Genomic DNA, 72089 nt, shown 5'->3' with positions numbered 1-72089 from the left:
TTAGCAAAAAGGAAAGTTTGAAGCCTAATCTTGAAAGTAGAGATAGTGTCTGTCTCCTGAATCCAAACTGGAAGCTGGTTCCACAGAAGAGGGGCCTGAAAATTGAAGGCTCTGCCTCCCATTCTTACCACGTGTGTGTTTAATAAAATCAACAGTGTTGCTTACACAGATAAAAAATATTGAGATTAATTAATATATGATAGAGCCCAGAATATGATATTTTGAACCAACTTTGAATAATTAAAAGAACAATCGATGAACATATTAGATTATTGAGGCGTAGCAGAGAGAGGTGTTTTCCTTTTCTGTCCTTTACAGGAGAAGATTCCAGAACCACAGCAAAACCACGAAGGGGTTGGTGAGAATCCAGGACCCAAAGCTCTCAGAAAATGTGTTGTTTAGATTGAAACAAGATTAAAAGCTTGTTAGACAGAGGTTATAATGTGAGCGTAAAGTAATGAAGAGTAATGAGAGGTAGTTTAGGAATAGTTTGTAGGATTTCTATGTTATGTAAATTGCCCAAACACAGTGTTCAAGCCGGATATGCTCCACCCGTTAAAGGGGGCGAAGGGACAATGAAGTGAGGAAATGGGTTAACTGTGTAGAGATCGTTTCCATAGAGTGACAAAAGTAATGTTGGACCTTTTTACCAGGACAAAGTTAATTATATCTGTTTTTAGTTCACAGTAGTTATTGAGGGAGTCAGTTAATTAGGTTAACTCATAAAATGAGTTCAAAAGGGGGAGACTGTTACCAAATAAATATATATTCTTAGTGCTTATTTTCTGATTATATTGTTTTTTGTACTTTGTAATAAAGTCTGTGAGAGAGAACTAGGTCAGAGGGTGACAGGTCGCCTAGCAACAGAGGCTTTAGTAAGGGGAGGTTAAAAAACAGGAAGTTTAGTGCAGAGCTGCAGAGGCATATTAATAAAATACAGGAAACCAGACAGAAAAAGCAGAACTAAGTAACACACACATTAGTCAGAGCAGACGGAGTTGTTTTGATGGAAACTGTGTGTGTCTGTGTGTGACCTATAGCAGAACTATGTTACCCATTCTGGCTTCTAATGCTTTCAGACCTGAGCGTGTGTTAGTGGGTACAGGTCTCCATTTCCAGAAATGTACAATAAAGATCATTTTTTGAACTTGACCACTCTGAGTCGGAAGTCTTTCTCTGTCGCCAAAAGAATTCATAAGAACGCAATTTAATACCTGAATTTATATTTCTATAAATATAAATATTCTAAATTTCAATTCAATTTCATTTATACAGCACCAAATCACAACAACAGTCGCCTCAAGGCTCTTTATATTGTACAGTTTAATTTCCAAAACTTGCATATGATCTTCAGTTTGCAGCTGGACTATCACATAGCAGCTGGAGCAGTCTCCAATGGAGGCCAGTCCACTGCTGCCACCTGTGGCCAAGTGCCATAGCCTACTACTAGATGAACTTGTGACACATCTGCAGTAGAGGCTGAGTGGCTGCTCTCACACCTGGAGCATCCAAATCGACCCACAAACACGTTGAAAGATGCAACGCCATCAATGTGGATTGTCCAGACTGAGAGACCTCTTCCCTCTGACCCCTCCCCAAACCCTCAAACCCTCCTACCCACCTCGACATACAAACTCTGTGTGGCTTCACGTGTTCTGTTGATGTTTACATGATCGAAATAACTTGAACACAAACACAAACAAACAAAGAGGAAGACCGCACCGGAAGGAAAAAACTACAAGTCCCAGCATCCTCTGTGTTTAGGGTGCAGTAGTGAAAGTGAAAGCAGGAGGAGGAAGGTGGAGCTGAGGCAGGTGAGTGTTAACATGAATATGTTTCTTCTGATGACATAAAATAATTCCACGCTGTTCGTGTCTGTGGGTGAAATGTGAGGCCGGTCGGCTCCTCTGAGCGCTGGTTTCCTGCAAGTAGAGAGGAAGTGAGTTTAGCTGAGCCTCCGTTTAGTGTGAGAGAGCAGGAGGAGAGTGAGAGCTGTGCTGAGGCAGGGTGAGTGTTAACACCGCTCTGACATTACTGTGTCTCTGTGGCGGGAACAACAGGCTCCGTCAGTGGAGGCAAAAATAATCAGACTTTGGTTTTTCAAAGGAAACAACTTTATGTCGGAAGTTCCTGCACGCTCATTGGATAACGACGTGTCAATCTCGAGCTATTAGCCAATGAGCGTGCGGATTCACAGAAAGACCCGCCTTTATCACGGAACTTTAAAAACTACAATGGCGACAAAAACTCCGTGAGTGGAGTTCAGGCTGACCTCATGAAACTGTGACGTTTGAGCCACTTCCTGTTCTCAGTCCCAGCGTCCTGATCACCGAGGTTTCTGTTGCTCTGATATCTGATATTGATTATATTGGTAAACAGGCTGTAGCATAAACATCAGGTCTGTTCTGAAAACTGGCTTTATTTTTCAAAGTAAGGGAATATCTGTGGTCTGATACCGCGGGCTCATGGGCTAAGGACTTGGATTGACAAGCGCAGATGATTGTGTTGTTTCTTATAAAGGCTTGTGTGTGTGTGCCTTCCTGTGTGTGTCCTTGTGTCAGTGGAACTGAATCAGTGTGTTAGAGAAAGTGCTCCTCTGCTGTGCCGCATTAAACCCGATTCTTTGATCCCCATGATAGAACAGAGAAAACCCGACTCAGAGTGGTCAAAACATTTATAATTCTTTATTCAATCATCTTCCGGAAGAGAGAGCCCTGCACAGCCCAACGGCAGTTGCAGGATCTCTAACATTAGAATCTAAAAATGTGTCTCATATAGGTGTTAATTTGGTACTTTACACGTCACACAGTTTCAACAACTCCTTATATGTTACTAGTTCCTCTTTTTCTGTCTGGCTTCCTGTATTTATTAATATGCTTGTATAGCTCTACACTAACTTCCTGTTTTTCAGTCTGGCTGAGCACTTAGTTTGTGAGTCAAAAGTGGCCTTGCTTTACAAACCTTCATTATTAAAGTACATAAAACAATATAATCAGAAAATAAGCACTAAGAATATATTAATTACATGACAGCTTCCAGTACAACAGCACCTCTGAGAGTGTGTGTTTGCCTCCCAGACTAACTCCACCCTGACATCAAGAAGATGGAGGAAGAGGATGGAGCAGAATCTGCAGCATCCAGCTGTGTGTCTGTGAGGAGTGACCGGTCCAAAGGACTACCTCTATGGTTCAGTAATGAACCTGCAGCAACAATGTAAGAGAGCTGCTGACTCATTTATTCAGTGTAAATAATGATTTTTGATGCAATGGGAGAAGAAAAATGACAAAAACTATTTTAAAAATAAGGATTAAAATATTACAAACTATATTTTTGAGTTTCCTGACGTAGTACAAAAATATATGAACATAACTGTATATAGGACAGATATTTTACGGTTCTTTTAGGCAGCACCAAAAACAAAAAGACTATTTTTAAGCTTTCTGAGTAGTGAGTCAACATGTCACACTGGGTCAAAGGTCAGGGAGTAAAAGTGTGTTTTAAAGGAGGTTTAAAAGCAGCGAGTGAAGGAGCCTGTCGAGGTAAATCGTTCCATAACTGATCAAATTGAGTTGGTGGACCTCTGTGTGAAATCAAGCATCTGGTCCACAGAGAGGATAACCCTCAAATGGGCTGTACAACATTATATAGTGAGACAAAAACAGAGATTATCGTAACCATCGCTCTCTCGCATGGACGTGGCAGTCTTGCTGTCTGCTGCAAATCCTCCCCGTACCTCCGTGACCTCGTCTGGTATCTGCTCCCTCCTCTGTAAGAGACAGTAAAGGAAAACACGTCTCTGCCTAGTCTTGAAAATCTAATCTTATCATCCATTGTTCTTCTAGGGCCTCTTCTTCTTGTGGCCTCAGCTAACTGCTAATATTTAAATGGCTAACATTAACATGTGTGCCAGCCAGGTTAACATTTATGATGAACTATGATGAATTAACTGATGTTGAAACTGGAGCTTTACTGACCTCTGAAATTCCTCCTAAAGTGTTATTCAGTGTTGTGACAGTCAGCTGCTTCAGCTGCTGCTGGGATGGGCTGTGGCAAAGAGAACAGAGAAAATCAAAATCAGAGCTTTTCTCTGGATTAAAAGCAAGGAAACAACAATATATTCTACATGGTGAAACTGATGGTTTATGGTGTTTGGGCCTGTTTTTCTGTATTTATGCAGATAAAGTGTAAACTCAGATGAATTATACCATCAAATGTTAAAGGAAAATATCAGGATGAGTGTCTGTGAGCTGAGAAGGACGTGAAGCGAGCAGTTTATCCCAGAGCTGAAGCTGCTCTGTGTGCAGAGATGAGCTCAGATTCCTGCTGTGATTGATCAACAGTCACAGAAATGTAGACTTGTAGTTATTACTGCAGGATGGTCACAGCAGATACTGATAAACATGGATTATGAGGATGGATGGGCATTCTCTGATGGGCGCTGCTCTTGTGGCGACCTGCAGCAGGTGTTTACTGGCATTTTCTTTTTCTTTTTCTTTTAAACTTTGTTTTAACTCTGTTCTTAACCGTGGTTTTAACTTTTTATGAGGTTTTTTTTTTTTTTTTTTTTTTGCCGAGATGGAGATCTTCTACACCTTAGTTTTATTGTTGTTGGCAATATTCATCTGGAGTCATTCACTCTCACTGACAATCACTTATACACGCGAGGAACTACTTGGATTACGGTGGTCCTGTTTGTCTATGTACGACTCTTCTAATGCTCGGACAGATGTGATTCTTGGTGAGGATTTGTTTGCCCGGTCAAAGACTAATTTTGGAAAGCCCCGCCGCTTGAGAAAACGCAGAAAGAAAGGCGGCGTGCGTCAGCGTGTAAGAAAACTTCGGAGGAAGAATCGTGTCCCTCTGCCTTCTATGATTCTGGCCAATGTCCAATCTCTTAGGAACAAAACGGATGAATTACAAGGAAATGTGCTTTATCTACGGGAATACAGGGAGGCTTGTCTGATGGCGCTTACAGAGACATGGCTGACCGATATGGACAGTGACACTTCACTGCGAATCAGCGGCTTTGGGACCCCTGTCAGATTGGATCGGAACTGTGAAGTAACATGCAAATCTCACGGAGGAGGGGTATGTTTGTATATCAACCAGGACTGGTGCAATAACTTTACTGTGCGGGAGCAGTTGTGTCTTCCTGACATTGAGCTCCTTTCAGTATCTGTCAGGCCTTTTTACTTACCGAGGGAGTTCCCTCAAATTTTTGTCACTGTTGTTTACATTCATCCTAAAGCTGACGTTAAAGTTGCTGCCGATGCCATTTTTAAAGTGGTACACAATCTGCAGACTCTCTCACCGGATGCTCCTAATTTTATTCTTGTTGATTTTAACAATTGTAATCTTAAGAAATCACTGAACAATTTCTTTCAATATGTCACTTGTCCTACAAGGCATAACAAAACGCTGGATTTGTGTTATGGACCAATTAAGGGGGCATATAAGTCTGTGGCCGGACCTGCGCTAGGTTCTTCGGATCACAATGTTATTCACCTCCTCCCTGCTTACAGATCTGTGATTAGGAGGGAGAAGGCCTGTGTGAAGCGGACTAATGTCTGGACAAAAGATAGTTGTGTTGCCCTTCAGGGGTGTTTTGATTGCACTGACTGGTCCTTGTTTCAAGAGAGCACTTCTGATTTGGATGAACTCACCGATGTGGTGTGTAGCTACATCTCTTTTTGCAAAGACTCTGTGGTTCCAGTCAGAGAATTTAAGACAAACCGTGGTTCTCTAAAGATATTATGGATCTGATTCTTAAAAGGAAAATTGCTTTTAACGAGGGAGACGTTCCCACTATGAGAATATTCAGGAAGGAGGTGAGGGTTGCAATAAAGATTGCCAAGATGAGGTACAGAAATAAGATTGAGGCAGAACTCAGCAGTAACAACCTCAAAAGAGCTTGGCTTGGTATGAAAACAATCAGAATCAGAAACAGCTTTATTTGTCACAAGCAGGTTGCCCTGCAGTGAATTGGGACCCCCCCCCCCCAACCTTACACACATTACACAGACATGACTTGGGGTTACAAGTCGGAGATCGGTAGCGTTACAGAAAAGAACACTGAAATGTACACAACAACGGGAGAGTACAAGAGGAAAAAAAGAGACCTCCTCTCATGCTGTGCTTCCATGGCAGGACAGCACGGGAGCAGGAAACAAAAAAAACTCCTCTGCACAAAAAAGTACATGAATAACCACAGCACAACATTATGAAAGACATGACAAGCCACAGGGTTGGGTAGGGGATATCATAACACAATCAACACAGTGTGCACATCTGATCTGGGACTGCTGCAAACTGCGCCGCCAGCTGACCCGATGTCCACATCATGGGGGAGGTAAGCATCGAAGACGTTGGGAGGGGAGGGGGATCGGTGAGTGCTAATCAGTGTAAGTGTATGTGTCTGCGTGTCCATAGTTCAGCGGAGACACTGTCCTTCGCCCTATCAGGCTAAGTAAACAGTCCTCCAGCCAATCCAGGTGGCCTTGCAAGGGATGGGAAGAATAGTCATCACAGTCGTTATCAGGGAGTAGTTGTTCGGCTCCAGCCTTGGGCCTGCAGCTGGCGCCGTGGTGATATCCGCATTTCGATATTGGTTTTGTTGATTTTTCATGCGAGCAGGCCAGGAGAATGTCAAGCTGCTCTTTTAACACTCCGACACTGGTCTCTCAATCTCCCGTTGGAGAATCGCGAGCCTCCCCATGATGGTATCAAACTTCTGCTCCGTGTTGTTGTCATTCTTTTGATTCTGAGACCTCACAGCTGCAGTGATCCGTTCTGCGATGTGATCCAACTGTCGCTCAAGGGTCTCATTTTGAGCAGGCCTCTCTCTGATGTATCCCCCCATACGCTCAATGGTGTTGTTTTGAGCCTTCACAGCAGCTGTAAGCGTCTCCAAGATGTTGACCATGCTCCGTTCGTTGTGAGAGGTCGCGCCTCATCCCATCGCTTCAATTCCAGCGGGCAGCCTTGGGGGGGGTTGAACAGCTGGTTCCGCTTTCTTATTTCTCCGATAAATCAGGGCCAGGCCAGCTCCAATCAGCAAGAACCCTGTTATCATGGTTCCGAATAGGTAGATATCTTCAGCGTCCTCGATCGACAGTCCCGCCAGGCACACGACCCTCCAGGTCTGCCACCCGTCCATCGTGTATCCGGCAGGGAAAGTCCCTCCAGGGCACTCAGGCTCTCCCGAGCCCAGACTTCTCGTTGAGAAAAGGGTGTCAATAGCATTCAGAGACCAGTTGATCAAATCCATAATTCTTTAGGTTTTAGAGAACGACAGTGAGAGACTGTTCCAGCGAAAGTAATGCACACAAGACAAGAAAAGGACACAGAAGCTAAGCAGGGAAGATAAGGGTAAGGAGGAGAGGAGGAGAGTGCGACCGCCTTCGCTGAGAGCCAAAGAGAAAAATTTCTCTGGCAGGGCTACAGACGAAAGGTAAAAGTAATATTACCTTAGAGGGGTTTACCTCTGACAAACATCTGGCAGACAGTCTTAACAGTTTTTACCTACGTTTTGAGAACTTTGACTGTTCTAGGCAGACCAGCACACTGAGGGAAAAGACTATCACTCTCCTATCAATTTGTATTGATGAGAGGGGGGTAGCTAATCTCTTTAGACACACTAAAAGCAAGAGTCCTGGACCTGACAACATCTGTGGACAGGTACTGAGAACTTGTGCTGATCAGCTGAGTGGGATTTTTCACCATATCTTCTCACTGTCTTTAGAGCTACAGACAGTACCTAAGATTTGGAAACATGCTGTCATTGTTCCTGTTGCTAAGGGCAGTTCTCCTAAGGTACTGAATGATTTTAGGCCTGTGGCTCTGACTTCTTTAGTGATGAAGTCATTTGAGACGATAATTAAGAAGGAGATTTTAATGCATGTTGAACACCATCTTGACCCCTTCCAGTTTGCCTTTAGAGCAGGAAGAGGTGTGGAGGATGCTGCTGTCACACTCCTGCATCTCTTGTATAAGCATCTTGAGGCCCCTCACACCCATGCAAGATTATTATTTGCTGACTTTTCATCAGCATTTAATACAATTCAACCCTTCTTACTTGCTGACAGGCTTTACAATCATTTCAAGCTTGACACTAGTCTGGTCGGCTGGGTGACAGACTTTCTGACTAATAGGTCACAATGCGTGAGGGTGAATCATGTATTTTCTGATGTGCTCTCCTTCTCTACTGGATCACCCCAGGGTTGCTGCCTCTCTCCCCTTCTGTTCATTCTGTACACAAATGAGTGTCGCAGCAATTTCACGAACAGACACATCCTGAAGTTTGCTGATGACACAGTGATTGTCAGTCTTCTAGTGGGGGACGAGTCAGGCCATGGACAGGTTGTAGATGATTTTGTGAATTGGTGTGATGAATCCTTTCTGTCACTTAATGTGTCAAAAACTAAAGACATGATTATTGATTTTAGGAAGTCCTCTTATAGCTCATCACCTACTATCATTAAAACTGCCGATATTGGGATCGTTGAGAGTTATAAATATCTGGGTGTGGTACTTGACCATAAACTGTGTTTTGAATCTCATGCTGATGCCACTACTAAAAAAGTTCAACAAAGACTGTTCTTTTTAAGGAAAATGAGATCTTTTAATGTCTCATCTGAGATGTTGTCTTTGTTTTATAGAAGTTTTATCGAATCTGTGACGTCTTTTTGTATCGCTGCCTGGTTTGGTAACCTGACGGTGAAGAATAAGAATCGGTTGGGACTTCTGGTAAAAACTGCTAGCAAAATTTCAGGGCGCTGGCAAGATGGACTTTTGGCCATTTACAATAGAAATGTGCTTAGAAAGGCTCATTTTATTATTATTGTTTGAACCATCCACTTCACAGTGAGTTTGAGTTGTTGCCTTCCGGCCGCCGTTTTAGAGTTCCTGTGAGGAAGACTAACAGACTCCAGGTCTCTTTTATCCCCACTGCATCTTGTCTCCTCAATGGCAAATAACTGTCCTTCGACTTTCTATCACTATTATTGTCATTATCATTTTATAGTATTGTTCTGTTTATTTATATCCTGCTGCTAAACTAATTTCCCCTTGTGGAACAATAAAGAAATTGAAATTGATGATCAAGTTTCTCACTCTCTCCTTTAAATCTCAGTTTTTTTCTTCTTCACAGTTTATCTGTTAATTTATTCATGAATAACACTGAAAGAGTTTCTGTTATATTTCCCCTTGAACATCACCTTATTAGGGCGGCATTAGGAAATAGCCCCCCTCCAAAGAATAAATAAATGAATGATGATAATAATAAAATGATTAAAAAGCAGAGCTCAGAGTGGTAGAAAGGTCAAACATGGATCCACGGGTGGTTCAACTGCATTTGGTGACGTGACTAAAGCTTTAAATCTTTCAAATAATCCCACCATCAACGGGATGTTGTCTCCTTTACTACGGTTACTTTACTTGGTCACCGTGTGAATTTCTTTGAAATGAACCAAATTCTTTTATTTGCTGGTTGTTGCATATTTAAGCTCTACAGTCAGGAAAGGAGGAGATGAGGCCTCAACAATGTTGGGTTGTAGCTGTGGTTCAGGTTAGAGTGAGTGTCCATGGAATAAATGTAAGTCAGTGAACTGGAAACATGACTGTGTTCAAACTTTTTTTCCTTTTTATAATGAGTCTAATCAAAGGTGCACAGAAGTATCTCCACTTTGACTTTTCTGTGTCACCATCAGAGCTTCTGCACAGTGTGGAGAAAGATCCAGAAGCAGAGCTGGACTGCAGACAGCCAGTCAGAGCAGCTGTGTACAAAGTAAGACTGAACATCTGTCTGCTGATGGACTCATTTCTGAAAACTGGACTTCTTGTGTTGTTCAGACATTGAAGAGTTTTCTTTCTCTTTAGTCTCATTGTTTTTCTTTCTTTCAGCAGATGTTGGTCTGCAGGAGGTTTTAGATGAACATAAGATCAGTCTGAGGAGGAGATGTGAACGTGTGACTGAAGGAAGTGATGAAACAGGAAGTAGAACCCTCCTCAACAGGATCTACACTGAGCTCTACATCACAGAGGGACAGAGTGAAGAGATTCATACCCAACATGAGGTGAGGCAGCTGGAGACAGCTTCCAAGATGGACGCCCTCCATGACGCTCCAATCAGGTGCCAGGACATCTTTAAAGCCTTACCTGACCAACAGAGACCCATCAGAGTGGTTCTGACCAACGGCGTGGCTGGTGTTGGAAAAACCTTCTCAGTACAGAAGTTCACTCTGGACTGGGCAGAGGGCTTGGAGAACCAACATGTCAGTGTGGTGGTTCTGCTTTCATTCAGGAGCTGAACCTGATCAGAGATGAGCAGTACAGTCTTCTGGAGCTGCTCCATGTTTTCCATCCAACATTACAGAAGGTCACAGCAGAGAAGCTGGCTGTCTCTCAGCTTTTGTTCATCTTTGACGGCCTGGATGAAAGCAGACTTTCATTGGATTTCACCAACAGGAAGCTGCTGTCTGATGTCACACAGAAGTCATCAGTCAGCCAGCTGCTGACAAACCTCATCCAGGGGAATCTGCTTCCCTCGGCTCTCGTCTGGATAACTTCCCGACCTGCAGCAGCCAATCAGATCCCTCCTACGTGTGTTGACAGGCTAACAGAAGTACGAGGCTTCACTGACGCCCAGAAGGAGGAGTACTTCAGGAGGAGATTCAGTGATGAAGAGCTGTCCAGCAGAATCATCTCCCACATGAAGACATCCAGGAGCCTCCACATCATGTGTAGTATCCCAGTCTTCTGCTGGATCACTGCTACAGTTCTGGAGCACATGTTGACTACAGAGCAGAGAGGAGAGCTGCCCAAGACCCTGACTGACATGTACTCACACTTCCTGCTGGTTCAGACAAAGAGGAAGAAGAACAAGTACCATGAGGGACATGAGACGAGTCCACAGGAGCTGACGGAGGCTGACAGGGAAGTTCTTCTGAAGCTGGGGAGGCTGGCGTTTGAACATCTGGAGAAAGGAAACATCATGTTCTACCAAGAAGACCTGGAGCAGTGTGGTCTGGATGTGACAGAGGCCTCGGTGTACTCAGGAGTTTGTACAGAGATCTTCAAAAGAGAGTGTGTGATCTTCCACAAACCAGTCTACTGCTTTGTTCATCTGAGCATTCAGGAGTTTCTGGCTGCAGTCTACATGTTCCACTGTCACACCAACAGGAAGACAAAGGTGCTGATGGACTTCTTTGGGAAAAAATATAAAGAGTCCTCTTTGTATAATTTCCTTAAACGAGCCATGTATAAATCCCTCCAGAGTAAAAATGGCCACCTGGACCTGTTTGTTCGCTTCCTTCATGGCCTCTGTCTGGAGTCCAACCAGAGACTCTTAGTAGGTCTGCTGGGTCAGACAGAGATCAGTCTAGGAACCATCCAGAGAGTCATCAACAACCTGAAGGAGATGAACAGTGATAAAATCTCTCCTGACAGAAGCATCAACATCTTCCACTGTCTGATGGAGATGAACCACCTCTCATTATTTCAGGAGATCCAAGAGTTCCTGAAGTCAGAGAACAGATCAGAGAAGGTACTCTCTGAGATCCAGTGCTCAGCTCTGGCCTTCATGCTGCAGATGTCAGAGGAGGTTCTGGATGAGTTGGACCTGCACAAGTACAACAGATCAGAGCAGGGACAACAGAGACTGATTCCAGCTGTGAGGAACTGCAGAAAGGCTGGGTGAGTCCAGATGTGATCATTAACATCATTGATCAGTGTAGGTTAGTAGTTTAACTTTGAAAATAAAATCAGATTGTAAGCACAAAGTGTTTGTGTCCAGACGCTGCAACCTTCCACACCATCCTTTATTGTACAGACTCAGCAGCAGCTCCATGGATCCCAAATCCAAGAGTGGAGAACAGATTTGAAGTGTGTCACATCCATGCAGTCACAGCTGTTTCCACCATGTTTCCACTGATATTAATCCTGTTCAATGACACGTTTCATATCAGTGAATATGTTCTTTAGGACGTCCACTGACATGTTTAAGTGTCCTGCTGGAAATCACTCAAATCATCCATGAAATCCATGAAAAATCCTTTTAGTGTTTCTAACTTCACCCTCTGTCCTCTCTCTCTCCATCCTCCTCACTGCTTCTTTCACTGATAATCACACAAACATCGTATTCAGCTACAAAATAACACAATAATATCATCTGATGATCATTATTATAAGAGCAGGATCCATATTTGATATCAGAGTAACACACTGCTTGCTTATGTGCAGTCATCATCAGTGACTGTGGGTCAAACAGAAGCTCTCTGATTGGTTGCTGACCTTGGTCACCTGTCCACTCTCACCTGTTTGTGTTTGCTCTCTCTTTGCTGTCTCCATCCTCTCTCTCCTTTCTCTCCTCTCTGTCTTTGTACCGTCACTCAGGTCCAATGGAAACAGTGACATTTACAAACCAATCAAAGACAAACTGATCCATGTCAGGTTATAACAATATTCAAAGTGAATACAGGCTGCTGCTGGACACAGACAGGTAACATCATTTTGACTTGCTGTCACCTGGATCTGGACTCATAAACACTGAAGCCCTGAACAGGAATACAAATCATTTTCTGCCAACTAGCGACACACCAGCAGATAATGGCTCAGAAAGCTAAAATGAGCCAATCATTTCTGTGTTTAGTTCCCTGAAATCAGATCTGATATCAGCAGCTCTGAGTTCATTCATCATTATTGTCCAGTGATGAGATTTCTGCTCCGTTTGGTGACAGTCAGCAGGTTTTTCCTGCGTGTGGGCGTGAACAGTCGTACCTGACAGCAGGTAGCAAACAGAGATCATCTTTGCAGCTGGAACTCTTCACTGAGCTGAACTCATTCAAAATGTTCTGGAGTCAAAACAGGAAACAGTCCAAATGTGTGTCTTCACTCTGACTCTGGATCAGATCTCAGTGACAGACTGTGGACATAATGGAAGCCTAAATGTGACACCATCTTCCTCCTTCATCCGCAGATTAAAGCCAAACAAAGATTCTCATTAAAAGTCTGCAGGTCTGAGAGAGACTCAATCGTTGTGTCATGTCAAACACAGTAAGAGGAGCTGAAGCACAGATGTGAAGAGCAGATTCATCAGATTATGACCTCACTCTGTTTTGTCTTCATATACATTCAGTCTGTGTTTATAATGCAGATTTTCTGCTTTTATAATAACACATTTTATATTTTCTATCATCACAGACTGACTCAGTGTCGACTCTCAGAGTCTCACTGTGAAGTTGTGGCCTCAGCTCTGAAGTCCAACCCCTCCCATCTGACAGAGCTGGACATGAGTGGAAACAACCTGCAGGATTCAGCAGTGAAGCTTCTGTGTGCTGGACTGGAGAGTCCAAACTGTCGACTGCAGACTCTGAGGTGAGTTCACTGACTGTGGCTGTTGTTGTTTTTCTATATTTCAGGTCTTTGATTGATGTTTGAAACTTTCTTTGGTTCCTAAATGTTCAGGATGTGTCTGAAGACAAATGTGAAGAAGTTTGAGTGCTTTCAGAAATGTTGTGTCTTTCCAAACGACTGAACAACAGTTTTTCCTTTTGGCTCCAAACAGAAGTGACAGACTTGAGCAGGGTTCATTTAAAGGCTGACAGAAGTGGAGTGGTGACGGGGAGATGTTTGACAGGACAGTGTTTCAGCCTCCACAGGTTCATGTTGTGCTCCATCAGTCAGTGAAGATGAAGTCAGTGCTGATGAGGCTGTAGAGTGTGTGAGGGATGTGAATGAGGATGATGAAGATCTGATGATAGCAGATAAAAACAGGCTGCAGAGACTTTGAGCCATACAGGGCACACAGTGTGTGTACAGAACAGCTGAAATCATTCTGGAGGCCTCACTGGAATATGGAAGCATCACAGTACAGCTTCACTAAAGTCTCTGATATGAGATGAGAAATGAAGCAGCCAGAGCTTTTTCATGAGTGGAAATCCACTGTGACTGTGAGCTGCTGCTACAGCCTCCAGATTAGCAGCAGCTCATCCTGCTCAACGTTTTCTCACCAACTTTAATGGAAGTGTGATGTTTTCAGCTGGAGTGATGGTCAGGGTGGCCTCCCTCTCCTCTTCTTCTCCTCTTCCTCTTTCATTTGTAAAGCCACTTCTGCTGCTTTCATTCATTTGGAAGTCCTGTAGCTGAGTTTGGGAGAGACTAACAGCCTCGGCAGCAGAGGGGAGAAAGGCTGTAACACCACCACTTTACTCTGTTCTACCTGTCACATCATTTTATCAGGAAACAAATATGCTCATGTTTTTACTATGTTTGTCTTGAAGATGTAAGAAGATCACATGGTGCTTTTTATTATTGTGTTGGTTTGTTTCCTGTCTCTTGGATGGAGCCCAGCTGTGCGTGGCCCCTGGGCCTGTGGTCAGAGTGTGTGCTGGATAATCCGGCCCAGGATGAGGCCAAACTGACATGGGATGAAATGTCTGTCACATAATTGAGCTTAGTGTAGTTTCATTTCTGCACAATTAAAAACAACCAAAACTTTGTTCTGTCTTTTCTATGTTATACTGTAGACTTTCTTTGATACTGTGTCCAAAAGGAGCAGCTTTTACTTTGAAGGGGAGCCGTCTCTGTTTCCTCTTCAGGTTGGATGTTGGAAGCAAATGAGTGTGTGATGTTCTTTCAGTGTTGCACTTTGTAGACGCTCCCTGAGCACTGGTCTCACAGCCAGCTGCACATAGAGACCAGTGTTGTTAGTCCAGGTCAGAAGATGACTTGTTGGAATGAAAATGAGCTTGTAGTTTGTCTGCTTTAATCATGTGACTGGAAAAAGGTGTTGGACTTCAAATATGTCCGTTTCTTTCACACTTCACCTTTAAAAGTGAAGCCTTGTGGTTCCTGGAAGGAAAAACACGACTTTTTCAAGTCTTTGTCCTGTTTTTATGATAAATGTACGACTTTAATGTGAAACATTCAGAGAGTTTTTCTCTTGTTGTGTTTGTTTGAAGCTGCTTCCTGTTGGCTTCAGCTGTTTGGAGTTTCCATTTTCTAAACTTCTACATTCTGAACCTTCTTCAGCTCTGAACAGATGATGAAACACTGAATGATTTCAAGCTCACACTTTGTCTAATAAACTTACATCTTTCATTCTTTATACAGATTGAGGGGCTGTGGTTTGTCAGAGATCAGGTGTGATTATCTGGCAGCAGCACTGAAGTCCAACCCCTCCCATCTGAGAGAGCTGGAGCTGAGTAACAACAACAAGCTGCAGGATTCAGGAGTGAAACATCTGTGTGGTTTCCTGGAGAGTCCAGGATGTGGACTTGAAACTCTGAGGTCAGTCAGCATGTTTTAGTTGTGCTGAGATGAATATGATGTGAAAGTTGTGCTGACACTAAACTGCAGACATCAGGCTGATATTATACTGATCCACACTGAGGATCTTCATGGTAAAGTCTGTTTTCTTCTTCTCTGGTTTAGTCCATTGACTGCAGCAGAACAATGTTCACATTTCAAACAGTGAGACTCAGCGTATGGCCCGCGGCCCACACGCTGCCTGCCCACCTTTCCTGATTCAGAGAGGGGACCCTGATTAACTGTGTAGTGTTCTTCCTCACAGTTCTAAGTATCAGACACAACAATGAATAATCCACAGCTGACTGTCTTTAGCAGGTCAAAGGTCACGGCACACAGCAGACAGTGGGAAATATTCTAATTCTGATCATTTATCAGCACATATCCATATGTATAAAAACAAAGCTGACACTGTGAGACTTGATCAGAGGTGTGATCATCACAGCAGAGGCCTTTGTGTCAAAGTCACTGAGGATCAAACAGAAACACATGAAGCAGATTTTCCTCTTCTTGTCACGGCTGGGGCAGCAGTCGTGTTGTGGAATGAATGAGGACCCAAGATGCAGATGGCGGTGGAGATGCGAATGAGGATTTATTTGCAGTGAGAAATAACCAAAGCCAGGGCAGAACTAAACATAAACCTAGACTGGGGAAACTAATCACAAAAGGAGGACACGGGGCGAGGAACAGAGAGACACAGAGAGACACGGAGTAACACTGAGGATTCACTGAGGATGAACACAGACGACGCCACGAGGAGCACAGGCAGACACGCAGTATAAATGCACACACCAGGTAATCAGGAAATGGCACACAGGAGGGGACACGGCTGGAACCAATGGGCATAACGAGACACAAACCTACAAAGTAAAACAGGAAACACACAGACTGTTTTACAACACAAACACGGGGACACGAACAGAGCACCGAGGACAGACACAGGTAGGGCTGATAAAACACTAAACTCCAGGTTCAGCCCTAAACTAATACAAAATCAGAATAAACGCAAAGCACAAAATGAAATCCAAGGAAACACAAAACGCTGGGTCAAAATGACCCAGGACCATGACACTTCTGACTTTTTATAGCAGATAACCTTCAAAATATTCTGCAGTCGATCAAAAACTGAAGCAAACCATGAATCAACATGTGAACATGAGCTGATGCTGCTGAAGTGAAGCAAAGTTACAGAGGTTTGATTACAGACACAGCTGAGAGTTTGTAATCTGTCATCATTTTAAAAGGTTTCAATTTCTTCAGTATTGAACAGCAGAAATGAGGCTTTGTTTTCGGAGGCCGACAGCAGTGAACACAACAGCAGACTGGTGCGTAATAAGCAGTGAATAATACGGTGGCCCTGAAGTGCAAACCACAAAAACAAATCACAAAACACACAACAAATTGAAAAGCGCAAAAACAAATTGAAAAGCGCAAAAACAAATTGCAAAGCGCAAAAACAAATTGAAAAGCGCAAAAACAAATTCACTTAACGCAAAAACAAATTCACTTAACGCAAAAACAAATTGAAAAGCGCAAAAACAAATTCACTTAACGCAAAAACAAATTGAAAAGCGCAAAAACAAATCACAAAACGCACAACAAATTGCAAAGCGCAAAAACAAATTGAAAAGCGCAAAAACAAATTGCAAAGCGCAAAAACAAATTGAAAAGCGCAAAAACAAATTCACTTAACGCAAAAACAAATTCACTTAACGCAAAAACAAATTCACTTAACGCAAAAACAAATTGAAAAGCGCAAAAACAAATTGAAAAGCGCAAAAGCAAAAACCAAACCGGAAGAGGTAGGTACCAATGCTGCAACAACAGGCATCACTGATTGGATGATGGATCCGTAGCCTTTTGAACCGGAAGTTGTTCTGTTCGGAAGTTTGGTGACTGCTCTACCAACTTTTTCCACAACTTGGACAAAACATGTTGGCTGTATCCCAATTCAGGGTCTGCAGCCTTAAAGGCTGCATTTTAAGGCCGACACGTCACAGCGGGCGCTACAAGGCTGTCCCAATTCAAAGGCTGCTCGAAATGCGGCCCTCAAATTCGACCTTCATTTCCCTGAATTTTAAGGCTGTGGCGGTGTAGACTTCGTGGCCCAACATATCCCACAATTTATAGCGCGGCAGTCACTGTGGATAATTTTGCTGCAGACGGCAGAAGCGTAGCGGCCGAAGAGTAAACTGTTAAACGTAAGTACTGAATATGATGTCACTTTTTTATGTGCAAATGTTTAATAATGAGGAACATTAAAACATTACTGTTGGCCACATGTCGGCAAAGTTATTTGCCATTAGCGATGTTTGTACTTTCAGCGTTTACTTTGTTTTAAAGCATTTAAAATATAATAATACAATAGTTGACCTTAATCTTACAGAGAATGTGATGATTTTATGGATAATTAAAGTCAGTCATATATCCACAAACACAACAAGCTGAAAGTCAGTGATGCTGCTCGGTTTGCAGTCCTGAATATCACGGCACAAGCAGGATTCACTGCACTGTTAATGTTAGCTATGTTATATTGCTAGCTATGTTATATTGCTGCCTCTGTTCGGTGGTGTCGAGCCAAACGGACTTTAACGTGTGTTTGAACGAGCTGACGGTTCACTCGTTAAGCTGAAAGAAAGATGCTTTAATCACAGGAGTCACACGTGTCCACTGGACCATCTGGGAACTCTTCTTGTTTAGCACTCGTAATAACACAAACACTAAATCCTCCTTCTCTTGTGCTGTTTTGTAGCAGTGTATACACCTGAGACTGTCACCTGTCTGTCTGTCCTGCACTCTCTCTGTTTCTTTCTCTCTGATTGTGGAATAAAAGTATGAACATGTATTTATAAGTTACACTTGTGTTTGAATCCTGCAGCTTATCACACATTTGATTTCCATGTGTGACAACTGCAAGTGTCCAGAGTGAGGACAGACTGAGGGACCCACTGCTGCACATCATCTGTGAGGCTTTGCACCCCTGATGATCCACCAGGACAAACTCAGCAGTGTGTGAGGAAGAGGAGGAGGAAGAGCCAGCAGCAGCTGACAGATGGAGAGAATAGACAGACTGTTCCCTGTTTGTGAAGGACTGCTAGAAACATTTAAAATAACTAATTATCTGTCCTGAATCATTATTAGGTAATGTTCAGATAATTTGATCATTCCAGTGTTTTCAGTGTGGGAGAAAGTACTCAGGGCCTTCAAGTTACACACTATGAAAGGCAGCACCAAGTTTAATATTCAGAAACCTAAAGTATGTATCAGCAGCAGAATGGAGCTAAAAATAAATGTTTGTTTCAGTTCTATGAAGCTTTGAGTATTTTGGATTAGTAGTACTGCTGTGTTTGTTGCATCATATTGCTGTAATTGTTTATATGCTTTATATATTCTGAGGTAAGTTGATCTATAGTGTTACATCATATTCTATAAGGATGTTATGTGTTTGTATACTTTCTGCCCAGTTTGACCCATTTAGCAGAAGTCAGCCTGTTTAAGGCTCTGATATCTATTCTGTATGACTTAAAGCAGTTATGACATGGTCTGATTTTCTCACCCAATAAAGGGATATTTAATGTATCAGTCTACTCTTCATTCTATCAGACACAGTTATCACAGCTCGTACATTTTCTATTTACACATATATGTAAGCATTGAGCCAAATTTAGTAATGCCAACATATTACACGGACAATATTTGTCTCTTATATATAAAACATCTACATATACACTGTCAAAGATACTTGAGTGTCTTTGAGTGAAGATTTAAGGTGATAGGACATATAAATAACTGCAACTTGAATCTTTACTGAAGCTCAGTATTAGACACAGAGTTCACTCACATGAATTTCACTCACATGTGCTGTACCAGTGTACCTGCACATGTGATGTGACAATAGAAGTGATTTGATTTGAGAGTTCAAACTCACTGCTGTAATAACTTATGATTAATATAATAACTATAATGTTGGCCATATCATATTTACACTGACTTTAGTCTCATGAACAACATTAGCTAATTGTTATTTACTAGCTAATCTTAAATGACTGTTCAGTACAGATATGAAGGCCAGCAATCATATTTTACAGTCCTGTGGTCTCAGCCTCAGATACGTATTAAATCACACAAAGCTCGTGTAGAAACAAACACACGAACAAAATATGTTCTCCTTCATTTCCGTCAAAGCTGTATGAAACGTTTCCAGCGGTTGGTGTTATGGTTGCTAGGCAACCTGGGCAGCGCGACGGAGGCTAGACCGTCCCATTTCACAAGCCTCGCACTTCCGGCCTCAGCGGTCTTTGAGTACGCGGCCCTTGAGGATCGTTGAGGCTGCGTACTTAAAGGCTGCAGACCCTGAATTGGGATACAGCCGTTGACTGCTCTTTCTCATAACCACGTTCGGCAGAACAACTTCCGGTTCAAAAGGCTACCGGATCCATCATCCAATCAGTGATGCCTGTTGTTGCAGCATTGGTACCTACCTCTTCCGGTTTGGTTTTTTGTTTTGCGCTTTTCAATTTGTTTTTGCGCTTTTCAATTTGTTTTTGCGTTAAGAGATTTGTTTTGCGCTTTTCAATTTGTTTTGCGCTTTTCAATTTGTTTTTGCGTTAAGAGATTTGTTTTTGCGCTTTTCAATTTGTTTTTGCGCTTTTCAATTTGTTTTTTGCGCTTTTCAATTTGTTGTGCGTTTTGTGATTTGTTTTTGCGCTTTTCAATTTGTTTTGCGCTTTTCAATTTGTTTTTGCGCTTTTCAATTTGTTTTGCGCTTTTCAATTTGTTTTTTGCGCTTTTCAATTTGTTTTTTTGCGTTAAGTGAATTTGTTTTTTGCGCTTTTCAATTTGTTTTTGCGCTTTTCAATTTGTTTTTTTGCGTTAAGTGAATTTGTTTTTGCGCTTTTCAATTTGTTTTTGCGCTTTTCAATTTGTTGTGCGTTTTGTGATTTGTTTTTGTGGTTTGCACTTCAGGGCCACCGTAGAATAATGCAGAAAACAGATTTTTGAAGGTAAACTGTTCTTGAAGTACACTGAGAGAGAGAGAGCTGTGCAGGAAGTAAACGTCAAAGTCAGAGAGAATTCATGACCATGTTCATCAAACGTAAAGCGTAGTTTGGATCTTCTTTGCTGCTGGTTCACTCAGTTTTGGTTGGAGACAGATGAAACCTGCAGCTTCAGGATCTGTGAGCTGTCCACTTTCAGCCCCGACGGCGTGTCCCTGTACGTGCCGTCGGTGAAGCGATCCACGCTCTGTGTTTCCATCTTTGTGTGTTTAGCTGCTCTCATTTACTGTTTTATCTGTTTGCTTGTTGTTGAAATACTTTTGGGAGCTTTAACCTGAGATTCTGGCAAAATACATTTATATTAAAAATCCATTCAGGATTGAATGAATCAACATCGCTTTATTCAAATTAAAACCATTTAAATAGGAAAATCCATTTTTTACAGCCGCCTCTAATGCTGGGTAATGTCAGCTGGTCCATGTGCAGCTGGCTGTGAGGCTCAGGGAGCGTCTACAAAGTGCAACACTGAAAGAACATCATCCATAAATATTGAGGAATAACTGGACTCTCATACAGCGAGACTCAAATACCTTTAAACATCAGCTTATCCTGCTGATCCAAGTCCAACACTGAGTTTGTAAAAACATGTTTGTCAATCATTTTGTTTGGTTTCTGAGGAAAATGATTCAATAACTTGCTGCTAATACACAACATTTCATCATATTTCCTCATAACCCTCTTTTGTCTGACCATTTGATCCCATTTGAATTTGCAATAAAGGATCCACAGAGTTTGGTGACAATAATGACAGTAGATGTTTGTGTGAAAGTGCTGGAAGCAAATGAGTGTGTGATGTTCTTTCAGTGTTGCACTTTGTAGACGCTCCCTGAGCACTGGTCTCACAGCCAGCTGCACATAGAGACCAGTGTTGTTAGTCCAGGTCAGAAGATGACTTGTTGGAATGAAAATGAGCTTGTAGTTTGTCTGCTTTAATCATGTGACTGGAAAAAGGTGTTGGACTTCAAATATGTCCATTTCTTTCACACTTCACCTTTAAAAGTGAAGCCATGTGGTTCCTGGAAGGAAAAACACGACTTTTTCAAGTCTTTGTCCTGTTTTTATGATAAATGTACGACTTTAATGTGAAACATTCAGAGTTTTTTCTCTTGTTGTGTTTGTTTGAAGCTGCTTCCTGTTGGCTTCAGCTGTTTGGAGTTTCATTTTCTAAACTTCTACATTCTGAACCTTCTTCAGCTCTGAACAGATGATGAAACACTGAATGATTTCAAACTCACACTTTGTCTAATAAACTTACATCTTTCATTCTTTATACAGATTGGAGAGCTGTGGTTTTTCAGAGATCAGCTGTGATTATCTGGCAGCAGCGCTGAAGTCCAACCCCTCCCATCTGAGACAGCTGGAGCTGAGTAACAACTACAACCTGCAGGATTCAGGAGTGAAGCATCTGTGTGGTTTCCTGGAGAGTCCAGGATGTGGACTTGAAACTCTGAGGTCAGTCAGCATGTTTTAGTTGTGCTGAGATGAATATGATGTGAAAGTTGTGCTGACACTAAACTGCAGACATCAGGCTGATATTATACTGATCCACACTGAGGATCTTCATGGTAAAGTCTGTTTTCTTCTTCTCTGGTTTAGTCCATTGACTGCAGCAGAACAATGTTCACATTTCAAACAGTGAGACTCAGCGTATGGCCCGCGGCCCACACGCTGCCTGCCCACCTTTCCTGATTCAGAGAGGGGACCCTGATTAACTGTGTAGTGTTCTTCCTCACAGTTCTAAGTATCAGACACAACAATGAATAATCCACAGCTGACTGTCTTTAGTAGGTCAAAGGTCACGGCACACAGCAGACAGTGGGAAATATTCTAATTCTGATCATTTATCAGCACATATCCATATGTATAAAAACAAACACTGTGAGACTTGATCAGAGGTGTGATCATCACAGCAGAGGCCTTTGTGTCAAAGTCACTGAGGATCAAACAGAAACACATGAAGCAGATTTTCCTCTTCTGGCTTTTTATAGCAGATAACCTTCAAAATATTCTGCAGTCGATCAAAAACTGAAGCAAACCATGAATCAACATGTGAACATGAGCTGATGCTGCTGAAGTGAAGCAAAGTTACAGAGGTTTGATTACAGAGACAGCTGAGAGTTTGTAATCTGTCATCATTTTAAAAGGTTTCAATTTCTTCAGTATTGAACAGCAGAAATGAGGCTTTGTTTTCGGAGGCCGACAGCAGTGAACACAACAGCAGACTGGTGCGTAATAAGCAGTGAATAATGCAGAAAACAGATTTTTGAAGGTAAACTGTTCTTGAAGTACACTGAGAGAGAGAGAGCTGTGCAGGAAGTAAAGGTCAAAGTCAGAGAGAATTCATGACTGTTAATAGAATGTCAAATATAATGTCAGTATTATCTTTTAATTATATAGGTTTACTTATGGTAGAATGCTGCATGTAATCATTTGTGTTTAGACGTATGTAGTTGATAGTATCCTGGAAGAATGTCTCATCCTAGGAAGCTTGTGTGATTCCAGAGTGTTCTGGTTTTCACACCCACATCCTGGGAGCATGGGAGAGGTCCTACCTTCTTTTATTGTTTTATGATAGGATAAACGTATCTATGTCTGTTTTACTCTAAGTGCATTTTGTTTAGATGAACTGCTGGACTTCCAGGCCAGCAGGTTTAGGAAGTCATTTTATGGATTTACACACACACACATACACACACCTAAACATCCACATTCCAATGTAAGGAGCAAACACCCACTGATGTATAAATAAAGGCCAGGGCAGTTTCAGAGCGCGTGTCACAGAGCCATCACTCTCACTGTGGATGCTCTGTGCTGCCCTTGTATGCAAGTAAAACTGTGTTTCTCCTCTCTGATTCTCAACTGAAGAAGTGTTTTAGAATAAATCTCCTGACAATGACGATGTTCATCAAACGTAAAGCGTAGTTTGGATCTTCTTTTGCTGCTGGTTCACTCAGTTTTGGTTGGAGACAGATGAAACCTGCAGCTTCAGGATCTGTGAGCTGTCCACTTTCAGCCCCGACGGGCGTGTCCGTGTGCGTGCCGTCGAGTGAGCGATCCACGCTCTGTGTTTCCATCTTTGTGTGTTTAGCTGCTCTCATTTACTGTTTTATCTGTTCGGTCGTTGTTGAAATACTTTTGGGAGCTTTAACCTGAGATTCTGGCAAAATACATTTATATTAAAAATCCATTCAGGATTGAATGAATCAACGTGGCTTTATTCAAATTAAAACCATTTAAATAGGAAAATCCATTTTTTTACAGCCGCCTCTAATGCTGGGTAATGTCAGCTGGTCCATGTGCAGCTGGCTGTGAGGCTCAGGGAGCGTCTACAAAGTGCAACACTGAAAGAACATCATCCATAAATATTGAGGAATAACTGGACTCTCATACAGCGAGACTCAAATGCCTTTAAACATCAGCTTATCCTGCTGATCCAAGTCCAACACTGAGTTTGTAAAAACATGTTTGTCAATCATTTTGTTTGGTTTCTGAGGAAAATGATTCAATAACTTGCTGCTAATACACAACATTTCATCATATTTCCTCATAACCCTCTTTTGTCTGACCATTTGATCCCATTTGAATTTGCAATAAAGGATCCACAGAGTTTGGTGACAATAATGACAGTAGATGTTTGTGTGAAAGTGCTGGAAGCAAATGAGTGTGTGATGTTCTTTCAGTGTTGCACTTTGTAGACGGTCCCTGAGCACTGGTCTCACAGCCAGCTGCACATAGAGACCAGTGTTGTTAGTCCAGGTCAGAAGATGACTTGTTGGAATGAAAATGAGCTTGTAGTTTGTCTGCTTTAATCATGTGACTGGAAAAAGGTGTTGGACTTCAAATATGTCCATTTCTTTCACACTTCACCTCTAAAAGTGAAGCCATGTGGTTCCTGGAAGGAAAAACACGACTTTTTCAAGTCTTTGTCCTGTTTTTATGATAAATGTACGACTTTAATGTGAAACACTCAGAATTTTTTCTCTTGTTGTGTTTGTTTGAAGCTGCTTCCTGTTGGCTTCAGCTGTTTGGAGTTTCATTTTTTCATAAACTTACATCTTCAACGGCGATTTTCTTGTGTTGTAACCCTCCTAGAAGGTTGACGTGAAGATTGTAAAAGGTAGATGGGTTTGTCTCTTCGATGATGATTTGGCTGTGTTGAATCCAATGCCAGCGAAGCTAGCGGCACACTTGGCTTGAGTGTTGTTAATGTATTTGCCATATAGTGTGGGGTGTGTCGACGTGCTGGGCATATAGTACAATTTTCCTTCGACACACTTTGTCTAATAAACTTATATCTTTCATTCTTTATACAGATTGAGTTTCTGTGGTTTGTCAGAGATCAGCTGTGATTATCTGGCAGCAGCACTGAAGTCCAACCCCTCCCATCTGAGAGAGCTGGACCTGAGTAACAACAACAAGCTGCAGGATTCAGGAGTGAAGCATCTGTGTGGTTTCCTGGAGAGTCCAGGATGTGGACTTGAAGCTCTGAGGTCAGTCAGCATGTTTTAGTTGTGCTGAGATGAATATGATGTGAAAGTTGTGCTGACAATAAACTGCAGACATCAGGCTGATATTATACTGATCCACACTGAGGATCTTCATGGTAAAGTCTGTTTCCTTCTTCTCTGGTTTAGTCCATTGACTGCAGCAGAACAATGTTCACATTTCAAACCTTCAAAGAAGAAGAAAAATCCTCCACTGGATAATTCACTGTGAAACTCTCCAACTCTTCATTCCACCTTAAAGTCTGTCTGACACTGAAATCCAAAGCAAAATGTGCGTTTGCTTTACAGACAGCAGTCCAACACAAACATACACACATCATCCAAAACACAGTCCAACATCCAAATCTCCTCCACTGCCAGCATGAATGATGGGAAAGAGAAGGAGGAACACTCTGACATTCAGGGTTAGAATGAGTTTCATGAAGCAGACTGTGAAGATCAAAGCTGCATTAGAAGCTTACATGAATGAATGAGTGGACAGAAGTGGACAGAGATCATCTGAAGCACTTCAAAGGCTTTAAATCAGCACATTTCTCTTTATTCTTTATCAACTCTGTTAGTTTCTCTCAGTTTTCTGTGGAATGAAGCTAACAGCAGGCTAATAAGATGCTGACCAATAGGTTTCTATTAAAGGTTGTAATTTGTATATGAAAAAGTGCTTTGGCTCAGCAGGGATCAGCTTACAGGTAGAATACAGCTGCTGGATGGGATTAGCATGTCATAGCTATCTACCAAACTGCTAACTGGGGGATTTCAGGCCATCTATGGATCATTTTTGCTAACTGTTTATTCAGCTTAGGCTCACAGGGCTGCAGCCTGTGCCCTAGCTGTCATAGGGCAAGAGGCGTGGTCCACCTGCACAGGTGAGCAGTCCATCACAGGGCCAACAGAGAGAGACAGAGAAGCACTCTCTCACATCCACACCTACAGCCAATTTAGAAGCACCAATGAACCTAAGCAGCATTTCATTGGACTGTGGGAGAACATCCAACCTCCACAGAAAGGCCAACAAGTTTCAACCTACAACCTTCTTGCTTTAAGGCACTAGTGCGAACCACTTTTCCCCATTTCAGCCCAAATCCTGCATCTTCCTGTTTCTGACTCCAGGCCAGCTCCACTAACACTTTCTCATCAGACACTGCCACCTAGTGGAGGAAGTCTTAGTTCCATTTGAAGCTTCAGATGACAGTTAGTTCCTTTACAAAGAGGTGGAGGTGGTGGGGACACAGCACCATCATCACTGAGTGCTAGAGATGGGTATTGTTTAGGTTTCATCCAATACCGGTGCCAACCCGGTGCTTTTGAAACGGTGCCGGTGCTTAAACGGTGCTTAAAGAATGGAGAACACAAACTTTGTCCAAAAACCTCTCATGTTCAGCTGTTTTCCACTTTTTCATTGGTCATGAACAGATGATGAAACACTGAATGATTTCAAGCTCACACTTTGTCTAATAAACTTACATCTTTCATTCTTTATACAGATTGAGGGGCTGTGGTTTGTCAGAGATCAGCTGTGATTATCTGGCAGCAGCACTGAAGTCCAACCCCTCCCATCTGAGAGAGCTGGACCTGTATGGAAACAACCTGAAGGATCCAGATGTGAAGCAGCTGTCTGATCTTCAGCAGAGTCCAGACTACAGACTGGAGACTCTGGAGTAAGTAGAGTGATGGAGTGAGTGGGTGGTGCTGTCAGCAGTATTGTACTAAACACAGTCAGTATGAAACAAAGATCCAGTGTTTCCTGTAAAGCTGCAGCTTCTCAGTGAAGCTGTGAGAGGAGAATGGTGACAGGCTTCAGGATTGGACACAAACACTTCCTGTTTCTGACCTTTATGGTCACCATGGTAACGGCTGACACGCTCTGATCAAACACTGTCAACAGCCAATCAGCTCTCTGAACAAAGCAGCACGCAGACCAATGACTGCATTCATTTTCAAGTTTAAAGCAGTGAAGAACACAGTCTGTAGGTGAGGAAGACTTTAGTGAGAGCAGATGTTTGGATGGAATTCCTCCAGTTAACAGCTGGAACCGTCCATCTGGATTGTTGGGCTTGTTGTTGGGGTTCCTACAGAGCTCAGAGTGGACACACCAAGGTTCTTCTAATGAATGAAAGTCCAAACTCAAACTAGGAGGGAAAAACATTTTCATCAACTTCAATAAAAATCCAAAGATTAGAAAAAGTGAAGCAACAATGAGTCCTAGTACAGTCCCAGCACTGAAGTCCCTGCTGCTCTTTATACTGGATGTGCTGCATCACTGACTGACAGCTGATGAAGAGTCTCTGGAAACACTCGTTTATCTCCTCTGCTCTTCCTTCTTCTCTCTGCAGGTGGTGGACATTTTAAACAGGACGGTGTGTGTGCTGAGAGAGGAGCAGCTGTGTCCTGATGATCCAGAGAGGTTGAAGCAGCAGCAGCTTGTGTGTAGACGCTCTGACTGGGCCATGTTACTGGGAGGTGGAGAGGAGAGCTTCATCCAGCAGTGACTGACAGAGGAATGAAGTGCAGATGACTGTCAGTGCTGCAGAGTGAACTGCTCTGAGAACAGCTCCACTGTCAGACACAATGTAGAGTCCAGCATCATCCCTGTGGGTCCCTCTGGATCTGACAGAGGATCATCAGTGTATCTGGACTGCTCTGCTGCTGCTCTGTCCTTCTACAGTCTCTGCACAGTCTCTGTCTGACTCTGGCTTCAGACCCTCCTGGATCAAACTCACCTGGAAAGACTTTCAAATTCAAATTCAAATTTTATTTGTCACACACACAACCATACCCAGTATGACATGAGGTGAAATGCTTGTAGCTGTGCAATGCCCGACCATTAAATGACAGTGGTTTTACAGTATTTACAATTTACAGGTTATTACAAAATTTACTGATTTAACTTAGAAATTTACAGTAAAAATGTGCAAATAGCAGAAAGAGATTATAAGGAAGTGTACATGAAGAAAAACCAGAGTGTGTGTGGTGATGTGATGTGTGTGAGAGTCCAGTCTTATAGTGATGTGGTGTGTGTGGGAGAGTTCAGTCCTACACCTGGTTCACGCCGCAATGTATTGCGCCATTTTCCGGCTCCACAAATCAAAACAAACACTCCGTGTTGGAACGACGACGACAAGAAACATGCTTAAAAGCAGCTCAAAAGAAAACAGACGGTATAGAGACCGATTGCGTCCTGAGGCGAAGCAGCAGTACTTGAAAAAATTAGAGTGCATCGCAAATCTGGACCCATATGAAATACGGCAGTGGAGTAAAGACCCAGACGACTTACCGCCACTGTCCTACCCTGATATCTTCACGTGTCTTGTTTGTGGAGTAAGCGCTTACACTGCGAACCAGTTTCGTAATTACAAGTCACTGAAGGCGCACATCCAATTTACAAATGGCTGGGTGCAAGTTTTGGCTATTTTCAAGCCGCCAAACTGTGAGTACGTCGTCATTCATACCAAGGTAAGTCAGCTGGAGTGCATCGAGTGTAATAGCCATTGTCCACCCCCCACCATAATTAATGTTATACATTTATCATTGAACTGCTAATATATCGTTATCATATCATGTGCCCATGATTGTAAAGTAGATGCAAACTAACACATTGATAATCGGGCAAATTATTACTTAACGCCAATTTGTGTCCTCCCTGTCTCATTTAATTTATTGTCTTTACATCAACCTTGTCCTTGTATGTTCCAGGTACTGCACTCCCAAAGATTGAATGAACCTGCATTACGGCCATGGGTAATTGTAAGCACCATGGGGAAGGTCGAAGCCGCACACTGAACATGCTGAACATGCTGCCTAAATAAATCCCAGCAGGAAGCATGTTTTAATAGTGGGATTGGGCCATCTGAACATCCTACCTATACGATGGAGCCATTAACCACGTAAGGTAGCATATTCTGATAAGGTAGCACGGATTGATAGACAAGACTATACATTTACGCAACGGTAGGATGTTTTGACAGAACACCGGTTCTCGTCCCCAACATTTTTCTTTTGTTAAGCTTCCTGTTATCAAGGCATGGTAAATGAACAGTAAACCTTGCCTGATGACTAATCTTCCCGTTTCCCTCTCATTAATTTATTTGGGTTGTCATGGCAGAAATATTAAACAATGCCTTTTATTAGAACATAAGCATTTAAATGCAGTAATTGTATTTGAATTAGTTAAATATGAGTGGGCAACTCTGACCATGATAAGACTGCATTTGCTCTAAAACAATTAATAAAATTTTTTGACATATTGTTGTCATTATTTTTACTCTTCAATTTTATGTGTTTTTTCTTTAAGATGGTATCAGAAGTTGCTCCTCCACCATGAAAAAAACCATCTGCATGTATTCTTTCACTACATCCACGATTCTCCTCTGTGGTCCTCCTCATTCATCCTGTTTGGAGCTTGATGTTCAACATCCTTTATCTATTAAAATTACAGAAGGAGAAGAAAGTAATCATCAGAGCAGGAATCATGATAAATGATAAATAGATTACCAGTACATACAAACATAACACTTGCATAATTTCTCTGATAACTCTACATTGGATGGGTTTATTAACGGTGGGCTGAAATTGTGCTACAGTCTGCTGGCGAGGAACTTTTTTGAGTGTTGAATAAAATGTCCTCCACAATCTGTATATGAATTGTCATTAAGACCATAGAGATTCTTACTTATAAAGCAAAGAAAAGTGGGACAATGCCCATCAACATATAGTGAATATTTTCTGAAACATTACAAAGATACAGGTAATTCTGGGTTCACCTGAATTACAGATTAGACTGGTGGACAAACAGAGATGTTGTGTACAACTGGTGACAGCATCAGCGACAACAAATTAATCATCAAGGCTGGCAGCAGAATTAGGAGGCGTCAGAGTCAGCGAGGGTCAGAGATCAATGAACAAATTGCCCACCTTCATGGATAATGCATCACCCTCAAAAGGATTCAAAATTTGGGCCATGAAGAACAGTTCAGGAAACTTATTTTATTGTTTCGTCTGTGAAACTGTATAAATGAAATGTAAATTATGTTAAAGGCAAACACATTTGTAAGCCATAAGAAACAAACATGCTTTGCATTATACCTTCAAACATCTGTATAGATTTGATACATTATTTATTAACTGAATTTGCTAACATGTCTTACATAGTGAGAGTATTTCTTTTACTGATGATATTTCAATGATATGTATTTTTTATGACTAAATAATGCTCTATCGAACCTACCTGGCAATAACAGCAGGTGTGGCAATTTTGTAATTTCTTGTTTAAATTTGATATTATTTTAGGCAGTATATTTTCTTATCCTTTGTCATACTCATGCTTAACCCTCTCAGGCTCAAATTAAGTTTTTGTTGCTAATGCACAAAAGAATACCTGCAGTGGTACTTCTGAGTAAAAAAACCCTCATAAAATATGTATGTGGGGTAATCAGGTTGTTAGCTTTTAACTGCTGCAAATCTGCAACGCCTGCCTTGAGAGGGTTAACACAGCAATCTCAGAAACTGTACAGTAATTTTGGGTGTGGATCACAGGGTGAAGAGTGGAGATGGCCTAGAGTCAGAATCTAGTGAAATATCAGTGTCACCTCATACAGTTTTCCTGTAATCTGAGCTCAAAGATGAGGATATTAAAAGTACAGTACTGTATATTGGGTAAATTTTACTGTTGATTTTCTCTGAATCGTATAGTAATTTGGGCTGTGGATCACAGGGTGAAAAGGAGATGAACCAAAACTGGGAGTGGATTGTGAAGTACAATAGTGTCAGGAAACAAAAGACTGCGTTTCTAAGCCAGTCGGCACCCGTACCGTAATATGCATAAGAATAGTGCAACAACATTTTAGGTGCAGCTGGCGGTGCGGCTAGCTTGACTGTCTTCATAAGTGAGGGCTCACTTGACCGCGGTCAAATATGGTGCTGGAGAAACAAACTACAGAGAACTTCGTAGAGAGAGTATTGAGTGCTTTGGCGACGTAAATGGTAAATGGACTGGTTCTTATATAGTACTCATAGCACATTAAACAACTTGCCTCATTCAGGTGTACGCAAGCACTTTTCTCTGTAAGTACTTTCTGTGTAATGTTCACACACATTCGGAGAGCAACTCTGGGTTGGTATCTTGCCCAGGGATATGTGGCATGCAGACGGGGATTGAAGCACCTTCCTCTACTACCTGAACAAAGCCACCCCATGTTCGTCTGTGCACAGATTTCTTTCAATACAGTATTATCACAATTGTGCAAAAATACAGGCATGAAAGCTTAAAGTGCGTGATCACAATAAAGGTGACGTTCAGAGACTGACTGAGTGATCTGAGAACATCACTGCCTTCATTTACTTGCTGCTATGGGTGCAGGAATAACACAGTGATGCAGTTACTTTCTCAGTCTGCTAGAGCCTCCACTTGAACGCAAGAACCTTCATTTATCTTCTCAAACGGAATTCAAACTGTTTTTTACAAATTGAAGGATTAAGATATAAATCGTAGAAGCATCGATCCACACATTCAAAGAAGAACAACCCAACAAACTCTTCATAAAACTCCAAGAGATATGAAAATCTTTATTTCTGTCTATTCTGTGTTGTTAATAACATCACATCTTCACATAGTAGCAAACATATTAAAAAACATTAATCTCAATATGCATACTGTACTTCAAGTTTCTCTCATGGAAAGGCCAGTGTTACTTTTATAGTATCCTTTCCATAAATGTAAATATCTTTACCCATGTAGTGGAATGTTTATTTTATCTTTTCATTTTAGTTAAACGAGCACAAGTATAATGTGACCACATTCACTTTTTATCAGGACAAGCTGCACCACCCAGGTGGTTAGCATACAATAACACTGCCTTGATCTCAAAGCTTCTTGCTAACTGTACTTTTTTCTCTTTAAGTAAGGATACTGAAAGTGTAAGCAGTGGAATACGGTCACATCACGTGCTTAAGGTTGTGTTAGCACTGATAATTCCTTCACAGTTCTTTAAAGATGCTGAAGTCATCATATCAGCTGTAAATGCAGCGTTACACAGCACATGGAACACAGCTGCTGTCCTTACGCTATACTTTCAAGCATCACACTTTCTTACTGACCAGTTTATTTCCACTTTTTATGCTCTAGTATGGTGTGACTGAATGAAGTCAGCAAACCAAATTCTGGCCATCTGAGGATGAGAAAAAACTTTCATGAAATGGGAAGAATGAGATGAAGATGGCTCCTATGTTTTAGACGTGGCACTCAGGCACGTGCAGAGGGGGGGGGGGGCTAGAGGTGCTTGAGCACCTGCCCCTTTCCTGATGGGTGCCCAAAGTGCCCTTTTCTTGAGGCAACTTTTTAAAATATATATATATATATATATATTTTAAATGTGTGTGTGTGTGTGTGCGGAGTCCTGTCTGTGCCCCTCGACAATAATATTTAACTATTAATCACAATTTGCTAAATAAAAGGATCTGGCTTGCATCAGTCACATGATCACCATTAACCAATGATCGCCCTTGACGGCAGAACGCGCTGGTTACGAGCCGGGAACGAGCTCATAAAGAGCACGCGCATTTTTAGCGGTCCGGAGCTGTAGGAGAAACACAAATTACCTCAGGCACACAGACTGATGCGACAAAACCAGTAAGTAGGTGTACAGCGCACACTGTAGTCTACAGCACACAGGAGTGTTAGCTTATTATGTACACGTTGGTAAGTTGTCTTGTGACAACTGACGAACTGAAACAAATGAGCGTGCTGTGTGTGTAACAGCGCGACAAACATTAGCTGTCCTTTTATTAACTACACAAGTAGTGCTGGTCACAGCTGCTGGCTCACTGTGTAAGGCTGTCATGGGTGTGTAGCTCTGTCACCGTTTTAGGGAACATATTTAGTTTTAAAGCAAGTTACTGGGCTTTTCCTGCCTTTCTGGAGGGGTTATATTTAACTAAAAACGATCTAATATGCATGTCCACATAATTATGGATTATTATAATTATAATATTTAAAAAACATACGCTGTATTTTAAAGAACATACATTAAGACACAGATTATAGTAGATTTATATTTTAAAATGCTGATTTTATAGCAGTAAAATTTTGTATCTCTACAGTTAAAAAATGTAATAAGCTTTCTCCCTGCACAGAGTGGATAGTGAAACAAATGGAATCATCATAAATACATTATTTCATATTTATTATTGTTTTTCCCTCATTGCTTTATTATTGTAGCACTAGTAATAAATAATAAGGGAAGGATTCTGGATCAGCACCATGATGCCCACATTATATACAGTATTCTGAAGGTCTAAAATGTCCCTGTGTGTGCGTGCATGTGTGTGTTTTATGTATATGGATTTTTTTAATTATTACTCATGATATAACATTGTCCAGACATGGCTGGTAAGGACATGAGGAGAAACAGTAGGAGCTGTGTGAGGCTACTAAAGGCAGTGGATCCCTCAGCAGCTGGATTACAAAGAACACAGGTAACATTAACATGTACCAGTTGTTGGAGAGGTATTCCAGTATAACAATAATAATAAGCACAACTGGAATGTTTTGCTTCTATAACATTTTTCTGTCATCATTTTATTATAGATTAAATGCAGCAGTTGTTAAGTGTGGATAATTATATAATAGTTTATTGCAATAGCAAGTTGTGGCTTGTTCTCAGATAGACAGCAAGTGGAGAGTGATAGATGAGATGAGGGGATGGAAGGAGGAAGAGAGGCAAAGAGTGATTCACAGGCAGAGCCGAGTTTATTTCTCACAGTTTTTTGTTGCTTTGTGGTTCCAAGCCCATTTTCTTATGTTCTTTGCATTTAGTTATTATCTCATAACACTTGTTTAATCAGCTACCATCTCTCCTATGAACATTTTAATGTCTACAGTCTCAGATCAGCACAGCCCTCCAGCACTATCAACAGCAGGAGCAGCAGCAACCCCTCAACAGCAACATTGTACCAATCAGGTAAAACATAGGCTACGTTTGCTTTGCCTTGTTGCCACCTCACAACAGTAATGTAGTATGATGCGATCCCATATTAGATTCTTGATGAATGTGTGTTGTTGTTATTCAGCCTGGTTTAATGTGCCCCTTTTTAACTTTGAGCACCCGCCCCTTTAAACGTCTCTGCACGGCCCTGGCAGACAGTGTGTGTACAGAACAGCTGAAATCATTCTGGAGGCCTCACTGGAATATGGAAGCATCACAGTACAGTTTCACTAAAGTCTCTGATATGAGATGAGAAATGAAGCAGCCAGAGCTTTTTCATGAGTGGAAATCCACTGTGACTGTGAGCTGCTGCTACAGCCTCCAGATTAGCCAGCAGCTCATCCTGCTCAACATTTTCTCACCAACTTTAATGGAAGTGTGATGTTTTCAGCTGGAGTGATGGTCAGGGTGGCTTCCCTCTCCTCTTCTTCTCCTCTTCCTCTTTCATTTGTAAAGCCACTTCTGCTGCTTTCATTCATTTGAAGTCCTGTAGCTGAGTTTGGGAGAGACTAACAGCCTCGGCAGCAGAGGGGGAGAAAGGCTGTAACACCACCACTTTACTCTGTTCTACCTGTCACATCATTTTATCAGGAAACAAATATGTTTTTACTATGTTTGTCTTGAAGATGTAAGAAGATCACATGGTGCTTTTTTATTGTGTTGGTTTGTTTCCTGTCTCTTGGATGGAGCCCAGCTGTGCGTGGCCCCTGGGCCTGTGGTCAGAGTGTGTGCTGGATAATCCGGCCCAGGATGAGGCCAAACTGACATGGGATGAAATGTCTGTCACATAATTGAGCTTAGTGTAGTTTCATTTCTGCACAATTTAAAAACAACCAAAACTTTGTTCTGTCTTTTCTATGTTATACTGTAGACTTTCTTTGATACTGTGTCCAAAAGGAGCAGCTTTTACTTTGAAGGGGAGGCGTCTCTGTTTCCTCTTCAGGTTTGATGATGGAAGCAAATGAGTGTGTGATGTTCTTTCAGTGTTGCACTTTGTAGACGCTCCCTGAGCACTGGTCTCACAGCCAGCTGCACATAGAGACCAGTGTTGTTAGTCCAGGTCAGAAGATGACTTGTTGGAATGAAAATGAGCTTGTAGTTTGTCTGCTTTAATCATGTGACTGGAAAAAGGTGCTGGACTTCAAATATGTCCATTTCTTTCACACTTCACCTTTAAAAGTGAAGCCTTGTGATTCCTGGAAGGAAAAACACAATTTTTTCAAGTCTTTGTCCTGTTTTTATGATAAAAGTACGACTTTAATGTGAAACATTCAGAGTTTTTTCTCTTGTTGTGTTTGTTTGAAGCTGCTTCCTGTTGGCTTCAGCTGTTTGGAGTTTCCATTTTCTAAACTTCTACATTCTGAAGCTTCTTCAGCTCTGAACAGATGATGAAACACTGAATGATTTCAAGCTCACACTTTGTCTAATAAACTTACATCTTTCATTCTTTATACAGATTGGAGCGCTGTGGTTTTTCAGAGATCAGCTGTGATTATCTGGCAGCAGCACTGAAGTCCAACCCCTCCCATCTGAGACAGCTGGAGCTGAGTCATAACTACAAGCTGCAGGATTCAGGAGTGAAGCATCTGTGTGGTTTCCTGGAGAGTCCAGGATGTGGACTTGAAACTGTGAGGTCAGTCAGCATGTTTTAGTTGTGCTGAGATGAATATGATGTGAAAGTTGTGCTGACACTAAACTGCAGACATCAGGCTGATATTATACTGATCCACACTGAGGATCTTCATGGTAAAGTCTGTTTTCTTCTTCTCTGGTTTAGTCCATTGACTGCAGCAGAACAATGTTCACATTTCAAACCTTCAAAGAAGAAGAAAAATCCTCCACTGGATAATTCACTGTGAAACTCTCCAACTCTTCATTCCACCTTAAAGTCTGTCTGACACTGAAATCCAAAGCAAAATGTGCGTTTGCTTTACAGACAGCAGTCCAACACAAACATACACACATCATCCAAAACACAGTCCAACATCCAAAGCTCCTCCACTGCCAGCATGAATGATGGGAAAGAGAAGGAGGAACACTCTGACATTCAGGGTTAGAATGAGTTTCATGAAGCAGTGTGTGAAGATCAAAGCTGCATTAGAAGCTTACATGAATGAATGAGTGGACAGAAGTGGACAGAGATCATCTGAAGCACTTCAAAGGCTTTAAATCAGCACATTTCTCTTTATTCTTTATCAACTCTGTTAGTTTCTCTCAGTTTTCTGTGGAATGAAGCTAACAGCAGGCTAATAAGATGCTGACCAACAGGTTTCTATTAAAGGTTGTAATTTGTATCTGAAAAAGTGCTTTGGCTCAGCAGGGATCAGCTTACAGGTAGAATACAGCTGCTGGATGGGATTAGCATGTCATAGCTATCTACCAAACTGCTAACTGGGGATTTCAGGCCATCTATGGATCATTTTGCTAACTGTTTATTCAGCTTAGGCTCACAGGGCTGCAGCCTGTGCCCTAGCTGTCATAGGGCAAGAGGCGTGGTCCACCTGCACAGGTGAGCAGTCCATCACAGGGCCAACAGAGAGAGACAGAGAAGCACTCTCTCACATCCACACCTACAGCCAATTTAGAAGCACCAATGAACCTAAGCAGCATTTCATTGGACTGTGGGAGAACATCCAACCTCCACAGAAAGGCCAACAAGCTTCAACCTACAACCTTCTTGCTTTAAGGCACTAGTGCCAACCACTTTTCCCCATTTCAGCCCAAATCCTGCATCTTCCTGTTTCTGACTCCAGGCCAGCTCCACTAACACTTTCTCATCAGACACTGCCACCTAGTGGAGGAAGTCTTAGTTCCATTTGAAGCTTCAGATTCAGCATCACATTCATCTTTGCTCCTTGTTCTGCATCCCCACCATTGACTTCATTCCTTTCCAAGCCAGCCTTGAGTGTCCTTTATTCAGCTCATCCTCTGCTTTACTTTTACACCTGATTTTAGCTGCTTTATCTCTCTTTCAACAAGTTTCTGTGCCTCAGTCTTTTTCTTCTCTCCCTCATAACAAGACAGCTTCTTCTGCCTGAGAACATGTTGGAGTGATTTACTAATCCAGGGCTGCTTATTGGGGAAAATACTTCCTGTTTTCAAAGTAATCCCCATTTTTCCCAGAAAGAAATGTAAGTAGAAATCGATGATCTAAGTGAGAACATGAACCTTCAAAATCCAACTGGCTGCATCAGGACATATAGTCTGAAACTCTGCACAGTTTCCTGTTTGAAGCTGCTTCCTGTTGGTTTCAGCTGTTTTGAGTTTCCATTTTCTAAACTTCTACATTCTGAACCTTCTTCAGCTCTGAACAGATGATGAAACACTGAATGATTTCAAGCACTTTGTCTAATAAACTTACATCTTTCATTCTTTATACAGATTGAGGAGCTGTGGTTTGTCAGAGATCAGCTGTGATTATCTGGCAGCAGCACTGAAGTCCAACCCCTCCCATCTGAGAGAGCTGGACCTGAGAGAAAACTACAACCTGCAGGATCCAGATGTGAAGCAGCTGTCTGATCCTCAGCAGAGTCCAGACTACAGACTGGAGACTCTGTGGTCAGTAGAGTGATGGAGTGAGTGGGTGGTGCTGTCAGCAGTATTGTACTAAACACAGTCAGTATGAAACAAAGATCCAGTGTTTCCTGTAAAGCTGCAGCTTCTCAGTGAAGCTGTGAGAGGAGAATGGTGACAGGCTTCAGGATTGGACACAAACACTTCCTGTTTCTGACCTTTATGGTCACCATAGTAACGGCTGACACGCTCTGATCAAACGCTGTCAACAGCCAATCAGCTCTCTGAACAAAGCAGCATGCAGACCAGTGACTGCATTCATTTCCAAGTTTAAAGCAGTGAAGAACACAGTCTGTAGGTGAGGAAGACTTTAGTGAGAGCAGATGTTTGGATGGAATTCCTCCAGTTAACAGCTGGAACCGTCCATCTGGATTGTTGGGCTTGTTGTTGGGGTTCCTACAGAGCTCAGAGTGGACACACCAAGCTTCTTCTAATGAATGAAAGTCCAAACTCAAACTAGGAGGGAAAAACATTTTCATCAACTTCAATAAAAATCCAAAGATTAGAAAAAGTGAAGCAACAATGAGTCCTAGTACAGTCCCAGCACTGAAGTCCCTGCTGCTCTTTATACTGGATGTGCTGCATCACTGACTGACAGCTGATGAAGAGTCTCTGGAAACACTCGTTTATCTCCTCTGCTCTTCCTTCTTCTCTCTGCAGGTGGAGGTGATGATGGTAAACAGGACGGTGTGTGTGCTGAGAGAGGAGGAGCTGTGTCCTGATGATCCAGAGAGGTTGAAGCAGCAGCAGCTTGTGTGTAGAGACGCTCTGACTGGGCCATGTTACTGGGAGGTGGAGAGGAGAGCTTCATCCAGCAGTGACTGACAGAGGAATGAAGTGCAGATGACTGTCAGTGCTGCAGAGTGAACTGCTCTGAGAACAGCTCCACTGTCAGACACAATGTAGAGTCCAGCATCATCCCTGTGTGTCCCTCTGGATCTGACAGAGGATCATCAGTGTATCTGGACTGCTCTGCTGCTGCTCTGTCCTTCTACAGTCTCTGCACAGTCTCTGTCTGACTCTGGCTTCAGACCCTCCTGGATCAAACTCACCTGGAAAGACTTTCAAATTCAAATTCAAATTCAAATTTTATTTGTCACACACACAACCATACCCAGTATGACATGAGGTGAAATGCTTGTAGCTGTGCAATGCCCGACCATTAAATGACAGTGGTTTTACAGTATTTACAATTTACAGGTTATTACAAAATTTACAGATTTAACTTAGAAATTTACAGTAAAAATGTGCAAATAGCAGAAAGAGATTATAAGGAAGTGTACATGAAGAAAAACCAGAGTGTGTGTGGTGATGTGATGTGTGTGAGAGTCCAGTCTTATAGTGATGTGGTGTGTGTGGGAGAGTTCAGTCCTACACCTAGTTCACGCCGCAATGTATTGCGCCATTTTCCGGGTCCACAAATCAAAACAAATGCACCGTGTTGGAACAATGACGACAAGAAACATGCTTAAAAGCAGCTCAAAAGAAAACAGACGGTATAAAGACCGATGGCGTCCTGAGGCGAAGCAGCAGTACTTGAAAAAATTAGAGTGCATCGCAAATCTGGACCCATATGAAATACGGCAGTGGAGTAAAGACCCAGACGACTTACCGCCACTGTCCTATCCTGATATCTTCACGTATCTTGTTTGTGGAGTAAGCGCTTACACTGCGAACCAGTTTCGTGATTACAAGTCACTGGAGGCGCACATCCAATTTACAAATGGCTGGGTGCAAGTTTTGGCTATTTTCAAGCCGCCAAACTGTGAGTACGTCGTCATTCATACCAAGGTAAGTCAGCTGGAGTGCATCGAGTGTAATAGCCATTGTCCACCATAATTAATGTTATACTTTTATCATTGAACTGCTAAAATATCGTTATCATATCATGTGCCCATAATTGTAAAGTAGATGCAAACTAACACATTGATAATCGGGCAAATTATTACTTAACGCCAATTTGTGTCCTCCCTGTCTCATTTAATTTATTGTCTTTACATCGACCTTGTCCTTGTATGTTCCAGGTACTGCACTCCCAAAGATTGAATGAACCTGCATTACGGCCGTGGGTAATTGTAAGCACCACGGGGAAGGTCGAAGCCGCACACTGCACCTGTATGGCCAGAGTTGCGGAGACCTGCACCCATGTCGCTGCACTTCTGTTTAAAGTGGAGGCAGCAGTGAGGATCCGTGGCACAAAGACTGTCACAGATGAACCAGCCTACTGGGTTTTGCCGGGGAACACAATCAAGATACAGCCAGAGGTTGGCCATAACATTGAATTTACATCTTCAGCAGCACAAAAAAAGACTCTTGATGAAAATATAAAAGGACCGTCTGTGGTGAAAGGCAGAAGAAGCCGTCCTTCAAAAAGAAAGATTCCTTCTGCTACGTTTGAGGAGTTGTCACCAGTGTTAGACACACTTCAAAAACACAATAAAGCAGTGTGTTTGTCTGGATTGGAGAAATTCTGCACATCACACACTGTACAGTCATCCACATTACCACTGTCCCTGACGTGTTTGCACAACACAGGTGCACAGTCCCTTGGCCTTACCGAGCTACGACTGCACTGTGTAAAGTACGTAAATGCAGCAAAAGTTACTGAAGAACAGGCAGAAGCTATTGAGGTACGCACAAGACTACAACACAGGAGCCCTCAATGGTATGTGTGACGTGCTGGGAGAATCACAGCTTCAATGATGCACGCTGTGTTTGCCACCACTGTAGAAAAACCCGCCATTACTGTGGTTAATCGTGTTTGCTACCCTGTTAACTCTGTCTATTATGTGCAAACAACTTGGGGACTGGAGCATGAACAGGACGCTCGACACGCCTACACCCAGAAAATGTCAGCGTGTCACAAAAACCTTCAGGTCCGTATGTGTGGCTTTCTTGTTAACACGGCTTTTCCTGAAGTAGGAGCATCTCCTGATGGACTAACCACGTGTGAATGTTGTGGGAAGGGCTGCCTGGAAATTAAATGTCCATTTAAATACAGATCTGACAGCATTCAGCAAACATTGGATGACCATGACAAAGACTTCTGCCTCGAGTTGACAGCAAATGGACTTAACTTGAAGAAGACACACCACTTTTACTCACAAGTGCAAACACAGGTCTTTGTGGCCAACGCAAAGCACTGTGACCTCGTGGTATGGACACAAAAAGACATGGCAGTTGTACGCATCTTCCCTGATGTGCACGTCTGGGAATCGCGTTTAAAGAAAGCTCAGGAGTTCTTTCAGAAGGTGTGCCTTCCTGAACTAGTAGGAAAACATTTCTCCATGCGAAATGCAGCCACGTTTTTCTTTCTGGTGTCTAGTTTTTTGTCAGAAGTGCATTGAAATATGTATAACTTGATTTCAACACTGCAGCACTTACCATGTAACAATTGTCAAAGTGTAAAATAAAGAGTCAAATGCAGTTATTTGTCGTTATCTGGCTTTTATTATAACATCATTTTAGTGAAACAAAGAGTTCAAAGCGATGATAAACTGTCGATTATAGTGTACAGATACAGAAATGGTTACATAACGTAACGTCAGTGTGTTCATACAATTACACATAAAAAAAAGGTTTTCCTAGTACTATGTCTCCAGAGACATACTCAAAGTTTTCACAATCATTAATTAACAAGAACAAGTCTCATGTGTGTCTGGTTTCACTACCACACTGGGGCACATGTTAACCAAAACACAACACACACGCACAATTTTATCAAGAAAGGTAACGTCTTCACCCTCACATGGAAGAAGAGAACGGATTGGCATGGTGGTGTGTAGCATTTTGAACTTGTTGCGCAAACTGCCAGTTACTCGCTCGACATGGATTCTTAGGCGTGTAATGGCTCGTGTATTTTCAATGTCCTTGGCATCTAGTTGACAGAAGGCCCTTGTAAATGCTGGGATCTTAACCTCCGCACACATCATTCCCACCGCATCTCTGATGTCAAAGCCTCTGTCAGCCAAAACTACATCCCCTGGTAACAGCTTGTTAAGTATGCCACATTGCTCTGTGATGTGTTTATTCGATGCACGGCCCCCCCACCCCTTAGAAATGAATGAAACTGCACCTTGTGGGGTAATCCCGATCAGGTATTTCATGGTGTGTGTACCCTTGTAGTGCGAGTACGTTTGAGCACGAGCCTTTAAATTAGATGGTCATTCTGTACGAATTTCAAAACGGTCAACAATGATGGCTACCCAATTTCTGTAAATCGTGGAGGCATTGTTGCTTGCAAACGGTGCCTCTCTGGCCAGTGTACCAATACTTCTAAGCGGGCATACAAAACGTCAATTGTATCAGCAAAGACAGAAGAAAGAGTTTTGTGGGAGACATTGAATAGAGATGCTAAGATGCTGGACAGGAAGATCGAGTCTAAGACGCATAAGTGTGAGTAAAAGCATTTGGAAATGCGACAGTTTCTTTGATGCTGGTAGGAAAGCTTTTACATTGTCGAGCACGGACATAAAAATAGCGAAACAAGTAAGACCAGTGTAATATTTCACTTTTTCTGTGTCACCCTTTAAAAAGTTTTCATTCATCTCTGCCTTGTCCAACAGTGATTTAAGCTTTCTGTTCTCCTCCAGCAGCCGGTTTATTTCTGCTCTGCTCTGTACACAGCGCACACAACCATTTGTCGGTCTTTGATCTTCTGTCTGTATCTCTCTCAGATCACCATTTTCTACATTTGCACCCACTACCTCTGCCTCTACATGTCCAACACAAATCTGGCCCTCAGCCACAGTGACAGGGTTGTTATGGTGTTGCTCTTCTGTCGTGTCCATCTCTGGCTGCTCTTCTGCCATAACTTCTGCTGAGGCCTCACCTTCACACTCTTCTGCTCCACTATGAAAGCCTGTCCAACGCAAAGAGTGCAAACACACAAGGGAATTTTTAAACAGTTTACACATTAAGGCCGTATGAATCCTCCAAAATGTATGTGTTGATTGCCGGACACTAAGAGCAACTTTTAAAATGAGGGATTGTGGTTGGAGGTGGGTTTGTTGTTTACCTCCAACTAGTGCTATTTGTTGTTGCTGAGACGGTCTGAATGCGACGTTCGGATTTCGGAGTGCCCCATGTGTAACGTTGGTACCCAGTCTGGATTTGTTTGATCCATTTCATAGGCAGGCTTCCCTACAGATGTGCAAAAGAATTAGCGAATCGTTACATAGCACGAATGTCTGCACAGTCACTCTATTCACTGCAGTCAAGTGAGCCCTCACGAAGTCACAGTCAAGCTGTACTGTATTTTTGATCTTCTTTTTTATTCCAATTTGGAAAGATTTTCTGAAGGTGATGAACATATTTCACTGGATTCAGACTCTGGGAGACCCCCACTCTTCCTCCTCTGCCTTACAGCCCAAAGTACAGAACGATTTCAGAGAACAGCTGTTTATGTTTTTAAACCTATTTTGTACAGAGAGACATTTTTTGAAAAATCAAAAATCAAAAGATAGCAATGTTGAATATTATTACACAGGGAAAAACAACTACACGTAAAATAATCGCATCATGATGTCTCTGCCTTCGTAAACAGAGGGACAGTAACTGCGTGTGTATATGTAAGCGTGTAAAACCTGCAGATAGTCAGATTAACAGTATTTTGTCTCTATCTGCCATTCTGCAATTCATCCCATGTAAACAATAACGTGGTGCACAGCGTGACGTGAAAAAAGGCGCATACCTTTGACTTTGTGTGATGAACTCTGTATTCCTCGTCCACACGTAAACGCAAAAGAGTTTTCGGTGATTCAAAATGCCGTTTACGTGTGGACGAAAACAGCTGCGTTTATGCGACGTAGCATAAATTAGTTAGTAGTTTATTTTCTTACTACCTGTACTTTATTGCAGATTACTTGTATTTGCTTGATTGTTTACTAAATGTTGGAGGTGTGAAATAAACCGCAATGGAGCAAAATATGGGTGTGTCTGGTTGGAGGATGTGTGCCTATCCTCGGGCGGCCGTGGTTCAGGGGGTTGGGAAGGGCACCTGTAACCGGAAGGTCGCCGGTTCGATCCCCGGCCTCCCTGTCCTGGTCGTTGTGTCCTTGGGCAAGACACTTCACCTACCACCTACTGGTGTTGGCCAGAGGGGCCGATGGTGCGATATGGCAGCCTCGCTTCTGTCAGTCTGCCCCAGGGCAGCTGTGGCTACAACCGTAGCTTGCATACCAGTGTATGAATGTGAGCGTGAATGAATAATGTCATTGTAAAGCGCTTTGGGTTGAAAAGTGCTATATAAATCCAGTGCATTATTATTATTATGCGCGCGAACAAAAGTTTGGGCACCACTGCTCTAGGCCATCTCCACTCTTCACCTTGTGATCCACACCCCAAATTACTGTACGGTTTTCCAGAAAATCAACAGTAAACTTTACCCAATTTACTCTACTGTACTCTATATATTCTCATCTTTGAGCTCAGATTACAGGAAGACTGTCAGAGGTGACACAGTTATCTCACTGGATTCTGACTCTGGGTGACCCCCACTCTTCACCATGTGATCCACACCCAAAATTACTGTACTGTTTTCTGATAAAAATTATAACCTAATCCATTACTGAACAAAATGAGTTCATTCAAGTATTTGCTTAACAACAAGAAATATATTTCCACACAAAATTTTGATTTTCAAAACATCATTATAATGAAAATATTTTCACACACCACCTGAAGTAGCAACTTTAGTTTTAGACATTATTTATACAGCGCTTAATCACAACAATAGTCACCTCAAGGCACTTTACATAATAAGTTAAACCTTACAATAACACATACAGAGAAACACCCAACAATCATGTGACCCCCTATAAGCAAGCACTTTGGTGACAGTGGGAAGGAAAAACTCCCTTTTAACAGGAAGAAACCTCCGACAGAACCAGGCTCAGGGAGGGGCGGGGCCATCTGCTGAGACCAGTCGGGGCGAGAAATTACATTTCTCATATTACTGATTTCTCAGATTACTTTTATACAGTTTTGATATATTATTATTCATTATCTGTCATCACACAATTCAACCCAAAAAAACCCAAAAAGGAAATACTTAAAATACGTGCTCAAAGCAAGAATGTTATACATATTGTGTTTTACACATGTGTTCTTCAAAACACCAATAATAACTATAAGCAGATTATTCTAGTAGCTTTCACTGCATGTGGAATTAGGTTACACAAAGCACACACTTCCACTCGGTCTTCTGAGCATTGCTGAGCTGTTCATTTGTCATGTCCAGGCATTCAGAATGGAACCAGCAGTTGCAGTTATCACACTGAAGCTGTAAACAAATAACATATGAGCTTTCATAAACACATGAAGTAAATAATTTATTGTGGATTGTCCAGACTGAGAGACCTCTTCCCTCTGACCCCTCCCCAAACCCTCAAACCCTCCTACCCACCTCGACATACAAACTCTGTGTGGCTTCACGTGTTCTGTTGATGTTTACATGATCGAAATAACTTGAACACAAACAAACAAAGAGGAAGACCGCACCGGAAGGAAAAAACTACAAGTCCCAGCATCCTCTGTGTTTAGGGCGCAGTAGTGAAAGTGAAAGCAGGAGGAGGAAGGTGGAGCTGAGGCAGGTGAGTGTTAACATGAATATGTTTCTTCTTATGACATAAAATAATTCCACGCTGTTCGTGTCTGTGGATGAAACGTGAGGCCGGTCGGCTCCTCTGAGCGCTGGTTTCCTGTAAGTAGAGAGGAAGTGAGTTTAGCTGAGCCTCCGTTTAGTGTGAGAGAGCAGGAGGAGAGTGAGAGCTGTGCTGAGGCAGGGTGAGTGTTAACACCGCTCTGACATTACTGTGTCTCTGTGGCGGGAACAACAGGCTCCGTCAGTGGAGGCAAAAATAATCAGACTTTGGTTTTTCAAAGGAAACAACTTTATGTCGGAAGTTCCCGCACGCTCATTGGATAACGATGTGTCAATCTCGAGCTATTAGCCAATGAGCTTGCGGATTCACAGAAGGACCCGCCTTTATCACGGGACTTTAAAAACTACAATGGCAACAGAAACTCTTTGGAGTTCAGGCTGAGGTCATGTTGCTCTGATGTCTGATATTGATTATATTGGTAAACAGGCTGTAGCATTCGTACCACGCTAAGTAAGTTAGCTGGATTTGATTGTTGACGATTTCGCGTGATCTTGGATCGTTCGGTTCTCCGAAGCTCATCCGGGACTTGCTGTCATAGCAACAGATCCGTAAGCGTAAACCTGCTCGGGAGCAGGCTTACTTTATGTAAACAGGATTAGATCGCGGCCACTCAGGTATGTCCGCTCCATTCATATGAAAGCAACAGCTATATTTCTCCACTGTTTTTCCATAAATAAATATTATCAATGTAACTAAAGATAATGCAGCATTTGATTCTTTTATTGATTTCATACAGATACATACAGGTCATTTTCGAAAAAAAAGGAAATGTACTATTAATCATTCTATTACATGTATTTGATTATTTCAGATGTAATTCATATTTTAGAGTAGTAATAGTAAAGTAGAAAAATTTGCATTTCCTGCGAAAATGCTGTGTGGATGCCTTAACGCTGAAGCTGTCTGCTGAAAAAGCTGAGAAGTTACAAAAAGTTGCATGGTGGTGAAAAAAAAAAAATGTCTCCCTGAGCAGGATTCGAACCTGGCCCTCCTGGGCTCAAGGCGACGACTCATCTCACTGTGCCAAACTCGCTCTCACAAGGAAAGAGATGGAGAGACTGACAATTATGGTGGAATGAGTAGAAGCTGCTGAGGATTGTGCTGATAAGAGGTGAAAAGGCTGAAAATTTTACAAAAAAGAGGTGACTCAGTAGAATTTCTGCAGAAAAGAGGGAAAGAAGCAGAACGTTGCGTTGAAAAGAGGTGAATGAGCAGAATTTCTGCTGAAAAGAGGCAGAAGGTTCTGTATGTAGAAAAAGAAGCACTTTTGAACCATGTGTGAAATAAAGAAAGAAATGAAATGAAAGAACAACCTGGTTCTGCTCAAATTCACCAATCAGAGGTACTGCTTCTGTCTGCTTCATCAGGCTGTGTACTTGTTTCTGCCATGTAGCATTAACAATTGTGCTGATAAGAGGTGAAAAGGCTGAAAATTTTGCAGAAAAGAGGTGAATCAGCAGAATTTCTGCAGAAAAGAAGATACTTGGCCCTCCTAGTCCAAAGGCAGCTACTTATCTCACTGAGCCAAACACATTCACACAAAGAAGAGGTGGAGAGACTGATAATGCTGCTGAAATTAGCAGAAGCTGCTGAGAATTGTGCTGATGAGAGGTGAAAAGGCTGACAATTTTGCAGAAAAGAGGTGAATCAGCAGAGTTTCTGCTGAAAATAAATTTTTTTTCTGAAAACAGCCCAAAAACCCTGGAATTTGTGCTGAAAAGGGGTGAAAAAAATGAAAATTTTGCTGAAAAGGGGTGAAAAAGCTGAAATTGAGTTAAAAAAGTTTAACTGTTAACTGAAAGAAATGTTGCCATAAGTGGGATTTGAACCCGGGCCTCCCAGTCTGAGAACGGATGCTCATCTCACTGAGCTAAAACACAGCTCAGCCCGGCAAGGAAAATCAGTGACACCACTGATAATATGGCAGAAATGGGCAAAAAATATTGCAAAAAAAATTCAATATCTCAAAAAGTATAGAAGTTATGAGCACCAAAAGTCATAGCGCACATTAGCAGAAAGAGCAGAATTTTTTAAAGTTTGAACTGAGAAAATCGGCTGAAAACTGAGGGAGTAGTTAAGCGCCAAAAAACGTACGGAAGCAACTAGAATAAAGTAGAATAAAGAACTAGAAAATTTGCATTTCCTGCGAAAATGCTGTGTGGATGCCTTATCGCTGAAGTTGTCTGCTGAAAAGCTGAAAAGTTGCAAAAAGTTGTATGGTGGTGAAAAAAATATGTCTCCCTGAGCAGGATTTGAACCTGGCCCTCCTGGGCTCAAAGCAGAGACTCATCTCACTGTGCCAAATTCACTCTCACAAAGAAAGAGATGGAGAGACTGACAATTATGGTGGAATGAGCAGAAGCTGCTGAGAATTGTGCTGATAAGAGGTGAAAAGGATAAAAAATTTTGCAGAAAAGAGGTGAATCAGCAGAATTTTTGCTGAAAAGAGGTAAAGAAGCAGAAAGTTGCACTGAAAAGTGATGAATCAGCAGAATTTCTGCTCAAAAGAGGTTTTTCCTGAAAAAAGCTGATATTTGTGCTGATAAGAGGTGAAAAGGCTGAAAATCTTGCAGAAGAGGTGAATAAGCAGAATTTGGGCTGAAAAGAGGTGCAAATTCTGCTGAAAAGAGTTCAATCAGCAGAATTTCTGCTGAAAAGAGTTCTGCAGAACTCTTTTCAGGATTCTGCTGAAAAGATGTTTTTGCTGAAAACAGCCCAAAAAACCTGGAATTTGTGCTGAAAAGGGGTGAAAAAAATGAAGATTTTGCTAAAAAGTGGTGAGGAAGCTTAAGTTTACCAAATCAAAGTATTTGTGCCAAAACATAGTATTTCTGCCATATTGTGGTAATTGTGCCACAAAAGTTATTACATTAAAACATGAATACGGATTAAAGATGAAAGAAACTGTCAACAAATTCCTCCACTACAAACCAGTCTGATACCACTTCTTTGCAGTGTTCACATTTTCACATTTAGTAAGGCACTACCCAAAAGGCGCCACAAGAGGGCACTCCAACACAAGAGATGACCTATGTACACTGATGCACTTAGTAACAGTCAGCCTCCTGCTTTGCCACTACGTACTACAGCGGAAATACAGTAGGAGAAATACAATGTTTTTGCAGAAACACTGTAATTTCACTCAAATACTGTGAAATAGCAGTAATACTATGATTTGGCAGAAATACAATGTTTCAGTACAAATACTATGACAAAGCAGAAATACTATGACTTGGAAGTAATACTATAACAAAAGGGATTCCTCAAAATACTATGAAATTGCAGTAATTCTATGATTTGGCAGAAACACTGTACTTCGTACAAATACAATGCTTTGGTAAAAATACTATATTTTGATTTGAACTCTATGATTTGAAAAAGATGAAAGCATTGAAAAAGGTGAAAAGGCTAAAATGAGCAGAAAAGAGATGAATCAGCAGAATTTCTGCAGAAAAGAGGCAAAGAAGCAGAACGTTGCGCTGAAAAGAGGTGAATGAGCAGAATTTCTGCTGAAAAGAGGCAGAATTTCTGCTGAAAAGAGGCAGAAGGTTCTGTATGTAGAAAAAGAAACACGATGAACCATGTGTGAAATAAATAAAGAAATGAAATGAAAGGACAACCTGATTCTGCTCAAATTCACCAATCAGAGCTACTGCCTCTGTCTGCTTCATTAGGCTGTGTACTTGTATGTATTTAGGTCTATATTAGAAAAGCTGCTAAAATGATAAAACTTTGCAGAATTGTGATAAATGATCAATATAAATGACAGGTCTGTGATAGTGTTTAAATTTGTAATGAAAAAAAAATGTTGAAGCAAGGTGGGATTGAACCCACGACCTTTGAGGTGCAGAGCCGTGTCATTACTGATTGCGCCAGCTGGCAATGGGGCGGGCGGCTGAAAGACAGACATTTGTGCAGTCAGAAAATAGATCGCGGTGAGCGGCGAAAAGCGCCGTTTTTTTTGAGTTACAAAACGTCGTGTAACTCAAAAACTAGGAGGGCTAGCAGAATAATTCTTGTACTGGGTGAATCAGCGGACTTTGGTGTATTTTGTCGCGGAGATATGACGAGAGAAGAAACAGCTTTATTTTCAGAGTGTGAGAACTGAGAGGAGGACAGATTTCCACCCCTCAAACAAACGTAATTCATTGCTCAAGGGTAAGATGAATGTAAAAACTGCTTCCACTGTGAGTGTCAGGAGTGTCTGAAGATATATTGGCACAAGCCTCATGTCCTAACTTTGCTTTGTTCAAGAGATATGGCGATTTTAAAATGCCTCCTGTTACAGAATTTCAGCTCTGAATTTCAAAACCTCCCTATACACTTTGAATGGGGAGTAACCTGACTATGTGTCACTTCGAGGTGAATTGCGAAAAAACGGTAAATCTCACAATAAAGACAGTAACATTGTTTGAAAGCCAGCAAAAATACCTACGTTTTGATGTATAATTTGTGGGGGTTGAGTGGAAATCGAGCGAGTAGCAAGAAGTTGTTTGGACATGAAGAGAAAATTCAGAACAGACCAGCACTCACTCTGAGTTAATTGCATAGCAACCATAGCAACGCATGTATTTTCTGAAAAATCACAATTTTAGAACTGAAAACTTAAAGAGAGATAAGATTAAAACGGTAGAAGATCTGAAAAAGCTGAATCACACAGGAATAGCCCAATAATCTGAGAACATTTTAAAGTTTGAATGGAGTTTCTAGGTGAAAGTATGAGGAAGCAGTTAAGTTTCAAAACCAAGCAAGTTTTAGCAGAATTGTGGAAGTTTCCCATTCATTTCAATGGGACAAATTAAAGGAAAAAAGTGTAATATTTTAAAAAGTATAATAGTAATAAACACCAAAAGTCATAGCTGGAATTAGCAGAAAGAGCAGAACAGTTTAGAGTTTGAACTGAGAAAATCGGCTGAAAACTGAGGGAGTAGTTAAGTGCCGAAAAACGTACGGAAGCAACCAGAATAATAAAGAACTAGAAAATTTGCATTTCCTGCGAAAATGCTGTGTGGATGCCTTAACGCTGAAGCTGTCTGCTGAAAAGCTGAAAAGTTGCAAAAAGTTGTATGGTGGTGAAAAAAAAAAATGTCACCCTGAGTAGGATTCGAACCTGGCCCCGCCAGACTCAGAGGAGCTACTCATCTCACTGACCCAAACTCATTTACACAAAGAAGAGGTGGACAGATTGACAATTCTGCTGAAATGAGCAGAAGCTGCTGGGAATTGTGCTGATAAGAGGTGAAAAGGCTGAAAATTTTGCAGAAAAGAGGTGAATCAGCAGAATTACTGCAGAAAAGAGGCAAAGAAGCAGAAACTTGCGCTAAAAAGAGGTGAATCAGCAGAGTTTCTGCTGAAAATAGGTTTTTTTTCTGAAAACAGCCAAAAAACCTGGAATTTGTGCTGAAAAGGGGTGAAAAAAATGAAAACTTTGCTGAAAAAGGGTGAAGAAGCTAAAGTATACCAAATCAAAGTATTTGTGCCAAAACAGTATTTCTGCCATATTGTGGTATTTGTGCTACAAAAGTTACTACATTACAACATGAACACGGATTAAAGATGAAAGAAACTGGCAACAAATTCCTCCACTACAAACCAGTCTGATACCACTTCTTTGCATTGTTGACATTTACTAAGGCACTACCCAAAAGGCGCCACAAGAGGGCACTCCAACACAAGAGATGACCTATGTACACTGATGCACTTAGTAACAGTCAGCCTCCTACTTTGCCACTACGTAATACAGCGGAAATACAGTAGCAGAAATGCAATGTTTTTGCAGAAACATTGTAATTTCACTCATACCCTATGAAATAGCAGTAATACTATGATTTGGCAGAAATACTATGTTTCAGTACAAATACTATGACAAAGCAGAAATACTATGACTTAGAAGTAATACTATAACAAAAGGGATTCCTCAAAATACTATGAAATTGCAGTAATTCTATGATTTGGCAGAAATACTGTACTTCGTACAAATACAATGCTTTGGTAAAAATACTATATTTTGATTTGAACTCTATGATTTGAAAAAGATGAAAGCATTGAAAAAGGTGAAAAGGCTGAAAATTTTGCAGAAAAGAGATGAATCAGCAGAATTTCTGCAGAAAAGAGGCAAAGAAGCAGAACGTTGCGCTGAAAAGAGGTGAATGAGCAGAATTTCTGCTGAAAAGAGGCAGAAGGTTCTGTATGTAGAAAAAGAAACACGATAAACCATGTGTGAAATAAAGAAATGAAATGAAAGAACAACCTGATTCTGCTCAAATTCACCAATCAAAGCTACTGCCTCTGTCTGCTTCATTAGGCTGGGTACTTGTATGTATTTCGGTCCATGTTAGAAAAGCTGCTAAAATTATGAAACTTTGCAGAATTGTAATAAATGATCAATATAAATGACAGGTCTGTGATAGTGTTTAAATTTGTAATGAAAAAAAAATGTTGAAGCAAGGTGGGATTGAACCGACGACCTTTGAGGTGCAGAGCCGTGTCATTACTGATTGCGCCACCTGGCAAGGGGGCCGGCAGCTGAAAAACAAATAGATCAGCAATCAGAAATAGATCGCGGTGAGAGGTGAAAAGCGCCGATTTTTGGAGTTACAAAACGTCGTGTAACTCAAAAACTAGGAGGGCTAGCAGAATAATTCTTGTTCTGGGTGAATCAGCGGACTTTGGTGTATTTTGACTGCGATTTTCACAGCTCTTTGTACCTCCGTCGCGGAGATATGACGAGAGAAGAAACGGCTTCATTTCCAGAGTTTGAAGACTGAGAGAAGGACAGATTTCCACCCCTCAAACAAACGTAATTCATTGCTCAACGGTAAGATAATTGTAAAAACTGCTTGCACTGTGAGTGTCAGCAGTGTCTGAAGATATATTGGCACAAGCCTCATGTCCTAACTTTGCTTTGTTAAAGAGATATGGCGATTTGAAAATGTCTCCTGTTACAGAATTTCAGCTCTGAATTTCAATACCTCCACATAGACTTTGAATGGGAAGTAACCAGACTATGTGTCACTTCGAGGCAAATTGCCAAAAAACGGTAAATCTCACAATAAAGATAGTAACATTGTCTGAAAGACAGCAAAAATACCTACGTTTTGATGTATAATTTGTGGAGGTTGAGTGGAAATTGAGCGAGTAGCAAGAAGTTGTTCAGACATGAAAAGAAAATTCAGAACAGACCAGCACTCACTCTGAGTTAATTGCATAGCAACCATAGCAACGCATGTATTTTCTGAAAAATCACAATTTTGCAACTGAAAACTTAAAGAGAGATAAGATTAAAACGGTAGAAGATCTAAAAAAGCTGAATCACACAGGAATAGCCCAATAATCTGAGAACATTTTAAAATTTGAATGGAGTTTCTAGGTGAAAGTATGAGGAAGCAGTTAAGTTTCAAAACCAAGCAAGTTTTAGCAGAATTGTGGAGGTTTTCCATTCATTTCAATGGGACAAATTAAAGGAAAAAAGTGTAATATTTAAAAAAGTATAATAGTAATAAACACCAAAAGTCATAGCTGGAATTAGCAGAAAGAGCAGAACAGTTTAGAGTTTGAACGGAGAAAATCGGCTGAAAACTGAGGGAGTAGTTAAGTGCCGAAAAACGCGAGCAACTTGAAAAAGAATAAAGTTTAAAGAGAAACAGGAACTCAATAGTGTGGAAGCCCTTGAGGGCATCCACACAATAAAGAGAAACAAGAAAACAATAGTGTGGATGCCTTGAGGCATCCACACAATAAAGAGAAACAGGAACTCAATAGTGTGGAAGCCCTTTAGGGCATCCACACAATAAAGAGAAACAGGATCTCAATAGTGTGGATGCTTCCAGCATCCACACAATAAAGAGAAACAGGAACTCAATAGTGTGGATGCCTTTGAAGGCATCCACACAATTACTTCGTGTAATCAAGATGAGAGACCACGGCTATAAAAGCGAAGGTGGATTTGGGAAGTCTGTCGCTGCCATGTCCTGTCCGTTTGTACGCGAGCAACCCGTTGCAGAAGGTGCAAGACTGATAAGGAGAGTTTTCAGAATTCAGCGTATATTGCGGGATAGACAGGATCCTTTAGCTCAGCGCGACAGTGTGGTCATAGAGAGATATCGATTCTCCCGTGAGGGTATTATTTACTTTCTTTCTCTCTCTCTCTCTCTCTCTCTCTCTCTAGATATATAGATATATATATATAACCCAATTTCCCTCGGGGTCAACCTTCAGGATCAATAAAGTTTTATTGGATTGAATATATCTCCCAACTTACTGTGCATGCTTCAGTCACCCCTTGCATGGGAACAGGTTAAAGTGATGGAGTGTTATGTCAAACTACACACACAAAAAAAACCACAATGTCAATAAATGTCACAGTACATAAAGGGGTGTGACGAGGGGGTGCAGGACCACCTGTCTTTATTTGCTCTGCCCTTTTCTTGGTTGCTGTTATAAACAAACAAACAGATTATTCCAGGGTCTCTTTTCAGGAGACTAAAAGCAATATAAGTGATAAATATTACCATTCTGTAGAATTTTCTTATATTTCACTTTTACTTGTTCCCATGTTCTAGTGGGTCCTGTTGTGGCTCTAATGTGAAAGAGGATATGATGTAATATACTATAATGTGGTATAATATAATATCACATGATATAATGTAATATCATGGATCACTTACGAGTTTAATTTGTCAGCAACTTTCTGCCAGACCTCTCTCCTTGCTTTTGCAGCCTTTGCAGTGTTCCCCTGTGTTTTAATTAAACTCTGAAACTCCTGATATCCCTCAATCAAGAGTTCTTGGTCTGCTGCCGTGAAATACTGAGCGCGCTCCTTCGACATCTTCGTCGACCAATCACAGGGTTGCCGATCAATGTTTCTACCCCTCCTGCGTTCCTCAAAATTTACACCCTCCTTCGTTCCTCGTTACCCAAAATGGTCCCCATCCAAAAGGTGATATAGCAATGTCATATATGAATTTTTTTTTATTTTTTTTTCACATCAGATCTTTTAAACAACTTCAGACCTATCCACAGATATAAAGTTTTTCATAATTGTTTTAATATTTTTTAGGTTTTTTTGGCTTTATTGTCATAAAAACCCCTGTTTTTTGGAGGGGAAAAAACCATAATATGCAATATTTTCAAAAAATTAGTTGCAAATGGAACTACTTGGCATGAGGTTATTAGACCCTTGAATATGTAAAGAATTCATAACAGAATTGATTTGGATGCATTATTATTTTTGGAGCAATAAGAGTTTTTAAAATTTACACCCTCCTTCGTTCCTCGTTACCCAAAATGGTCCCCATCCAAAAGGTGATATAGCAATATCATATATGAATTTTTTTTTCATTTTTTTTCACATCAGATCTTTTAAACAACTTCAGACCTATCCACAGATATAAAGTTTTCATAATTTTTTATATTTTTAGGTTTTTATGGCTTTATTGTCATAAAACCCCTTTTTGGAGGAAAAAACCATAATATGCAATATTTTCAAAAAATTAGTTGCAAATGGAACTACTTGGCATGAGGTTATTAGACCCTTGAATATGTAAATAATTCATAACAGAATTGATTTGGATGCATTATTATTTTTGGAGCAATAAGAGTTTTTAAAATTTACACCCTCCTTCGTTCCTCGTTACCCAAAATGGTCCCCATCCAAAAGGTGATATAGCAATGTCATATATGAATTTTTTTTCCATTTTTTTTCACATCAGATCTTTTAAACAACTTCAGACCTATCCACAGATATAAAGTTTTTCATAATTTTTTTATATTTTTTAGGTTTTTATGGCTTTATTGTCATAAAAACCCCTGTTTTTTGGAGGGGAAAAAAACATAATATGCAATATTTTCAAAAAATTAGTTGCAAATGGAACTACTTGGCATGAGGTTATTAGACCCTTGAATATGTAAAGAATTCATAACAGAATTGATTTGGATGCATTATTATTTTTGGAGCAATAAGAGTTTTTACAATTTACACCCTCCTTCGTTCCTCGTTACCCAAAATGGTCCCCATCCAAAAGGTGATATAGCAATGTCATATATGAATTTTTTTTCCATTTTTTTTCACATCAGATCTTTTAAACAACTTCAGACCTATCCACAGATATAAAGTTTTTCATAATTTTTTATATTTTTAGGTTTTTATGGCTTTATTGTCATAAAACCCCTGTTTTGGAGGAAAAAACCATAATATGCAATATTTTCAAAAAATTAGTTGCAAATGGAACTACTTGGCATGAGGTTATTAGACCCTTGAATGGGTAAAGAATTCATAACAGAATTGATTTGGATGCATTATTATTTTTGGAGCAATAAGAGTTTTTACAATTTACACCCTCCTTCGTTCCTCGTTACCCAAAATGGTCCCCATCCAAAAGGTGATATAGCAATGTCATATATGAATTTTTTTTCCATTTTTTTTCACATCAGATCTTTTAAACAACTTCAGACCTATCCACAGATATAAAGTTTTTCATAATTTTTTTTTATATTTTTTAGGTTTTTATGGCTTTATTGTCATAAAAACCCCTGTTTTTTGGAGGGGAAAAAACCATAATATGCAATATTTTCAAAAAATTCGTTGCAAATGGAACTACTTGGCATGAGGTTATTAGACCCTTGAATGGGTAAATAATTCATAACAGAATTGATTTGGATGCATTATTATTTTTGGAGCAATAAGAGTTTTTAAAATTTACACCCTTTTATGTCCCTCGGTACCCAAAATGGTCCCCATCCAAAAGGTGATATAGCAATATCATATATGATTTTTTTTCTTTTTTTTCACATCAGATCTTTTAAACAACTTCAGGCCTATCCACAGATATGAAGTTTTTCATAATTTTTATAACATTTTTTAGGTTTTTATGGCTTTATTGTCATAAAAAAAACCCTGTTTTTTTTTGGGGGGGGAGGAACATAAAATGCAATAATTTCAAAAAATTAGTTGCAAAATAGATTATTTGACATGAGGTTATTACAGCCTTGAATAGGTCAATAATTGATAAGAACATTAATTTGGATGCATTATTATTATTGGAACAATAACACTTTATTGCAAAAAAACAAACTGAACTGATCTGAACAAACTAAACAAAGATGCAATTTACATTATCGTACATAGCATGAACCACAAGATGGGTAGATTTTGCAGACAGGACATATCTTATATATATCTAACATTTGCAGCAGTTACGATAATAATGTGCTGTTTGCACAATGAGCACTGCTTCCTCTTTTTGGAACGCTGCTCTTTCCCAGCAGCCTCCCCTAAATTGACCGTGCGCTTTGTGTTGTGCATGCGCGCGTCAGTGCATTTCGTGGCGTCTGTGCAGAAAAGACTCGTAAGACCAGGCTGCAAACTATTCTCACAGACTTCAAATGTGCACTTGAATTCAAAAAGATAGAAAACGATCTCTCTGTCTCTCTCTCTGTTTACATGGCACTCGGAGAGTGTAATGACTGCCCCTCCCCCGTCTGCTCAGCAAACAGGTGGCTGTTTTTGCACCCATCCCCCCTCTGCTCAACAAACACGTGGCTGCTTTCACACCTCCCCTCTCCTCTCTGCTGAGAGCAAACACAGGCAAAATGAAGCAGAATAACAGTGACAGAGGTTCAGAGAAAGGGGGAAAAAATGGAGCAGGCCCCCTTTGTTTACTTCAAGGAGGCGGCTCTACGGGCCGTTTTGTTTGCGACCGACACACACACACACACACTCAGTATAAATATATTGTCAATCACATTCACACTACTCTCTTATATCAGTTCCACTACATCAAGACTATTTTATGGTGGTCAGCTGTTTTATTACCATGTATTTTGCATAGTAAGATAACCATGTCCTGCATTCAAAACCAATGAAAATGTCTATAGTGATGCTGTACCTAATATTGTGCTCATTTGATCCAAAACCTATTTTTCCTTTATTTTGAAGGCAGAGGCTTAGATCCATTAGGTATTCACGAGAAAAGCATTATCACATGTCAGGATTACAGTATATCGAAAATATGTGATTATAATGGGAGTCAATGGGGCCTAAAATGGTACGAGGAACGAAGGAGGTAACACCTATGTGAAGCTCCTTTACTATACACCACACCATAGAGGGGATCATTGAATTTTAAAAATAATTCTAAAATGCACATCATAAGTCAGTTTCATGCAACTAGTCTTTAAAATGACTGATATATTGAAAATCAAAAATCCAAAGTTACCCAAAAGGGTAACTTTTTTCACGAGGAACGCAGGAGGGCTACTATCGATGCGTAGCCCCTTTTAAGCCACCCAGTACTTCATCCAGCTATACTAATCGTCAACAACAGGTGTGTTCGGAGAACCGGATTAGCGAGCTCAAAGTTAGCGCGATGATTTGATCTTGGATGTAGTAAGCGAGGTACGAAGAACGGACCCCAGGTCTGTTCTGAAAACTGTCTTTATTTTTTCAAAGTAAGGGAATATCTGTGGTGTGATACCGCGGGCTCATGGGCTAAGGACTTGGATTGACAAGCGCAGATGATTGTGTTGTTTCTTATAAAGGCTTGTGTGTGTGTGCCTTCCTGTGTGTGTCCTTGTGTCAGTGGAACTGAATCAGTGTGTTAGAGAAAGTGCTCCTCTGCTGTGCCATCATCGTGTGGATGCTTCTTTTAAAGTTGGAACTCATGTTTTTATGATCTGCTTCATTTCATTGAACCTTTATTTCTAACCATGAAGTCCCTTTGAGGTTACAGCCTCCTGGTTAGGTTGAGGCTGTTCTTGTGCTTCAGGCTGAAATATGAGGAGTAAGGAGTGGGGCTGGTTAGCCCTCATGACCCTCACCATAACACATACGTCACAGGACAGTGTTTACCACAGAAACTCCATGAAATGATCAATGAGAACTTTAGAAACCCGTCAGTGTGATGCTTCCAGTACAACAGCGCCTCTGACTGTGTGTGTTTGCCTCTCAGACTAACTCCACCCTGACATCAAGAAGATGGAGGAAGAGGATGGAGCAGAATCTGCAGCATCCAGCTGTGTGTCTGTGAGGAGTGACGGGTCCAAAGGAGAACCTCCAAAGTTCAGTAGTGAACCTGCAGCAACAATGTAAGAGAGCTGCTGACTCATTTATTTAGTGTAAATAATGATTTTTGATGCAATGGGAGAAGAAAAATGACAAAAACAGTTTTAAAAATAAGGATTAAAATATTACAAACTATATTTTTGAGTTTCCTGATGTAGTACAAAAATATATGAACATAACTGTATATAGGACAGATATTTTACGTTTTTTTAGGCAGCACCAAAAAAACAAAAATACTATTTTTAAGCTTTCTGAGGTAGTGAGTCAACATGTCACACTGGGTCAAAGGTCAGGGAGTAAAAGTGTGTTTTAAAGGAGGTTTAAAAGCAGCGAGTGAAGGAGCCTGTCGAGGTAAATCGTTCCATAACTGATCAAATTGAGTTGGTGGACCTCTGTGTGAAATCAAGCATCTGGTCCACAGAGAGGATAACCCTCAAATGGGCTGTACAACATTATATAGTGAGACAAAAACAGAGATTATCGTAGCCATCGCTCTCTCGCATGGACGTGGCAGTCTTGCTGTCTGCTGCGAATCCTCCCCGTACCTCCGTGACCTCGTCTGGTAAGCAAATCTTTCAAATAATCCCACCCTCAAAGGGATGATGTCTCCTTTACTACGGTTACTTTACTTGGTCACCGTGTGAATTTCTTTGAAATGAACCAAATTCTTTTATTTGTTGGTTGTTGCATATTTAAGCTCTACAGTCAGGAAAGGAGGAGATGAGGCCTCAACAATGTTGGGTTGTAGCTGTGGTTCAGGTTAGAGTGAGTGTCCATGGAATAAATGTAAGTCAGTGAACTGGAAACATGACTGTGTTCAAACTTTTCCTTTTTATAATGAGTCTAATCAAAGGTGCACAGAAGTATCTCCACTTTGACTTTTCTGTGTCACCATCAGAGCTTCTGCACAGTGTGGAGAAAGATCCAGAAGCAGAGCTGGACTGCAGACAGCCAGTCAGAGCAGCTGTGTACAAAGTAAGACTGAACATCTGTCTGCTGATGGACTCATTTCTGAAAACTGGACTTCTTGTGTTGTTCAGACATTGAAGAGTTTTCTTTCTCTTTAGTCTCATTGTTTTCTTTCTTTCAGCAGATGTTGGTCTGCTGGAGGTTTTAGATGAACATAAGATCAGTCTGAGGAGGAGATGTGAACGTGTGACTGAAGGAAGTGATGAAACAGGAAGTAGAACCCTCCTCAACAGGATCTACACTGAGCTCTACATCACAGAGGGACAGAGTGAAGAGGTTCATACCCAACATGAGGTGAGGCAGCTGGAGACAGCTTCCAAGATGGACGCCCTCCATGACGCTCCAATCAGGTGCCAGGACATCTTTAAAGCCTTCCTGACCAACAGAGACCCATCAGAGTGGTTCTGACCAACGGCGTGGCTGGTGTTGGAAAAACCTTCTCAGTGCAGAAGTTCACTCTGGACTGGGCAGAGGGCTTGGAGAACCAACATGTCAGTGTGGTGGTTCTGCTTTCATTCAGGGAGCTGAACCTGATCAGAGATGAGCAGTACAGTCTTCTGGAGCTGCTCCATGTTTTCCATCCAACATTACAGAAGGTCACAGCAGAGAAGCTGGCTGTCTCTCAGCTTTTGTTCATCTTTGACGGCCTGGATGAAAGCAGACTTTCATTGGATTTCACCAACAGGAAGCTGCTGTCTGATGTCACACAGAAGTCATCAGTCAGCCAGCTGCTGACAAACCTCATCCAGGGAATCTGCTTCCCTCGGCCTCGTCTGGATAACTTCCCGACCTGCAGCAGCCAATCAGATCCCTCCTACATGTGTTGACAGGCTAACAGAAGTACGAGGCTTCACTGACGCCCAGAAGGAGGAGTACTTCAGGAGGAGATTCAGTGATGAAGAGCTGTCCAGCAGAATCATCTCCCACATGAAGACATCCAGGAGCCTCCACATCATGTGTAGTATCCCAGTCTTCTGCTGGATCACTGCTACAGTTCTGGAGCACATGTTGACTACAGAGCAGAGAGGAGAGCTGCCCAAGACCCTGACTGACATGTACTCACACTTCCTGCTGGTTCAGACAAAGAGGAAGAAGAACAAGTACCATGAGGGACATGAGACGAGTCCACAGGAGCTGACGGAGGCTGACAGGGAAGTTCTTCTGAAGCTGGGGAGGCTGGCGTTTGAACATCTGGAGAAAGGAAACATCATGTTCTACCAAGAAGACCTGGAGCAGTGTGGTCTGGATGTGACAGAGGCCTCGGTGTACTCAGGAGTTTGTACAGAGATCTTCAAAAGAGAGTGTGTGATCTTCCAGAAACCAGTCTACTGCTTTGTTCATCTGAGCATTCAGGAGTTTCTGGCTGCAGTCTACATGTTCCACTGTCACACCAACAGGAAGACAAAGGTGGTAGAAGGTTTTCTAGGGAATCTCCGAGAAGAATACAAAAACAGATCTTTTTTTAAGAACATGTTCAAGTCTTATAGCTTCACATCAATGGATGTCTTTTTGACTAAAGTCATGGAGAAATCCCTCCAGAGTAAAAATGGCCACCTGGACCTGTTTGTTCGCTTCCTTCATGGCCTCTGTCTGGAGTCCAACCAGAGACTCTTAGTAGGTCTGCTGGGTCAGACAGAGATCAGTCCAGGAACCATCCAGAGAGTCATCAACAACCTGAAGAAGGTGAACAGTGATGAAATCTCTCCTGACAGAAGCATCAACATCTTCCACTGTCTGATGGAGATGAACCACCTCTCATTATTTCAGGAGATCCAAGAGTTCCTGAAGTCAGAGAACAGATCAGAGAAGGAACTCTCTGAGATCCAGTGCTCAGCTCTGGCCTTCATGCTGCAGATGTCAGAGGAGGTTCTGGATGAGTTGGACCTGCAGAAGTACAAAACATCAGTGCAGGGACGACAGAGACTGATTCCAGCTGTGAGGAACTGCAGAAAGGCTCGGTGAGTCCAGATGTGATCATTAACATCATTGATCAGTGTAGGTTAGTAGTTTAACTTTGAAAATAAAATCAGATTGTAAGCACAAAGTGTTTGTGTCCGTACGCTGCAACCTTCCACACCATCCTTTATTGTACAGACTCAGCAGCAGCTCCATGGATCCCAAATCCAAGAGTGGAGAACAGATTTGAAGTGTGTCACATCCATGCAGTCACAGCTGTTTCCACCATGTTTCCACTGATATTAATCCTGTTCAATGACACGTTTCATATCAATGAATATGTTCTTTAGGACGTCCACTGACATGTTTAAGTGTCCTGCTGGAAATCACTCAAATCATCCATGAAATCCATGAAAAATCCTGTTAGTGTTTCTAACTTCACCTCTCTGTCTCTCTCTCTCTCCATCCTCCTCACTGCTTCTTTCACTGATAATCACACAAACATCGTATTCAGCTACAAAATAACACAATAATATCATCTGATGATCATTATTATAAGAGCAGGATCCATATTTGATATCAGAGTAACACACTGCTTGGTTATGTGCAGTCATCGTCAATGACTGTGGGTCAAACAGAAGCTCTCTGATTGGTTGCTGACCTTGGTCACCTGTCCACTCTCACCTGTTTGTGTTTGCTCTCTCTTTGCTGTCTCCATCTCTCTCTCCTTTCTCTCCCTCTCTGTCTTTGTACCGTCACTCAGGTCCAATGGAAACAGTGACATTTACAAACCAATCAAAGACAAACTGATCCATGTCAGGTTATAACAATATTCAAAGTGAATACAGGCTGCTGCTGGACACAGACAGGTAACATCATTTTGACTTGCTGTCACCTGGATCTGGACTCATAAACACTGAAGCCCTGAACAGGAATACAAATCATTTTCTGCCAACTAGCGACACACCAGCAGATAATGGCTCAGAAAGCTAAAATGAGCCAATCATTTCTGTGTTTAGTTCCCCTGAAATCAGATCTGATATCAGCAGCTCTGAGTTCATTCATCATTATTGTCCAGTGATGAGATTTCTGCTCCGTTTGGTAACAGTCAGCAGGTTTTTCCTGCGTGTGGACGTGAACAGTCGTACCTGACAGCAGGTAGCAAACAGAGATCATCTTTCCAGCTGGAACTCTTCACTGAGCTGAACTCATTCAAAATGTTCTGGAAACAGGAAACAGTCCAAATGTGTGTCTTCACTCTGACTCTGGATCAGATCTCAGTGACAGACTGTGGACGTTATGGAAGCCTAAATGTGACACCATGTTCCTCCTTCATCTGCAGATTAAAGCCAAACAAAGATTCTCATTAAAAGTCTGTAGGTCTGAGAGAGACTCAATCATTGTGTCATGTCAAACACAGTAAGAGGAGCTGAAGCACAGATGTGAAGAGCAGATTTATCAGATTATGACCTCACTCTGTTTTGTCTTCATATACATTCAGTCTGTGTTTATAATGCAGATTTTCTGCTTTTATAATAACACATTTATATTTTCTATCATCACAGACTGACTCAGTGTCGACTCTCAGAGTCTCACTGTGAAGTTGTGGCCTCAGCTCTGAAGTCCAACCCCTCCCATCTGACAGAGCTGGACATGAGTGAGAACAACCTGCAGGATCCATCACTGAAGCTTCTGTGTGCTGGACTGGAGAGTCCAAACTGTCGACTGGAGACTCTGAGGTGAGTTCACTGACTGTGGCTGTTAAAGTTTTTCTATATTTCAGGTCTTTGATGTTTGAAACTTTCTTTAGTTCCTAAATGTTCAGGATGTGTCTGAAGACAAATGTGAAGAAGTTTGAGTGCTTTCAGAAATGTTGTGTCTTTCCAAACGACTGAACAACAGTTTTTCCTTTTGGCTCCAAACAGAAGTGACAGACTTGAGCAGGGTTCATTTAAAGGCTGACAGAAGTGGAGTGGTGACGGGGAGATGTTTGACAGGACAGTGTTTCAGCCTCCACAGGTTCATGTTGTGCTCCATCAGTCAGTGAAGATGAAGTCAGTGCTGATGAGGCTGTAGAGTGTGTGAGGGATGTGAATGAGGATGATGAAGATCTGATGATAGCAGATAAAAACAGGCTGCAGAGACTTTGAGCCATACAGGGCACACAGTATGTGTACAGAGCAGCTGAAATCATTCTGGAGGCCTCACTGGAATATGGAAGCATCACAGTACAGCTTCACTAAAGTCTCTGACATGAGATGAGAAATGAAGCAGCCAGAGCTTTTTCATGAGTGGAAATCCACTGTGTCTGTGAGCTGCTGCTACAGCCTCCAGATTAGCCAGCAGCTCATCCTGCTCAACATTTTCTCACCAACTTTAATGGAAGTGTGATGTTTTCAGCTGGAGTGATGGTCAGGGTGGCCTCCCTCTCCTCTTCTTCTCCTCTTCCTCTTTCATTTGTAAAGCCACTTCTGCTGCTTTCATTCATTTGAAGTCCTGTAGCTGAGTTTGGGAGAGACTAACAGCCTCGGCAGCAGAGGGGAGAAAGGCTGTAACACCACCACTTTACTCTGTTCTACCTGTCACATCATTTTATCAGGAAACAAATATGTTTTTTTTTCCAACAATATCTTTATTATTTTTTACATTTTAGTGACTTGCAAACAGTCCAACACTCTAAATACTACATGAACATACACTCCTCCAGACAACAAAAAGAAAACAAAAAAGTCGTAAGATTTATCACTCCATTAAAGGCCTAAATTTGTCATTGTCACAAATCAAATGTCATTGTCCACAGTCCTCGTCCTCCTCAGATAATACAAATCCTTCCACAAAGTTCACAAATGGCCCCCATACCTTCTCAAAAACATCCAATTTCCTTTTCAGTATACATGTTATCCGCTCCAATGGCAAAGTCACCATCATTTGTTTTATCCACTGTGTGATACTCAGTTCCCTTGTGTCTTTCCATTTTAGTGCAATTAATCTTTTTGCTTGTAACAAACCCATATCAATAAACATTCTGTCACTTTTTGTGTACCTCATGTTTTCTGGGTACAATCCCAAAATAAGGAAGCCAGGATCCAAAACAACCTCTTTGGATAATATTTGTTTCATAGTTTGTGTTACTGCAACCCAAAAGGATCCTATCTTCCTGCAATCCCAAATACAATGCCAAAAATTACCTTTATCTTCATTACATTTATTACAAGTGTCTGGAATATTGGAGTTGTACTTATTTAATTTTTCCGGAGTAATATATATACGCATTAACCATTTGTATTGCAACAACCTTAGTCTAGAATTAATTGTTTGTTTATGAGCTTTTGTGCAAACCAATTCCCATTGTTCCATGGATATGTCCTTTTTTAAATCATTTTTCCAGGCGTACAACCTTCCTAACGAATTTTCAGATGTTTTGGACCTAATTAATTTATATATTTCTGATATTGCCCCTTTTTTTGAACTGCTTTTGCTAATTATGTCTTCCAATTCTGATTTTGGGGGTTTGGTGCAGGTATTATTTTGTTTTGCTCGAATGTAACTTCTAATTTGGAGATATTTAAAAATTGCTTTCTATCTATATTATATTTATGTCTAAGCATATCAAAGGACATCATATCTTGAGAATCTGTTGTATATAAATCTTGGATTTTTTGGAGTCCTCTAATTGACCATTGTCAATTGACACACTGCTTGGTTATGTGCAGTCATCATCAGTGACTGTGGGTCAAACAGAAGCTCTCTGATTGGTTGCTGACCTTGGTCACCTGTCCACTCTCACCTGTTTGTGTTTGCTCTCTCTTTGCTGTCTCCATCCTCTCTCTCCTTTCTCTCCCTCTCTGTCTTTGTACCGTCACTCAGGTCCAATGGAAACAGTGACATTTACAAACCAATCAAAGACAAACTGATCCATGTCAGGTTATAACAATATTCAAAGTGAATACAGGCTGCTGCTGGACACAGACAGGTAACATAATTTTGACTTGCTGTCCCCTGGATCTGGACTCATAAACACTGAAGCCCTGAACAGGAATACAAATCATTTTCTGCCAACTATCGACACACCAGCAGATAATGGCTCAGAAAGCTAAAATGAGCCAATCATTTCTGTGTTTAGTTCCCCTGAAATCAGATCTGATATCAGCAGCTCTGAGTTCATTCATCATTATTGTCCAGTGATGAGATTTCTGCTCCGTTTGGTGACAGTCAGCAGGTTTTTCCTGCGTGTGGGCGTGAACAGTCGCACCTGACAGCAGGTAGCAAACAGAGATCATCTTTCCAGCTGGAACTCTTCACTGAGCTGAACTCATTCAAAATGTTCTGGAGTCAAAACAGGAAACAGTCCAAATGTGTGTCTTCACTCTGACTCTGGATCAGATCTCAGTGACAGACTGTGGACATTATGGAAGCCTAAATGTGACACCATCTTCCTCCTTCATCTGCAGATTAAAGCCAAACAAAGATTCTCATTAAAAGTCTGCAGGTCTGAGAGAGACTCAATCGTTGTGTCATGTCAAACACAGTAAGAGGAGCTGAAGCACAGATGTGAAGAGCAGATTCATCAGATTATGACCTCACTCTGTTTTGTCTTCATATACATTCAGTCTGTGTTTATAATGCAAATTTTCTGCTTTTATAATAACACATTTATATTTTCTATCATCACAGACTGACTCAGTGTGGACTCTCAGAGTCTCACTGTGAAGTTGTGGCCTCAGCTCTGAAGTCCAACCCCTCCCATCTGACAGAGCTGGACATGAGTGAGAACAAGCTGCAGGATTCATCAGTGAAGCTTCTGTGTGCTGGACTGGAGAGTCCATACTGTCGACTGGAGACTCTGAGGTGAGTTCACTGACTGTGGCTGTTGTTGTTTTTCTATATTTCAGGTCTTTGATTGATGTTTGAAACTTTCTTTAGTTCCTAAATGTTCAGGATGTGTCTGAAGACAAATGTGAAGAAGTTTGAGTGCTTTCAGAAATGTTGTGTCTTTCCAAACAACTGAACAACAGTTTTTCCTTTTGGCTCCAAACAGAAGTGACAGACTTGAGCAGGGTTCATTTAAAGGCTGACAGAAGTGGAGTGGTGACGGGGAGATGTTTGACAGGACAGTGTTTCAGCCTCCACAGGTTCATGTTGTGCTCCGTCAGTCAGTGAAGATGAAGTCAGTGCTGATGAGGCTGTAGAGTGTGTGAGGGATGTGAATGAGGATGATGAAGATCTGATGATAGCAGATAAAAACAGGCTGCAGAGACTTTGAGCCATACAGGGCACACAGTGTGTGTACAGAACAGCTGAAATCATTCTGGAGGCCTCACTGGAATATGGAAGCATCACAGTACAGCTTCACTAAAGTCTCTGATATGAGATGAGAAATGAAGCAGCCAGAGCTTTTTCATGAGTGGAAATCCACTGTGACTGTGAGCTGCTGCTACAGCCTCCAGATTAGCCAGCAGCTCATCCTGCTCAACATTTTCTCACCAACTTTAATGGAGTTGGAGTTTTCAGCTGGAGTGATGGTCAGGGTGGCCTCCCTCTCCTCTTCTTCTCCTCTTCCTCTTTCATTTGTAAAGCCACTTCTGCTGCTTTCATTCATTTGAAGTCCTGCAGCTGAGTTTGGGAGAGACTAACAGCCTCGGCAGCAGAGGGGAGAAAGGCTGTAACACCACCACTTTACTCTGTTCTACCTGTCACATCATTTTATCAGGAAACAAATATGTTTTTTTTTTCCAACAATATCTTTATTATTTTTTACATTTTAGTGACTTGCAAACAGTCCAACACTCTAAATACTACATGAACATACACTCCTCCAGACAACAAAAAGAAAACAAAAAAGTCGTAAGATTTATCACTCCATTAAAGGCCTAAATTTGTCATTGTTTTTGATATTGCCCCTTTTTTTTGAACTGCTTTTGCTAATTATGTCTTCCAATTCTGATTTTGGGGGTTTGGTGCAGGTATTATTTTGTTTTGCTCGAATGTAACTTCTAATTTGGAGATATTTAAAAAATTGCTTTCTATCTATATTATATTTATGTCTAAGCATATCAAAGGACATCATATCTTGAGAATCTGTTGTATATAAATCTTGGATTTTTTGGAGTCCTCTAATTGACCATTGTCTAAAAACTTTATCCTCTCTTCCTGGTCTGAAATCCTGGTTTCCCCATATCCGTGTAAACTGTGACAATACATCAGGTTCCTTCATATATCTTTTTACATCATACAACACTTTGACCATGTTCTTTACCATTGGATTTTTTGCCTTTTTAATCAAGTTTACTGCTGTGTCTGAGAAAAAATATAAAGGTAAAGGTGGATGTAAATTAATACTTTCCATCTCTGTCCATTGTGGGGCGTTATTTAAATCAAAATAGTATCTTATAGACCTGATTTGACATGCCCAATAATACCACTCAATATTTGGACACATGACCCCACCCTTGTTGTATGGTAGATGTAGCAATGACAATCTTATCCTGGGTCTCCCGTTTTTCCATAAAAAACCGAGAACAAGCTTTTTGATCCTGCCAAACCAATCAACAGGAGGCGGCAGGGGGATGTTCTGATACGCATAAAGCACCTTTGGCAGTATACTCATTTTGTATATATTAATCCGACCAATTAGAGAAACTGGTAAAGACATGCATCTGTCCACTATCTCTGTTATTTCTTTAGAAAGTCTTTCATAGTTACTTTCCACAATCTCACTCAATTTGGGGCGAAATCATTATTCCTAAATACATAAATTCCTTTACTGTCTTAAAATGAGATGTTACTACGGGTGGGTTTTTCCTTTCTTCTTCATTTAGTAATAAAATGGATGATTTAGATTTGTTAATGACATACCCTGATATTTGACCAAACTCCCCTATCAATCTGAGCAAAGCAGGTATAGATTCTTTTATTTTTGAAAGATATACTATTACATCGTCTGCGTACAGCGAGATCCTATGTTCTACTCCATTTACTGTGATTCCTGTCAGTGATAAACTCGAACGTACGGCTATAGCAAAGGGTTCCATAGCTAATATAAATAACAGTGGACTTATCGGTGAGCCTTGTGGACATCCCCGTTTCACCCTTATTGGTTTAGAGATATTTTTATTTGTCAAGATTTCAGCAGTTGGATTTGAATGTAATAATTGTATCCATCTTCGAAACACATCTCCGTAACCAAATCTAGTCAGGACATCAAAAAGATAGGGCCACTCAACCCTATCGAATGCTTTTTCGGCATCCAGTGAGAGTAAGGCCCTCTCTGAAGAATTGTTTAGTCCCTCTATAATGTTAAAGACTCTTCTCACATTATGCAGACCTTGGCGTCCCAATATAAAACCGTTTTGATCTCTATGAATTAATGAGGGGAGAGTATCTTGCAGACGTGTTGCTAATATTTTACCCAACACCTTAAAATCAGAATTAAGTAAGCTTATCGGCCTCAAATTTTCACATTTATTACTCGGTTTTCCTGGTTTAGGTAACAAAATGATTAGTGAGCCTCTTAATGATTTAGGGAGATTTCCTTTGCTAAATGATTCCTGATACATTTCCAATAATGGTTTCATTAATTTACTTTTAAATTTTTTATAAAAATCTATTGGGAATCCATCTGGTCCAGCTTTTTTACCTGATCTCATATTGTTAATTGCCCTGCTTATTTCCTCTTCGGTGATTTCTGCATCTAATTGTTGTTTTACTTCGTCAGCAATAGTAGGAATATTTATTTTATCCAGAAACGCATTTCTGGAGCTTTGATCTGATATATCCTGAGATTCATAAAGTGTTTCATAATAGTTCCTAAACTCCTTGTTCATTTCAATCGGATCCATTATCATTTCCCCTTTGCTGTTTACAATCGACGTTATATTTTTCTGCACTTCCAATTGTTTAATTTGCCATGCCAATATTTTTCCAGGTTTTTCTCCTTGTTCATAAAAAGACTGATTTAATCTCAAAATGTTCGAAGCTGCTCTATCTGCCGATTCTTTATTATATTGTGCTTTTAGTATTAGCAATTCTTTCTCTATCAATGGGTCTCTATTTTTGAATACTAGTTCCTCTAGTTTTTTAATTTTCTTTTCCATTTGCTGTCTTGTTTTGCATTTTTCTTTAGATTTCGATGAAGTATATGCAATCATAACTCCCCTTAAACATGCCTTGAATGCCTCCCACCTGATACTAGCTGATGTTTGTGAGCTATTTATGGTAAAATATTCATCTATTTCTTTTTCTACAAAGGTGAGGAATCCTTCATCATTCAGCCATTTCTGGTGTAAGCACCATCTATGTTCCATTATTAAGTTGTTATGTGTATATATGATATTACAGGGAGCATGATCTGATATTAATATACTGTCATACGAACATGTCTTTATGTTTGATAGGAGGTTTGCTGATACCAAGAAATAGTCTATTCTGGAATATGTATTAAATGTTTTGGAATGGCAAGAATAAATTATATCATCGGGTTTTAACTGTCTCCAGATGTCAATCAAATGAAGTTCCTTCATAAAGTGAAGAATTGTCTTTCGGCTTTTGTTATGTGCCTGATCAGTCCCAGTCAGTCTATCCTTACTGGGATCCAGAACACAATTCCAGTCTCCTCCTATGATGCATTTTCCTTGGAGTGATGAAATTGTGAGAAAAAGATTAGTAAAAAATGTATCATCATCTGTATTTGGTCCATATACATTAATTAAGTTAATGGTTTCTTGTACAAGTGATCCCTGGATGATCAGATATCTACCAAATTTGTCTTTAATTACATTTTTGACCTGGAAAGGTACTGATTTATGTATTAACGTGATTACTCCCCGAGCATTAGATCTAAATGGTGCCGCATACAACGAACCCTGCCACCTCCTGCCAACCTTAATATGTTCCTCCTCCAGCGAGTGTGTCTCCTGAAGAAAAACTATTTTAGCTTCCAGATCTTTCATTTTGTTCATTACTTGCTTAATCTTTTTATTACTTTTTAGGCCTCTACAATTCCAAGAGATACATTTAACGTCCAATTTCCGAGTCAACACATCTCACATGCATTACTAAATGCTTAAACTTGTCTGAGAGTGCGAACAAAACAGAACACAAAACACAAACTTTAAATGAACAAACCATACAAAAGAAAAAACACAAAAAACCCCACCCACCCAGTTCCTGGGTAACCCATTCAAATTCTACTTCCAACTTTAACCATATACAGATCTCAGTTTTAAGATCTGCTAACTTAAAATGACTATGGCATTATGCCTGGCTCTTCCTTGCTCCCTGTATCCTTAATGAATCCTTTAGCTTTGCTAATATTCCACTGCCCCTCAATAATTAACTTCTTTTGTTTTCTTTAACATAAATAAATAAATAAATAAATACAAAACAAACAAAAAAACAAACAAAAAACAAACAAAAAAAACCCAACAACAACAAAACAAAACATAAATGAAAATGAAAAACAAAAGAGTAGAATAAAATAAAAATCGAAAGTTATCATTATTTCTGTCTAGTTATCTGTGTAAGTGATTAAATACAAAAAATAAATAAATAAATAAATAAATAAATACAAATAAATTAACAGGAAAAAAAAAATCGAAAAAAAATCACTTTGTTCTTAGTTACCTTGTGCTTTGATAAAGTTAACTATATCCTTTTCCAAAAATGAATCATTACTCCAGATTGCTAGACCTAATAATATCTTCCTCATTTCTTGCTCTCCTGGATCTTCTTTATGAAGCTTTGGACTTCTTCTGGTGTGTTAAATCTGTGGACTTGCTCCTTGTATGTTACTATCAGTTTAGCTGGTGGTACGATACCACTTCTCAGTCCCATCTTCCAGAGTTGTTGCCGTACCTCTCCAAACTTCTTCTGTTGTTTGTGCACCTCTGTGGCGACGTCCTCATAGAATCTCACCCTTTTGTTCTTGTACAAAATGTCCTTTTTCGATCTTGCTGCTCTGAGCACCATATCTTTCTGTTCATAGTTAAGAAAGCACATAATTAATGTTCTTGGAGGTTCCCCAGGCTTTCTTTTTGGGCCAATGCGGTGTGCTCTCTCGATAACCAGAGGGCTCCTTGATGTGTTCAACTCCAATACGTCCGTTATCCAGTTTTCCAGGAATCCACAGGTGTCCGCGCCCTCTTCTCCCTCTGGAACTCCGACCAACCTGAGGTTATTGCGTCGGGATCTGGTTTCCAAATCCACTAATTTATCCATCATTTCCTTATTTTCTTTCTCTAATCTTGAAATGGTGGTCCCCATCACCACATGTTCATCTTCTACATTTGAAATGCGTTTCTCCGTCTGCTCTACTCTCCCCACACATTCAGATAATTTTTTCTGCATTTCATTCATGGCTGCCACAACCTCGTCTGCCTTGCCGGAAAACTTGGCCACTGCGCCCTCCAACTTGTCCCAAAGTACAGTTTGCGTGTTTGCAAGCTTGTTTTCAATACCTGCAAACTCCTCTCGTATGGCACGCTGCAGCCTCTCCTCCATGTTGCCACTATCCGCGGGGCCGTGTTCACTCATGATGGCTGGCTTGTTAGCTGCGCTGGCCTCAGACGCGCTAGCTTCACCGCTAAACCCCGATAATTTGGTTTGTGTGGTTGACTTAGTCTTCTCCTTGATAGTTTTACCAGGTCCAGGCATCATGGGTCTACAGCGTATTTCGTTTTCGTGTTTTGGAGCGTTTTTCCCTTAATTTTAAGGATTTAGCAAAGTTACCTGCAGGAGCAGTTCAGAGCTCGACCGATTGCTACGGTGACGTCATCGGAAGTCAACAAATATGTTTTTACTATGTTTGTCTTGAAGATGTAAGAAGATCACATGATGCTTTTTATTATTGTGTTGGTTTGTTTCCTGTCTCTTGGATGGAGCCCAGCTGTGCGTGGCCCCTGGGCCTGTGGTCAGAGTGTGTGCTGGATAATCCGGCCCAGGATGAGGCCAAACTGACATGGGATGAAATGTCTGTCACATAATTGAGCTTCGTGTAGTTTCATTTCTGCACAATTTAAAAACAACCAAAACTTTGTTCTGTCTTTTCTATGTTATACTGTAGACTTTCTTTGATACTGTGTCCAAAAGGA

General features: G+C 41.0%; 3 protein-coding genes and 1 long non-coding RNA gene across 4 annotated transcripts; all 4 read left to right on the top strand.

Moving 5' to 3' along the window:
* Positions 1-15130: 15130 nt before the first annotated feature.
* LOC120438831 (ribonuclease inhibitor-like) lies at positions 15131-26512 on the top strand (the record flags this gene model as incomplete). The annotated part of the gene is made up of 4 exons (XM_039609272.1): positions 15131-15285; positions 21636-21812; positions 24674-24850; positions 26347-26512. Coding segments are annotated over 4 exons (675 nt in total), but the record flags the coding sequence as incomplete, so codon positions are not given.
* Positions 26513-38427: 11915 nt separating this feature from the next.
* Positions 38428-40839, top strand: LOC120438827. Its single transcript, XM_039609266.1, has 2 exons — positions 38428-39204; positions 39438-40839. Exons 1-2 carry the CDS (start codon positions 38758-38760, stop codon positions 40086-40088), a joined length of 1098 nt encoding a protein of 365 aa, XP_039465200.1. The 5' UTR covers positions 38428-38757; the 3' UTR covers positions 40089-40839.
* A 4008-nt stretch (positions 40840-44847) lies between these two features.
* On the top strand, positions 44848-59282 carry LOC120438838. The gene is made up of 4 exons (XR_005612195.1): positions 44848-45005; positions 58025-58160; positions 59036-59112; positions 59228-59282. It is a non-coding gene; the product is annotated as an uncharacterized LOC120438838 (long non-coding RNA).
* Positions 59283-60365: 1083 nt separating this feature from the next.
* LOC120439045 (NACHT, LRR and PYD domains-containing protein 3-like) lies at positions 60366-65854 on the top strand. Its single transcript, XM_039609712.1, has 3 exons — positions 60366-61064; positions 62568-62741; positions 65677-65854. Exons 1-3 carry the CDS (start codon positions 60481-60483, stop codon positions 65852-65854), a joined length of 936 nt encoding a protein of 311 aa, XP_039465646.1. The 5' UTR covers positions 60366-60480.
* The last annotated feature ends 6235 nt before the right edge of the window (positions 65855-72089 follow it).

This window comes from Oreochromis aureus, linkage group 3, assembly GCF_013358895.1.
Source record: "Oreochromis aureus strain Israel breed Guangdong linkage group 3, ZZ_aureus, whole genome shotgun sequence".
Classification (NCBI taxonomy): domain Eukaryota; kingdom Metazoa; phylum Chordata; class Actinopteri; order Cichliformes; family Cichlidae; genus Oreochromis; species Oreochromis aureus.
The sequence above is the reverse complement of the archived record's forward strand: the minus strand, read 5'-3'. Positions and strand labels throughout refer to the sequence as shown.

What these genes read in the sequence shown, in the direction of transcription:
- LOC120438827 (XM_039609266.1), top strand. Translation starts at nt 38,758, where the DNA reads ATGTGGTGTGTGTGGGAGAGTTCAGTCCTACACCTAGTTCACGCCGCA. An exon ending in ACGTCGTCATTCATACCAAG is followed by an intron (nt 39,205 to 39,437) that starts GTAAGTCAGCTG and finishes TGTATGTTCCAG; the next exon opens with GTACTGCACTCCCAAAGATT.
- LOC120439045 (XM_039609712.1), top strand. Translation starts at nt 60,481, where the DNA reads ATGTTCCACTGTCACACCAACAGGAAGACAAAGGTGGTAGAAGGTTTT. An exon ending in AGGAACTGCAGAAAGGCTCG is followed by an intron (nt 61,065 to 62,567) that starts GTGAGTCCAGAT and finishes CTATCATCACAG; the next exon opens with ACTGACTCAGTGTCGACTCT. An exon ending in TGTCGACTGGAGACTCTGAG is followed by an intron (nt 62,742 to 65,676) that starts GTGAGTTCACTG and finishes CTATCATCACAG; the next exon opens with ACTGACTCAGTGTGGACTCT.